Consider the following 60948-nt stretch of genomic DNA (forward strand, 5'->3'; position numbering starts at 1 on the left):
CATCCATCTATCCATCTATCTATCTATCTATCTATCTATCTATCTATCTATCAATCAATCAGTTGCGTCTTCATACTGTGTGTTGTCCAGGTGGATAATCAATGACTTGTGTTTTGTGATAGTTGTTCCTGAGTCTTGTTTGTCCTGAGCAGTTAAAGTGCCCACTGTTCTTCAGAAAAACCTCCAGCTCAGGACAAACAAGACTAAGGAACAACTATCAAAAAGGTTACAAACATTCTCTGGTGATCAAAAAGGCAACATGATACTTTAAAAAGGCTGATCGGTGTAAATTGTTATTATTATTGCTGTAATTTGTTATTATTTTGGGGTTTACTAGGAAATCAGTAAAACTTATGTAGCTTCTGAAGGTCAGTCCTAAAGGAAAAAACTAAGATATTTAAACAAAATAATAATGATCATCTAGTTTCTCATCTCTTACTGTATCTTCTTTTCTTCTGAAGGGTTAAAATGTGTATTGATCATGATTGCAGTGCATTTATATGGACATATGATGGCACTGTTAGAAAGAAAAGAACAAAAAGAAAAGCTGCGGATTACAGTTCAGCTTTACTGTACGTCCTCTATATATCTTTAATTCAGGCCATGTTTAATACAGAGTCGCATCAAAACTGCCACTTCATTTAAAAGGATGTTAAATGAAAAAAAAAATAAAATAAAAATTAATGTTTCTGTGATTCAGATTATTTTGTTGAGCCTCATGTATTTATGAATAACGAAAAGCAGTAGAGAAATCTGTGCATTTTCAGTTGCTCATGTAGATACACAGCTTTAAAAACAAATTTAGATTTTAAAACAAGCACGGATATCTTTCAAACTGAAATAACCTTCCTATTTTACTGTGAATATTTTATGCCTCATTGATTTGCATTGGGATACATCCTTATCCAGGGTAACATACAGAAACACTTTGTATTCTGCATCAAAAACTCATCCTTATGCTAGTACAGATAACTCAGGGTCTAGGAACACCAAGTTAAAAATCCCTGTTAGAAAGCACTAAATGTTAAATTGTTGTTTTTAAAAAAAGATAAAAAGTTGGTGCTAATTTCTTTCTGTTTGATGCAAAATGAACAGATCGCTCTCAAGTATATATACAATTATAGTCTTTCCTTTCCATCCTATGACTCATAAGACCGTTAACGCTTGTCTAGCAGTTTTTCCATTAAGATGAATGTGGTTGCAAATGGAAACTGGACAACATTCAGTTACTATTCAGTCATTCATGTTATTTGTTAAATATTGATGATGCACTGAAAGGCTCATAAAATTACCCATTCTGTATATGGTGATATAGGATGGGATGAGTTCCTCTAGAAATGCTCTGTTGCTTAATGGGCAGAAGCTGGAGGATTAAAACAAGGATGTAGACAATATGTCATTATTACTTAGGCTGACAATTCCTGTGTATGTATTTTTTTATACTTCTTATTTCTTGTTTCCAGATTATGCACACTATAGTTCAAAAGTCTGGAATCATACAAGATATTTTCAATATTTTGAAACTTCACAAAGAATAGAAAATATAGTCAAACTATTGATTCTTCAGTATGCTTGAAATAACAATTTAATGTTTCAAATTTTGCTTTCATTAATGAATCCCCCACCTGCAGATGTTTGGCATTCTGGCTGCCAGTTTGCTTCCTGCAGCACCTCCTACAATCCAATTAAGCTGCTTCCACAACACCTTAATTATCGAGATCTGGTGACTGCACTGGCCAGTCCAGACAGATTTACTGATATTACAGACAGACATTCTAGCTGACTTCTTCTTCTTCCTTAAATAGGTTTTACATCATTTGGAGCAGTGCTGTGGGTCATAGTCCTGTCTTAGAATGAAAGTAGCTCTTGTCAAACACTGTTCACAGGGTATGGTATGATGTTGCAAAAAAGAAGGATAACCTTTCTTGTTCTTGATTGGTTTACAGCATTTGGCAGATGCTCTTATCCAGAGTGACTTTCATTTATCTCATTTGTACAACTGAACATTATGGGCCTTGCTCAGGGGCCCAGGAGGGGCAGCTTATAGTGACCCTGGGATTCAAGCTCTTGACCTTCTGAGCAGCAGTCCAACACCAAAACCTCTATGCTACCACATCCCTCTCCTTCCTACCCTGTACAGTGTCCCAGTCTACCGACACACGCCCAGAGAATCACTTTTCTTCCACCACAGATAGCATCAAGCACTCCTCGAGCACTGTAGCATGTTCTTTTCTGTAACCCAAACACCTCAAACTTAGATATGACAAGGAGTCTCCTCTCTTTAATATAGAAAATGAGATCAGTATTTTATGAGCACAACTGAATTGAATTGTTGGCTGAGGACCTGTGAGGTTTCTGTTTCTCAAAGTAAAGAGTATAATGTATCGATCCTTCTGTACAGTTGTGCTCTTGCACTCCTCTTCTGTTTCTATACTGGTTAGATCTAGTGCATGCACATGATAACATGAATAATATTGATTATCTCATTACAGTGGCACCTGTATATTGGGCAGCAGGTGATCACAAAAAATGGGCATATTTAAAGATCCGAGCAACTTTTGACAATGACCAAATTGTGATGGCTGGTCGACTGGGTCAGATATTATCCAAAACACCAGGTCTTGTGGGGTGTTCCTACACCTACCAAAAGTAGTCCAAGGAAGGACACCTTTTTAACTGCTGACAGGTTCCAGGTGTGCCTAAGGATTATTGATGTACTTGTGGGGATAAGGCTAGCCTATTTGATCTGATCACAGAAGAGCTTCTGAAGCACAAACGGTTAAATTCCGTTAATTCCATAAAAGGTTAATTCCGGCTATGCTACTATGATAAGATGTCATAACACATAGTACATCACATCTTACTGTGTGTGGGGCTGCGTCACAGTGTCCATACTGACCGCTGTCCAACCAAAGAGCTGGGAAAAGATGGCACTAGGATGCACTATGGGAATAAGGGAAACTGTAAGAGGCAGTGTGATGAATCTTAAAGAAGACTTAAAGAATCTGCTGCTAACATCTTGGTGCCAGATATCACAACAGATATCTCCAGTTAAAGCTTTGATAGGTTGTATACACACACACACACAAACAAAAAAAACACACACACACAAAATGCAAAACACTCATCAGCAGTAAGAATCAGAAGATCAGATTGAATGTGAATTAAACCTCTATCAACGTGATGGAGAAAGAAACAATCAATTTATGATCCAAAATATATACAAGCTCATCAGTTAAGCCCTGATATACAGTAATATTACTTTATATTTTGTCATCAGGTAAAATATGTTTTAATAGACTTTTAATTGGCTTGTCAAAGTGGCAAAAATACTCTGATTTATAAATGTTTATTGAAGTATATAGTATATATATATATAGTATATATAGTAGTATATATATAATTAGTAAGCTACAGGCTTACTTACTTCAATAAACATTTCCGAGTATTTTTGCCACTTTGACAAGCCAATTAAAAGTCTATTAAAACATATTATTTTACCTGATAACAAAATATAGAGTAAGTTATCACAGCCCTGTATCTACTGGCGCGTGACGTCACTACCTTTCGTAGTTTTCCCCCAAAAAGACGCTGCTGTCATGGTGCAGCAACAACCCCCGCCTCTTGCACCTGGATTGGTTCCTAGTCTGCAACCACGTGCCAAGACCAGAAGAGCGAGCCAATCATAGCACAGGAGCCGAACTTTACTTGAATACGGGTGGAAAGAAATAACGCAGCGACAGTTGCGCGACTTTTCCCTGGTGAGTAGTTCACTTGTTTCTGGTACGACGATCTCATTCACAGGCGAATTTAATTTAAAGTTTTTGTTTCAATTCGGTAACTGCAGCATTGAGAATAAGTGTTTAGGACAACAGTGCGTTTAAAGGGTGGGTTATGGATTATGGATGTTGCTTAATACAGTTGTCCTGAAATGTGCCTAGTAATGAGCGAACATGCTAAATTTGGCATTCTGAGAACAATTAAAAATACCAGGAGTCAATTTAGTATTGCGTGTACTGTATGTTTTCTAGTGATGTTCAGTACGTGTCATTTTACTGATTCGGTTCCTCTAAAGAGCGGCGCTTTAAAGTGTATCGAACTGCCGGTTCGATTCTTTTGACTCACCAACACAATGGAACCGATTCCTTTTTTTATTCATGATCATGAGAATAAGGATACTGATTGAAATCGACTGAACAGTTAAAGTAAATTATTAAAAATCTAAGCCTCGGTAATTGTTAGTATACTGTTCAAAATGAAGATTGTGTAGTCACACTGAAAAAAACAAAACAAAACAAAAAAACATAATTTATATGCAATAATAATTAAAATGTACATTTCCAAGTGTCTAGTTTTTAATTAGGACCTTTTGTCTTTTAACTCTGGGGTTGGGGTCTGATTCACAGATCCACCTTGTGTGCACATAGTTTGCACCATCTTCCCAAGCTTCAGGGGTTTCATTCGGGTACGCCGGTTTCCTCCTCTAGTCCAGTGATGTACGTTGTAGGCTGATTGCCATCTCTATATTGTCCATAGTGTGTAAATGGATGTGTGAGTGTACCCTGTGACGGGTTGACACCCTATCCAGTGTTGTACCCTTGTGCCCCAAGTCCACTGGGATTAACTCCAGGTTCCCTGTAGGCCTGTGTGGGGTAAGTGGTACAGAAAATGGATAGACGGTGGATGGTAATGTAAATTCTGTCTTGACCGAGCACAACATCTTCTTTTAAACAACAAATATGAGAGTCTATGGAAATGACTCATTTTGGAGTTGGAGGGAATCAACAGTTTGAGTCGAATCGCCAAGCTATATCAGTATTAGGATAATTTTGACATGACCAGAACACATTTGGTACTCAAATTTTTATGTTATAAAAAAGAATGTGCTGCAGTATTATTGAGCTTAGAGTGGCATAGTGGTGTAGCAGGTGCATGTTCTTCCTGTGTATTTGTAAAAACTCATTTCAGCTTCCATACATTTGCATGGTGCCCTGCAATGGACTGGCGCCCCCTATGTGTGTTCCTAGGATTGATTCTCAATTTACTACAAACCTTCCCAGGATAATGTGATTCCTGAGAACGAATCAATGAACGAATTAACGAATGCTTTTTTTTTGCTGCATTACAGTAGGTAATAGAGGATCTGAAAAGATTATCTGATGATCATATCGAACGCTTGACATGACTGTGCTATTGCATCATAAGAGTCAGTCATTCAGTACTCCACTTCAGGCCAAGCAACACTTATATTTAATGTTAGGAGCCTCACATTCTACTGTCAAACACACTTATTCCTTAAAAGACTCAATTGTCTTGGACAGGTCTCCATATTCTTTCCATTTGCTTTAGCAATCCCTTCAGCTCAACACGGTTGTGTAAACTAACAGGGATTCATGCTGTCACTTTACTTTTTTTTTTTTTTAAAGCATGCTGTCTATTTATATGCCTAAGAATGAATTTCCTTTCGTGTAATTATGGCTAGCCTAGCTAACACTCCCTCACTTACTGTTCTGTGATGGCTATTGTTCTACGAGTCAGACACAGCAATACTTTAAGAACAAAACCCAAACGCTAAGTTTTAAAAAAAAAAAGGTTTTCCCATGTTCATTTTTGCATCAGAATCAATTCGCCTGACTGACTCACTTAAAAGAGCCGTTTACAAGAACCATTTTGTTCCAGATTCATCTATTTCTAAAAAGTACTGAAAGGCTTGAAATAATGTAGTTGCGATCTTTCCTGTTGCAAAATGTGTTAAGTGTCTGTGGTGTCCTGCCAGTTATGCAACTATTTTCTGTAATACTTTTTTAAAAACAACATACTTTTCGATGAAATGCATACCTATGTAAATCTATATTTATTTTGCTTTGAAGTTTTTAACTCGTCTTCTGTTTAGAGAGAATAAATAAAACATAACTTTCTTCATTTTTTTTTCTTCCCAGTTCTCATATCAGAGATTTTTAAGACAAGCATTGAGTGTATGCATTTCTTATACTGCATGCTTGTTCTTTCCTAAGATTTGCATACAGCATAAATTCATTTTTAACCCTATTTTCAATATTTATTATAAGAAAGGATGAAGATTGGACTCGGTCATGCTTTTATAGTTTTATAGACAGTTGTTTTGAATTTGATTCAAGCTATCTGGAATGCATCTAAAAATAGGCTTGTTTTGGGCACATCTACGTATTAATTGATGTTTTTTTTCCTGTTTTTGAGAATTGGTTTGCTTAATTTCTGGTGCATGTGGTAATATAAATAATCACTGGTGACAAAGTTACTGAGAAAGTATACATAATAAGGCACTAAGATTCTCTCTAGCTCTATCTATCTCTCTATCTATCTATAGATATATCTATATATAGATAGAAACAAACCTTTTTCATGTAATGTGCAATGTGCAAATGCAATTGTTTGTAGCAAACATGGTAAAGGTAAAAGGGCTTCCCTACATTTTCATGGAGAAGGCCGTACACACTTAAGCATCCATGTTGCTATTTATATACTAAGCACATGAAAAGAGTTGCAGGATGACCTGAAAGCATTTGAAACAACTATATATAATAGTATACATTTATATGTATATGCACCAAATTTATATATGTAACCACCAGCCTAGTAAATTCTGACTTTCCGTGGAAGCAAATGCTAACAAAAGCTCAACAATGTGACACTTTTTTTTTTTTTTTTGCAAGTTCACAGACCAGCTGAACGAGTTTGTAATGGAAAAGTGATGCACCTCTGTAGCGCTGCAAGCTTGATAGAGACGAGGAAGACGCAAAATCGGCTGCTTGTTTGGAGTGAACTATTTACTATGTCTTACTTTACCGATAAGGCAACTGATAAACAGGATGAATACATTTTGATTTACTTGCAGTGGGATTCAGCATGTACGGTTGATGTTGTGTTTGAGCCGAGGTTCTGTGTGTTCAGATTATCCGAGTACTTCATATTTTTGCAAAAATGAATAAACCTTAAGGGCACTGCAACAGCAAGTCAAGTATGCTTTCATTGTTAAGACCCTGATTTTGTATTGAGTGCTGTATTAGACAAATATTGCCTTAAATTGGCGAACAGCTACAGATCGGATTAGACATACTCTCTTCTGACGACGTTTGTGGCTCCTTCAAAATATATGCTTATTAACAATCTATTTTCTTCTCATGCAAAGCATTCAACACCTCTTGGGTCGTTCTTATGGTTTCTTTGAACAGTTTCTTATGGAAAGTTGAACAGTATTATACACACAGTGTATATGGCGCTTGCATCTTTTTAAGAACGGTGCATCTGTAGTAGGGATGCAATTGAATACATTATAATCCAACAGACAAAAAAACAAAAACAAATATGGAACAGATAAGAAGCTCAAGTAAAGATGACATTCAGCAACATTGCACAGTGGTCCTTAGTAACAACTTGGTCTGGATTGCAAGGTTTTAAATTCATACAACTATGTACTTGGTGGTACAAATAATAGTGACTGTAGTTTTATACTTCTATTCTATAAAGAAAAAAAAATCTAAATGCTTTGATGATAATTACATGATATTTATTTAGCTAAACTGAATGACCGGAACATCACAAAAACAAGTCTTGATCTTACATTTAAAGATTTTTTTACTTCATTATTTTCTTTCATCCTCACACTACCTTTTCCTACCATCTATGGATACAGTGCATTAAGAATCTGCAAAATTCTGTTGTAATATAATATTGCAATATTCTTATAAGGACAATAGCATCCATAGTTTACATCTTATTGTGTTTTATTGCATTTTTATTGTACTCTATACTGTTTGTGTGTACAGCTTTAAAGCTTATTTATTATTACCTATTGTTTAGTCCTTTTATCTCTTGTTTTTCTTATCGCTAACTCTAATGGCTTTGCACAAAAAGCTTTCCGTACTGTCTGTCCTGTGCAAATGGCAAATTAACCTCTTGACTTGACTTGAGTAATGAAATAGGAACCAGAAGCATAACTGCACAAAGTTAAACAAAACTTTGTGACATACGAAACTGGGAGCAGTATTTTATATGGATACCATTTGAATCCGTCTGGTCAGGTGGGAGTTGAGTTTGAGGGTGTTAACATCCTGCCTGTTAAAGCCAGACCATGAATGTGTGAGAAAGCTTACATACCTCCTAACCAATGATTTGAACCTAGGTCAGAAGATGGCTTGCTTATCACATGTAGCCATGCTGTTTAAATGATCCTCAGATTCTAACAATCTGCCTACCGACGTTTCTAGACCGGGTGCTTGATGGTTAATCACACACATACCTTGGCACATTTTCAGTAAGATGTGAATGCTGGGAGAAGATGCCAAACCACAAATAAGTTTTGATAGTAGCTTGTGTGACTGTGATTTTGCACAGGTTGCTTTGAAACCGATGCTGCAATATTATTGTGTAAATTTTAGTTTAGATTTATTTATAAGTATATATGTATATGTGTATATATATGTGTGTGTGCGCGTGTGTATATATGTATGTAATATATATATATATAATGTATGTATGTGTGTGTGTGTGTATGTGTGTGTATATATATATATATATATATATATATATATATATATATATATATATATATATATATATATTAGTGCACAGTCATGGCCAAAAGTTTTGGCAGTGATATAAATTTTGTGTTTTGCGCAGTTTGCTGCTTAAGCTGTTGTGGTGTTCATTCACATTCTTTCTAGATTATTGTGCAGAGTAATCAGATGCATTTTAAATAATTGTAAAAAATCTTAATTGGCCAAAAAAAATGAACTTTTCCTAAAAAAAAAAACAAATTTCATTGGTTTTGGTCCTGGCATAAAATTACCAGCTAACACAATTTCTCTATTCATATGATCAGCACATTTGATCAGCACATCAGCCCACAAATTGAGATCACTATCATACTGATTGGAGTTTAAGAACAGACTGATTACTGTAAAAGGAGAGAAGGAATGCCTCCAATCATTGTAATCTTGTTAGCAATGGTTCCCCCCCCCCCCCCAAAAAAAAAAAAAAAAAAAAAAAAGACATGTAGCTATCATTGCTTTGCATCAAAATGGCTTCACATGCAAGGAAATTGCTAAAAAAAAAAAATTGCACCTGAAAGAACCATTTACCGGATCATCAAAAACTTCAAAGAGAGAGGATTGACTGCAGCGAAGAAGGCGTCAGGACGTCCCACGGTGTCCAGCAAGCACCAGGACATCTTCTCCTGATGCTTCAGCTGCGGAATCGTGTCATCACCAGTACAGAGCTTGCTCAGGAATGGCAGAAGGTGGGTAAGTTCATCTGCACTCACAGTGAGCTGAAGACTTTTGGACAACGGCCTGGTGTCAAGAAAAGTAGCCACTTCTCTCCCAGAAAACCTTCAAGGACAGACTAAAATTCTGTCAAAAATACAGTGAAGCATCCTGAGATCATCCATGTTGCTTTTCAGCCAAGGACTGGGATCACTTAAATTTCTACCCAAAAACACTGCCATAAATAAAGAATGGTATCAAAACGTCTTTTAAGAGCAAAGATCCAGGAGCAATTTAGTGATGATCTGTGCATTTTCCAGCATGATGTAGCACCATCACAAGGCAAGAGTGATAATGAAGTGGCTCAAAGATCATTACATAGAATTTTTGGATCCGTGGCCAGGCAACTCCCCAGATCTCAATCCTATAAAGAACATGTGGTCAGTCCCCAAAAGGCAAGTGGATCAACTACGAGCACTAATAAGGCAAGAACGTATCACCATTGGCCCAGAAGTTAATATCCAGCATGCCAGAGCGAATGTTATCTTCTACAAGGGTCAACACTGTAAATACTGACTGACTGCATATCTTAAATGCTTTAGCCAATAAACTTATGAAATGTCTATCACTGTTTTCCAGTGGGAACATGTGGAAAAATAATCTTTAAATTCTGAATCAGCAAACAGTTTGACCATGACTGTACTATACTACCCTTAACAGGTTGATCGGCTATGAATATTTAATTTGCAATTAAAATTGTTGTGGGACGCATTTTCTCATCCTAGGAACTTTCAGAGAGTTCAGAAGAACTCTCATCTGAAGTTTTCAGATTTCTATTTTTATGATCTTTGCATCCAAAAATTCCTTGATTTCGTATTTTAATTTTTTTTTTTAATTTGTGATGCAGTTATTTGTTTGTTTGTTTGTTTGTTTGTTTGTTTATGTTTGAATTCTAAGTTTTTTTTAATTTGACTGGGAAATTGCAAGCACAGGATTCTTCATTTAAACTACTATGAGTAAAGTCAGACATGTAATTACTTTATATGATAGCTTTGCTCATTCGATGAACTTGAATCGAAGAGGGCCTTGGTTGAAAGTTTGTTGTGATTACATCACACATGAGATGGTCTGCAGAAAAATGTTTTTAAGCTTCTCCATATTTTATGGACTTTATGGATTTTGCGTTTGGTGCTGTGATCTCAAAATCCTAGTGGGATGGATTTACAGACAATTTTTTTTATTTTCTTTTCCCACACATGTTTAGTATACACTATCCTGGGTATTTAATGTCCTGTGATTTTATTGTATATTATATATACTATCTCTGGTGTGGTTTTTGTACTTTATGTAGTCTTGTGTACTGTGCATTATGTAATGTGCAGTGGTTCTGAAGATATCCCACTTTTTCCCAATTTGTACGAGTTATAAAGTGGAATGATAATAAAGCCCACCTGAGGTGACTGGTTTGGCTATTTTTGTCACCATGCTCAAGATCATTACATCTCATTTGTAATTTTGCTTTCATTCTCATTAAGGTTTTTTTTTATTTTGCCAAATTTGGGGTTAGCACTGGGATTTGATTGTATTTTGCTGATTCTGTCTTGCTTGTCTTTTCTTGGTATAGGTATTTGAGGTAATTGCTGTCCAGCCTAATGGAGCATGTCCAAGGGACCTGGAAAACCCTGAGTAATGGGTTTGGATTCAGAGACTCAGTGTTTGAGGATAGCTGCAAGTCTCCTCCTAAAACCAAAAGCTTTCCTTATCGCAGACGCTCATCGGATGATGAAAAATTCACAAATCTCTCCAAAGTGAACACGATCCGCGTTTTTCTGCCAAATCAGCAGCGCACTGTGGTTAGTTCTATCAGTAATATAATCAACCTGCCACCTGAAATCTTAAACCCTTTGACCTTTTTTACTATAGCATTTAACAATTCTTATGATAAAATCTTTTATTATTTACCATTTTCTGTCGCTTTCAAAACTAATTGTCTAACCTGGTCCTCTATGCCTGGTCTGTGTGACTTGGCGTGCTGTGGATTTCTTCAGGTGAATGTACGACCAGGCATGACCCTGCACAGCTGCCTCATCAAGGCCCTTAAAGTTCGAGGTCTCCAGCCTGAGTGCTGTGCTGTGTTCAGGCTTCATCCTGCCCTGCCGAGAAGGTAAACTCTAGACATTTCTTCAAATTTTATCATATACCATTTAGACAATATCATATCACATATAGAATGTAGCCTATACCGAAAAGTGTTTTATTTATTTATTTATTATTTATTTATTCTTTTCTTCTTGTCATGCTGCCAGGTTTTAACTTTAAATCACTGTTTTTTAATCATTCTGTTTTCCTATTTAAGCTTAGACATAAATTTATCAAGGGTAACTTTTGAGCCACATGCACCAAATTCGGATATGTTGTAGACCCCGGTCTGAAGTTTGTTGCTTTTACTTTTCTAAGCAATCCGAGTACCGGTACTTCCGGTACCGGGTCTCAAATTGGCCTTTTTTCCCATAGACTCCCATTATAAACTTTGGAGGTTTATAACTCGGCAAGCTTTCGAACTATCTACACCAAACTTGGCCAGCTCCTTTAGGGTGATACTCTGAACACTGAACTTTTATATACTCTGAACTTTTAAATCGGTGTACCGACTGGCCTTTCGGTTGTACCGCAGCCCCGCCCCCAATATATGCAAAATCAAAAATTAGCACAGCATGGGCATGTCATATATCAAAACACTCAGCCCAATGTTGGGAACTTCCTCAAGAGTATACGGATGACATCACATGCTCGTCTCCACTTGCCTCCAAATGTTTTGGCACCCTAGCTTTCTGTCCACTTGCCTCCAAACGTAACACTGATCCTTATTTCCACTCGCCTCCAAAAAACCCCCGGCCTTTGTGAATACTTGCTTTGTCAAAGCCAACATCAAAGTTTGTCGTGACAAACTTTACAAATCTAGTTCATAGTTGTTTCTCAGATATTTGTTCAAAGGAAAACTTCTGAGAAAAATGCACACCATTTTCCAAGTCGGGAAAGAGAAATTTCGTGTCCAGAATTTGACTGGATTTTACTTAAAAATTAAGATTTTACTTTGACGTAATTTTACGCTAGAGCAGTGAACACTCATTTAATGTGATTTGTATGTTTAATTAAACGAATGAATCTTATGATGTGGATGTGGAAGCCTAGTGGTTAAGGTGTTGGGCTACCAATCGGAAGGTTGTGAGTTCAATTCCTACGTCCACCAAGCTGCCACCGCTGGGCCCCTGAGCAAGGCCCTTAACCCTCAATTGCTCAGTTGTATAAAAATGACAAAATGTAAGTTGCTCTGGATAAGGGCGTCTGCTAAATGCTGTAAATGTAAATGATGTTAGGGCTGGGACTAACCCTAACTCTAAATCATGATGTCTTTGAGTTTCTGTAATTAGTGTTCACAGTCAGAGATGTCAGGTTTTATTTGGCAGCAGTCATCCAGCTGAAAACTTAGAAACAAGCCAGACTATTTACAGTTAGCTTGCTAACTAACTACAGCTGTAGAGTTACAACAGGCTGTAAACAATCTGAATGCTGAAGGATCGGAGCAGAGCAGCCCTTTCTCCTGCTTATGTTTTAGCTAGATATTTAATATTTGCCAGCTAATGTGCCTTGTTGGCTTTGTGTGGACCTTGAATCCTGCCGAATGGGAGTTAGTTCAGAGCACTGAGAGATCAGAATATAGTCTATGCTTCTAACATTTAAACTATCCGAGTACATCTTACTAAATGACCGCCTGGCTAGCTAATGTTAGTTAGCCATGCTAATGTCTTTTAAACTTTGGCAGATACCAAAGGCACTTGGGTATTTGTCCTCTTTTAAATAGTGTTCAGTAAATGTGATCATGTTGTTGTGAAGAATAAATACTCTAATACTGTGGATAGTAAATACCCAAGCAATATTTACAATAACTACAACCAGGCAATATTTACATTCTCTGTTTGTTTAAACACATAATAACTTCCTAAATACCTCATTAGTGTGATTTACATTTCACACATAGACACACAGATCAATCCGTGCAGTGTAGAAAGATAAGCAACTTGCAGTACATGCACGCTGTAGCATCTTTCTACCTGAGATGGCTTCAAATCCCAAAGTGTTGAATTCAGTAGGAAAAGTGCAGTGAAACATGTTTTTACAAAGTAGAACTATATTATCATCAAGTTCCATCATATCAAGTTTGTCTTCATATTTTGAGTGGTGAGGCATGGTTTGGGTAGAAGAACTGATTCTGATCGGCCAGGATGGCTGCCCTCATCGTCCAACTGTTAAACAACATTGCATTGTGAAGTACATGTTGTTTGTGATGTTTATAGATTTACAGTGAAGATTTTGGGTTAGATCATCTATCATTACTTTTAATTCACATAGATTAGCCTACAGGGCAAATAATAGTGTTTTGGACACTAATCTTGATCTTGCTGACTATATTTTTACTACTAAGTAGATAATGGTGTCATAGAAAAGTCAATTTAATGGCAATTTTTTGATTTTGTACTTTTTTTTTTAAACAAGAAAATATATTTAAAATACTTAACTTCTGTTTTCTCCATGATTTCAGCAAAAAATCTCGTGTGGACTGGAACACTGATTCTACCTCTCTGATCGGGGAAGAGCTGCTGGTGGAAGTCTTAGATCACGTACCACTAACAACGCACAATTTTGTGAGTTTTCGTGAAATTCAAAGGCGTTAGTGTCAGAGAACGAACTTGCTTAAGTCTCATTGACCAACCGGTTTATCACCATTAACAGGTACGAAAGACGTTTCTGAAGCTGGCCTTCTGTGACATTTGTCAGAAGTTTCTTTTACATGGCTTCCGATGTCAGACGTGTGGATACAAATTCCATGAGCACTGCAGCACCAAAGTCCCCACCATGTGTGTTGACTGGAGCAACATTCGACAGCTCCTGTAAGTGAGGCCTTATTAGGACAGGATTAGGTTCAGGAGTGAAGACGGGGTAAATCCTTTTTATTTTGCTGTCCAAAATGGAGAAAATGTTTTTATAATTCTTCTCTTATCAAATTTCAATGCAAATTTCGGATTGTTTTTTGATGACCTCAGCAGCACTCTTACCAACAGACCATTTTATTTTCACCTGGTATTTAGTCATTTTTGGTATTTAGTCAGGTTAGGAAAGAACATTTTGTACATGATGTGTGTTTAAAATTTGTTGTTGCTGTTGGTTATATACTTTGCTTTGTCTGCATACTTTTCTCTGGTTACAAAAACAGTAACTTGTCAGAAATAGAAAGAAGGTAAAGGTAATCAAAAGAAAGATCTTTGTCCCCCAAGATGATTGGAGACAGCTCAGTGGTGGCTGATGGTTATTAAATGATGGGGACGGATGGGTGCCTGTTATTGAAGTGTACTTATCTGTGTTCAGTTTTATCTGTTTCATTTCTTGACCTTCTGTTTAATTCTCAGACTCTTCTCATAAGTAAGAGCCTGAAACAAAATTAGTAGTGTCTGTCTACTAAGCTGCTAACTGGCAAGTTCCTTTTACTGAAGAGTGCACCGATCACTAGATATCCACGTCTATGAATATACCCAATAAACAAACAAAAAAACAAATGCAAATGTATGAAACATAAATTTATGCTTTCAGTGTGCTGAAAATATTTACTAATTACCTTGATAAAAAGATAAAATATACTTGGTATGTAAAGACGTTAGCATGACTACCCAGTTTTACACAGTTCAAGCTGGCATATCAAGCACACTGTTTGTCTTCCTGCTGCTTGATATGGTTTGAGATAAGATTACATTTGAGTTTATTTTTGTACCCAGGAAGGACAAGTGAAACCTGCCAGTAAAGTGGAATGGAGTATATTTGTCACATCTACATTACAGGACAATGAAATGCTTTTCTTCACATATCCCAGATTTGGGGGTTGGGGTCAGAGCCATGATGCAGCACCCCTGGAGCAGAGAGGGTTAAGGGCCTTGCTCAAGGGCTTGGTGGTGCTGGCACTTGAACCCTGACCTTCAAATCAACAGAGCCTTAACCAATTGAGCTACCACTTCCCATTACCTTCAGAGACACACAGCATCTGAGTTGGTGCCAAAATTACATATTAAAAGCTTGTTGTCCAATACACGTTTTCTTTCCTTCCATTATGTACTTGCTGTGTACTTGCTAAAGCTGTGAGTCTAACAGAGAAGCCCATAGTAGCCAGGCTTCATTGTCTCTGAGGCTCTAAAGGAATGTTTCACACAGTCTGCACTGTCCATTGCATTTCATGAAGCTATTTAACCAAGCATGATGTATAACCTAGATAAGTCTATATCTTTGTCTTATTTTAATGCATTTTAGGCAAAGCCAGGCTTCCCATGTAGTTTTAAAGCAGTCGTCTCAACTGCAGCCCGTATAAGGCCTCACTTTATATTTACATATGCCACAATATCACAAACATTTGTATTAATAGAAAAGAAGCTGTTAGAAATTTGGAGATAAATGTTTTAGTACAGACTTCAGCAAACAACCAGATGACAGCGCTTTTGTGGCCCTGCTATTGATAGTTTTATGCAAATGGTAATTGTCAACCCATTACATTGGCTGTGTTGGGTTCTGGTGGTGTTTTTCTAGAATCCAGAAGATTTCTAATGGACACCTTACATGAATCTGATGGAAGCCATTTACACAATTCTGATTAGAATCAATGTAATGATGATTTTTTTTAATGGATTGTAATTTTATTTGCAACAGGCAGGTGAGAAGCGGTATATAAAATAGAGTAGAGTTTAACCAAAATTGACTAATGTAGCTAACAAGAGAGGCTTATGGATCAATAATACCATTTATACTTAATGTTTCATAGCATACAATAGCAAAAGAAGAATATACAAGCCTTGGATTTATATTGTCGCCTGAAACGCTTCTGAAGTTTGAAGAAAGCAATTCTTGATTCAAGATGGCCGTCCCTGCTTTGTGATGTCCTTTTGTCTGTTGTTTTTCGATCTCAGTCTGTCCTAAAGACTTGCGGCCATCATTTAAGACCATTTGAGATACTGAAAAACTGAACATGTTTTGAGGCGAGTGTGAGATACATGCGGTTGATTTTATAAAGATAACTATGAGTTGTCGGATTCAGGTAAATAAGCATTGCAGCTCTAAGTGCAAAACTGTAGAAGGAAACATCAGACATCACACCTGTCTTAGCTGGTTGTTAACTGTTAAAAGGGGAAATGTTTAAACTCATTTTGGATGAATTACTCCTTTTAAACACTTACACTGCTGCAGCATTACAGTATGTCAACATATTCCTACTTCAAAATAAGACAGTGTTTATGATGTTCAAGTGTTCATAATAAATCAGTGTTACTTTCCCAGTTTGAGTTATGTCAAAGTTTTATCAAGTGCATAAATGTTCCTGCTTGTTTTCCTCATCCAGTTTGTTTCCCACACCCGGAGAAAGTGGAGCACCATCACTTCCACCTCTCTCATCTCGGAGGATGCGAGACTCTTTATCCCGACTTCCTGCCAGGTCAGTCCTCTGAGGCTGTTTGAAAGCATCAAATAATTTAAAGCCTGTTTTTGGTTTTTAAAGCCTTTTTCTAATATTTTAAGATTTGTAAACTGAAGTAAAGACTATAGTCTTTGTCATGATGAGGTACAGTCTCATACTCCAAAGGCTGTTTGAGGAAGTTTAGACCACGCTTGAAGCTGAATTCCCCTGGAATATGTGGTCATGCGATTTTGGATATGGAAATAATGTCAGACACAACAAGCAGAGTTCCTGTGAAACGAATTCTAACACTGACAAATGAGTAACACAGCAAAATCTCCCTCCTGGAATGACTAGGTAATGCCAGCAAAAATTCTCCAAACTGCTCCCTAGTCTAAATTAGTGACTGCTGCCATCAAATCATGGCTGTGAAAATCACATCGTATCTTCTCTTAATCACCATGACGGGATCAAGAAACGGCTTTACGTTAGTGTGGAGGATTTATAACATTTAGTGTTTAGATTTCTAAGTACAGTAGTCATTTGGGAGAAGCTTAAAAGCTCTTATTGGCTGACCTACATATAATGTGCAGCCTAGAAGGCATAGAGATAGAATCCTAACAAAAAAAACTGTTCTTTCTTGGATTTTTTTTATTAAATATATTAAGATGCTTGTAGTCTGCACTGGTCCAGCCATTTCCAATACAGCTTCACCAGTGGCAGAGTTCACATTCACAGTACAAATCAGTGACAAGTGCAAGAGAAAGAAATTTGCCATATTTTCCTATTTAGTCCAGGTTTTTTATTAAATCAGCCAAGATAAGACCAGTGTCTGCCATTTGCTTTGGAACTACAACATTTAATGTAGTTAACAAGTAATGGAGGTCTCACTCACCAGGAAACATTGTTATAAACATCACGATCAAATCAAAGTCTCTATTCCTCCCAAGGTTCAGAGGATGAACTGATTGATCACTCACTACCTTTTATTTAAAAGGACTTTAGTTGTCATTTGAAGCAATAATATGGAGATTTGGATATGTAAGTACAGAAAAGATTTCTGTAGACTATTTCTCTGATTTCTAGACTAATGAACAAACATTGTTTAACAAACACTAGTTAGTTATTTCTAATCAGCATTGAAATACAAAATTTCACAGGAGTGTGTCTTTTCTAAACTAATGCATTAACACCAATCAGAGGGTTCTAATCAATCTTTAGATCAGAAATTAAACTTCACAAAGCTACATTTCATGCATTTCATGATTTTCCACCACAGTGCTTTGAGGCTCATCTATCTAGCTGTCTCAACACTTTATATTAATCGTGCAGTCTGTGTAATTGTATCAACACCAAACATGCACTATGTTTACTGTGCTGTTGCAGTGTTATTTTTAGGAAGCAGTCTCGCATGCAATTATTTGAATGAAGACCCAAAACCCAATCTTTTTTTTTGTTTTTAGCGCTTATCACAGACACTCAACACCTCATGCCTTTAACTACATTGCACCCTTGCCACCCTCCAGCGGTTCTCTCTCCCAGAAACAGCGCTCCACGTCCACACCCAACGTCCACATGGTCAGCAGCCAGCCTGCGGGTGGTGCTTCATCTGAGGTGAGGAGTCCAAACCTGATTTCACGCGAGTATGCTTATTTCTTTATTTTGTTCCTATACTCGCATGAGGGCTCTATTTAAGTGTAGGCACAGGCATAGTTTAGTGGTGTACCAGGGATAAACTTAGAATTAGGAGGTGCAGGAGCTCCAGATCCATCTTGGGTGGGAGCAGTTATGTGTTCTCAACATTGATGATATGGAAATGTGATAAAGTTTTGGATCAATCTCTTTATTGTGGTACGGACATACTTTAACTAACTACAGCTGTGTGGCCAGACCGTAAGTATTCCCTATATAGTGAATCAGTTTTGGCATTACGTATACCGCTGAGACTAATTGTTAGCGGCCTGGGAAACTTAAATTGTGACATTTCCTATTAGAATCTGACAGCTACAGGCTTGAACTATAATGTCTAAAACACAAGTAATGTAATGGAAACACTGCGTCCACAACGGCACCAGTATTTTGTCCCTTCTCAGCCCTCTCATGGACTATTCACCCTCTTGCCATCTAGTAGAATGTACAGGTCCATCCAGGACACCAACAGCAGTCTCCACATTTCTTCCTTAAGGCAGTCAGATTACTCAACAACCTCATGCTTCTTAACGCACATCTGGGATAAAAAAATGTTAATGTCCTGAGTGTTTATTGTCTTGTGTATATATTGTTCTGTTTTGTGTGTTTATTGTCTTGCAGACTTTTTTATATATTTGCACTTTGCGTAGTTGTGTGGACTAATGCGCTATACAATGATACCTTTTAGTCCAATGTATGCAAGCTATATAGACGAACGGTAATAAAATCCCATTGGACGGGACTTGATTTGATGCCAAACATGATCTTTGCAGGCTGAAAGCCAAGGCAAGATTAGAAAGTAACTGAAATGAAAAACATTTTCACATATAGAAATGTATACTGTAATTTTTAGCAGATTGTCAGAATTCAGCCACAGCCACATATGACTGGGTTTCTCAGACCTCCAAAGGATTAGTTTATTAGTTTTTTTTAAACCTTTTGAAAAACTCTGATATTAAATATTTCCTCTGAATTAAATCTCACCACTGGAGCATCGTTGTTGTGATTAGGAAGTTAGATTGACCGAAACATTTCAGTTGTGCTCTTTTTCAAAAACGTGTGAAAGAACTAGTATTTTTACATAAGGGTTGCTCAGACTTAAAGATCCCATTACAAAGCATACTCTATAACTTGTGCCTTTTATTTAAATATTAAATGTTGGTAACTTGCCTTTAAACCCTTTAGAAAAAAGTCCTAGCCTGGGAATAACAATACAGAACTAATTACATTACCACTAAACTACACTACAGTAAATTGACTAATTTTGTGGGTGCTGAAGTATTTCAGACAAAGAAAAATAAGTAAATAAATAAAGGCACTTGTACAATAAAGCAATGAGAGAAAAAAAATGCAGGGATTGTCTTAAATTCTTTAGGGATACATTGGCTAGAAAATAATGAGGATTTATATTTTAATCAATTGTGACCAAGACCTAGTATGAAATACATTACATATGGATACAGCATCAATTCAACCTGTTCTCAACTAAACATACTTCTGCATTTCTCCTTTCCCAACAGGATGCCAGGATGGACTCGGGTAAGAAAATTTATAAAAGAAAAATATTTCTTTATAATATAAAAAGACATCTTCATATTCATTTTGTCTTACTTATATTGCCTTCACTTGCCTGCACAGGAAGACCTCCTAATCTCAGTCCCACAGGATGGGCTCAGGCTAAACCACCAGGCCTTGTTCACAGAGAAAAGGCTTCATCTAATACTCAGGAGAAAAACCGAATAGTGAGTTTAAATGTGTTTTTAAAGCTCTTCTTTTGAAACTGTGTGTAATACAGTCACACGCTGTAGTCATTTCTTTAAGTCTGTCTTGATCTCTTTGAGCAGTTGATCAGTGATGAAGGCTAAAGTCGACATGTGTGTAATAATATTGTGATATATTTTGATTTTCAACACATAGCATGTGTTGTTGTGGATAACAAGCTTTGCATTTTGGATTAAATATCTGATATTTTGTTCAAAGGTTTGTGAATTTTGCTGCCTCTTGGACCTAATTAATGGTCCACTGTTGTAATATAAAAAAAAGCAACAGTGAAGTTCATCTTAAGAAAATGTTGTGATTTGATAGTAAAGTGTAGTTTTGGCACATTTTTTCCTCTTTGGCAGCATTTTGGGTGAAATCCTAAATTTCTGTTAACTTTGCTGTGATCTCATACCTCTGCGATAGAATTTGGTGGTTTTTCTCTATATATATTGTAATATTTTTAATTTGCATGTTAATAGAATAATTGCTTCCATCATTCTCTCTTTTTATTTGTTTATTTATTTATTTTTTCTTTGACCAGTGTTTTTTAAAAAATAAATAAATAAAATAAATTTTAATTCAAAGCAAATATTGAAAATTGTATTTAAAGCAGTTCATGGTGCATAATTTGGGTGCAAACACTGTAATTCCTTCCCACTCAGCGGCCCAGGGAGAAGCGAGACTCATGCTACTACTGGGAGATCAATGCCAGCGAGGTGGTTCTGCACTCCTGTATTGGATCAGGGACATTTGGGACAGTTTACAAGGGGAAATGGCACGGTAAGCATGGCAGGTGTTTAACATGGTGATTGAGATCAAAGGAAAAATGTGTGTGACTGATTGTAGAACAGTTGCCTTGGTTAGTTTGTAACTAAGCACACAAAGAAAGAGAGTTTTGTTGTGTCTTGGGCAAGTTTATTGCAAAATTTCAGTGGAAATTGCACCACCTTTTATACACGCTGATGGCATTTACTCCTCCCTTTCAGAAGCCTTCATTTATACAACATGCACCGTTGCATAAAGAATACATGGTGTTAATACCCTGACTGTGGGCCATCTAGAAAGCTGGCAACTGCAAGGGATATATGATATGATCTGATCTATTATGATATGATATCTCCCCATCTTCTCCCTCTATGGGCCTCGTTCACCTGCTCCGTACCTTTCCTTACTGTATTAACTGATGGACTCTAGAATTTTAAGATTAATGTAAATGGCACGAGTCCGATAAGCGTGAGCAGACCAACTCAATATTATGGAATATTTGGTGAGAGAAACGGGCACCAGATAAGAGCAATTTGGAGGAATTAAAGCAGACACCTTGCACACATTCTTGTCTAGTCTGTAAGTAATGTCTCTTTTTTTTGTTTGTTTGTTTTTAAAGCTTAAAAACAAACCCTTTATTATTTCATATATAAATTTGCAGATAACTTTTTTTTTTTGTTAGAAAGCTCAGGTTAGAGCTTGGGTTAAAGGATGAAACCCCTGGAGTAGATCATTTTATGGGGTTTGCTCAACGTTCCTAATGGTGGGTTTTGGACTGGTGATGCATTTTGAAACTTTGAGCCATCTCTTCAATGTATTATGCAATATGTATTATGTCTTGTTATGAACCTATAATATCAAACATGTCTTTGGGGAAGTGAACAAATCGATATGCTCTTTTCTTATTTCCTGTTTTTAATGAGGTGACAATAAACCTGAGGAAGTCCATTTGACTTAATCATAATGTGCATTGTGTGTGAATGTTATGACAAGCATTTTAAATTTTGACAAAATGATTGTTATATTATGACTAGCTCTGTTGAAGAAAACCGTGCGTTTGTCCTTGCTAGTGATGAAAGTGATTTCATGCACTGATGCAGTCGGCCATCGTTATATGGAAAATTGGACATAATGCACTCAGATTATGATAACATCCTAAATCCTAGGACACACAGTTGTAGAGAGATCCTTCTCTTCTCTCCTTTATCAGTGATGCTTCTTTAGAAGCTAGTGGTCTTGTTAACAGTTTTCACAAAAAAGATTTTGTTCACAGCCTCATTAGGAAGCTGCATTGAGAGAGAAAGTGTTGAAAGCTTTTCTGTGCGAAGTGCAGCCATGTAGCAGGTTCAATAAAGAGTTTACTATTTTTGAAACAGACATCATGCCATGCTTTTTTCCCCCTGAAGCTCGTATGTATTTATAGGATATACTAATATAAAGTATTTCTGTTAAGTCTGGAACAGTCTGTCGGAGCGGAGAGCAGACTGATCCAAGACTCGAACAGAACAGTTGTAGCGTTGCCCCTTACTTTCCTCAAAAAAGTCAAATTTAACTGTAATAAATATTTTTCCTAAAATCTTCACATTCAGTCTGACAGAATATCATTAACTGTTCTGTTTAAAGATTTAAATGAAAGTTTACTTAAAGCAGTTAGTGTGATTTGTTGGCTCCCATAGGAAACATTATATTATAATAAACAAACAAAAGCTTTGCTTAATTAGTCAACTTCTGACAGGACCTTTGTTGTGTTCAGGTTAAGCCTGTAGATTAACAGGCAAAGATCCTGAAATTTGTTGGGGTTTTTCCTGTAGCAAATGACTGTGTGTGTGTGTGTGTGCATGCGCTACAGAAAGAACTGACATTTGTAGTGATGGTGCAGTGTATTCTGAAGTAAAGGAAGGGTTAACACGTGGCACAAAAACAAAACTAGTAAACCTGAGTAATAACCTTCCAGGTTGTTGGCCATTTAAGTTCTTTTGAGTGACTGCTACCATTCAGGTTTTCCTTTCAAACGACTTGCCCACCCTTGCTTTTGGTTTACCCAGTCTTATGCAACTTTTGGCCAATAACCTAGATTTACAAAGACATTTTGTATATAACAATGTTCTGTAGATCTGTGTTGAACCCATGAAAAACTGGACGTACCCTGTGTACCTCATTTAGGAGATGTTGCTGTGAAGATTTTAAAGGTCAAAGATCCTACACCAGAGCAGTTTCAGGCCTTTCGCAATGAGGTGGCAGTTTTAAGGTGAGAGATATGGGAAGATTAAAATTCTCCATTAAAATGTCAAAAAGTTCAAAAAGTTTTTTATATGGGATTCTGTAGAGCTTATTCTGTAAAACAAAAGAATGTCACCATTCCTAGTCATAATTTACAATTACTTTTCATTTACTGTTAGCTACTGATGGCTTCTGACTATTGCATGCGCTTTTACTCAGAGCATTTCTTTAGAATAAAGTTTTTAGTTCTGACCTGAACTAACATCTCACATTTCTCTGATCTAACCGCTACAGAAAGACTCGGCACGTCAATATCTTGCTGTTTATGGGCTACATGACCAAAGATAACCTGGCCATTGTGACCCAGTGGTGTGACGGAAGCAGCCTCTATAAACACCTGCATGTCCAGGACACCAAACTGAGGCTGTTCCAGCTGATTGACATCGCCAGGCAGATCGCTCAAGGCATAGAGTGAGTAAACATGGAAGGCTTTAGAGTTGTAATAATCAGCAGCTCTACTGTCGTTGATGGTTACGATGCTTCATAGACATGGCATTACAGTAATAAGGCATGTGCCATAATGCAAAGGTTAGGCTTGAATATTCATTGCGGTGTGTTGAGCAGAGAATTGTGGACTTGAGAGCCATGCTTAATGAGGTGGAGAGTCATTTTCAAACGGTGTGAAGCATTTGTGCTTTCCATAGCGGATTAAGTTTGGACTTTTTCCACCCCATCAACAATTGAATGTTTCTGTTTTTAGAAAACAGGAAAGGAGTTCACTCAATATAGGGGTGTTTTATATGTAAACATAGAGGCATTTTTTTCACTTGACATAGAAGGATGGTTTTACTGGAGTGCAGACAGTAAATATAATGTTGTCAGTATGTTGTGTTGTATCTCATGGTTGTTAAGTTTTTTTTCTTTTCCCTTCCAGCTATTTGCATGCAAAGAACATCATCCACCGGGACATGAAGTCACAAAGTATCCTTTAAATAAACTCTTTTTAAATGGAGAAAGACAATTGAGTGAAAGGTAATGGTTACTATGAAGCCTGTGTTTTTTAAATATGCACGACTGTCTTGTTCTTATGTCACCCAAGCACTTTTTTTTTTTATTTTTTATAAACTAATACCTTGAATAAAGTAATATAATTAAATGAATTTGGGGAATTGGGAGCATATTTGCCTCCCACCTCAGGGGATAGTGGATTGTTTCCCCACCTTTGCTCTGTGTGTACAGTGTTTTGTTGCATGTTCCTCTGGGGGTTTCCTCTGTTTATTCTGGTTTTCTCCCCAGGTCAAAGACTGTGGGCTGATTGGCATCTGTAAAATGACACACTCTCTAAATCGTAGTGAAAGTGACGTGACATACGGCTAAGCATTGTGACACACAGCAGTGAACACACACACACTTTGAACACACACCCGGAGCAGTGGGCAGCCATTTATGCTGAGGGTGTGGGTTCGGTGCCTTGCTCAAGGGCACCTCAGTCGTGGCCGGCCCGAGACTCGAACCCACAACCTTAATGTTAGGAGTCAAACACTCTAACCATTAGGCCACGACTCCCCCTTCCCCTAGTGTATGAATGTTTTGGCAATGGGTTGGTACCTTGTCCAGGGTGTCCCCCACCTTTAGCCCAGGTGCCCTCATGCCTCTGTGTATGCAGAATATGGATGGATGGAAGAGTTCTTACGCAGAGGAATAGTTTAACACAAATGTGCATTTCCACCCACTCATTATTTGATCAGACATATGAGACATGTTTCTTTTTTTGCAGTGGATCCATTAGTTGAAAGCAGCCAACCAGTAATCACTGTCTAGTATCTAGTAATCACTGTCTTTCCATAGTATTTATGGTTTTTGACTCCATCTAATCAAAAGGCAATTGACTTGTAGGGATAGGATGCAGAAATTTCCTAGAAAAGAGGCTACTTTCCCTTTGCCTTGCTGAACTTTGACCTGTGAGCAAATACAATGGAAGTAGCTAAGACTGAGGGCTATTTGGAAATTAAAAATAAAGGCACAATTTACTTAGTACTTAGTCAAGGTCACGCTCAATTTTTTCCTGAGTGTATTTCGTTGTTTGGGTGGACAGTGACTGTCTGTCCGTCCACTCACACGCGCTAGGGTTTTTGTTTTAAAATCCATCGAGTGAATGGTGGTTCTGCAGGTGGAAACAGCTTGTTGATGAGCGAGCGGTCAGAGGACAAGAGGCTGACAGGAAGTGACACGTCAGGTTCTACTCATGTCAAGCAAGAACAGGATTCCGGGGCTATATTGGGCAGCTGAAGATTGGAAAAAAGAACAGTTGATGTTTTTACTGTCATCTGTGTGTATGTTTATAGTTTAGGATGCAAATATCCATTGTGGTCAGTATACTGGTTGGCCATAGGTCAAAGAACAGCATTTCAACAATAGTAGGCAGTGGCATGTAGTCGCCAGGATTATTTGTTGCAAGGTGCTTATGGTGCTGTAAGTTATTTCAGCCCTTAAATCACATGTCTAGACATCTTCCTCCATGAAGGCTTAACAGTGAAGATTGGAGACTTTGGTTTGGCCACTGTGAAGACACGGTGGAGCGGCTCGAATCCAGTAGAGAAGCCTTCCGGATCCATTCTTTGGATGGTAGAATGAAGAAAAAAAACTATTTAAAATATTATTTAATGATTTGATTGGACCTGATTGCACTAATAGTAACATATTCTGTAACATTTCTGTCCTACAGGCTCCTGAGGTGATCAGGATGCAGGACAGTAATCCATACAGTTTCCAGTCGGACGTTTACTCCTACGGTATTGTGCTTTATGAGTTGATGACCGGTGAGCTTCCATATACAATGATTGCGAACGGAGACCAGGTAACTACACAAATCACAGAGAAATGATTTTTATTAAAAGCTCATCTCATTAGTGCCTATATTTAATATGAAAAAATAAAATTATGATGCATGCTAACGAGTGCCAGATTTCTAGCAAAATTATAGCAAAAGAGTCTTAAAATAAATATAATGCCACACTTTTTTGCATTCTTTTGTGACGCTTTTCCAAGCTTGTACCACAACTTCTTTCAGTTGTATGTTTTTGGGGGGTTTCCTCCCTTCAGTCTCCTCTCTAGGAAGGGAAATAATGCTCATCTTAAGTTCTGGTGACTGACTTGGTCACCTTCCACTTGAAGTCATATACAATGTACTTCATACATGAATGTAGCCCTCATCCACGTTGGTTTTTTTTATAACTTGTGCAGAGTCCAGATGCTAAATTTAGCCTCAGACATGAGTGGGCACTGGGCATCCAGCTCTGCTTGGTAATTTGTGGCAGAGGAACCTCCCTCATGCATTTCTTTGGACAAACTGCACTCTCACGATCCTATCCTGGCAACATTCAGCTCTCTCAGCCCAAGCGTCTAATCACTTTTGCATATTTGGTAAAAAAAAAAAAAAAAAATGCTGATTTTTCTCTTGCTGGCTTTCCAGCCTGGGGAAACTTAATTATGCATTTATGGGTGTATATTACATGCTGGAATAATTCCAATAATTTCTTTTGTAGATCATTTACATGGTAGGAAAAGGTTACTTGTCTCCAGACCTAAGCAAGCTGTACAAGAACTGCCCCAAAGCAATGAAGAGACTCGTCGCTGACTGCATCAAAAAGTCGAAAGATGACCGGCCGCTGTTCCCACAAGTAATCACTGACGTTATGTCATTTTTTTAGTCATGAAATGTGTTAATCACCACAGTTTTACTTCAGCTCTATTAGAAACCACCAGAATTTTGCAGATTTGGATTTTCAGTCAAAAATCTGTAGTCATTTTAAAAATGGCAGAATTCTTAAAGGACTGAAAAACTCTAACCCTGATTGGTCAGTAGTGCCAGCTGATGAAATAAGCTTATATTATGTTCCTTCTAATATTTGATCGTTTCTAAAGTAACATTTATAGCCACTTATTGACTTTAGTGTAATAAACTTAAACAAGGTTATTTATATAAGAACATGACAAACTTGGTGATTTGACAAGCTGCAAGTTTGTCTCATTAACTCAGTAAGAAATTAAAGAGGCTGGCGAGGGAAAGATGCTTTATCGCCGTTCTACATTTAGGACAATTCTGCTGTCAGGGACAGTCAGAATAAATACATTTAACTCCCCGTCATACTGTGAATGTTTGTGTACATGACCAATTCAGTTTGAATTTAAATTCTTAACATACCTGTAAGTGATAACCGGAACCAACTTGTGTCTCAGATGTTTCACAATGTTATGTATTTAATAATTGGAAAAAAAGACAAATTGTTGTGGTAAAAGAGGAGAAAATGTGTCGAAAGTGGTAAATAATCAAAATCACAAAGACCTATCTCCCTGCTGTTGTTTATTTTCCCATAACAGCATGCCCCATTTTTTTTTTTTTTTTTTTTTTTTTTTGCCTTAATTGCATTGTTTCTAATTTAACAAAGTCTTATAAAAGCAGGTCATATTTATTTTATATAATTGTTGTTTTTTTTTTATTTGAATCTTTCCTTGCCTCTGTTATTCTGGCTTGCTCACTAGGGATATTTAATTTTAAACTTAATTTTTATATTCTGAAATTTTGCATTTCTCTAAAGCTGCTCTGAGACAATGTCCATTGATAAAAGCGCTATACATGTAAAATTGAATCAAACTGAATATCATTTATTTTCAAGTGATTTATACATACACAGTAAAAAAAAAAACAGTGCAAAGAAATGGTTTAACCACACCACAGGTACCAAAAGCTAGGAGTTAAACACACTTACTGTCCTAGACAAACATGTATTTAAACAAAGAGCTTTTCTGCCATAATAACTATTCACTCAGAGCCAAAATTTCTGATGGTTTTCCAGTGAACCACAAGGAACATTTTAGGTGCCGTGAAGCCACAACCATCACTGAGACCAGGGTTAAGTTAAATAAACTGTCATTACTCTGGAGTCAGACTGTAAAAGGTTGACAGGATCATCTGAATTTAAATGACATCGCATACTGATACTTGTTCCTTTATTCTTCAGATTCTGGCCTCAATAGAGCTGCTGCAACACTCGCTGCCTAAAATCAACCGCAGCGCTTCCGAGCCGTCGCTTCACAGAGCCGCTCACACGGAAGACATCAGCATTTGCACTCTGACCTCCAGCAGACTGCCTGTCTTCTAACATGGCTGCCTTCTTATTTATGCACAGGTTCCTTCTGCTAAACCTGGAGCACATCAATCACATTAACGTATTTAAATTATTTCCCAGAACAAAGCACCAGAGTAGAAGGAGAGCAGAGTTTCTAACGGTTCAGATGAAGTGAAGAAGATTGAGTCTTCACATGTGACTGTGTTCCTTTAAAAGGGCACATTTTATTATTACGCTTTATTTGTTCTGGTGTGATGAGGTATACTACATAGCATTAAATACACCATTAATAAACTATGACTGGGTTTTAGCTGTGGAACTGTATGTAGCAAATGCTTTATCATAAATATTGGGTCAACTAAAATGAGATTGCTGCTATGAGTTGTTACTCTAAACACACCAAAAGGGTAGTGTTTTGTTTATTTTATTTTTAATAATCACCCAAAAAAGACAAAAAACCCCGAAGCTATTCATCTGGAATGGTTGTCAGATATTTTGAAATCTCTGATTTTAGCTCTGCCCCTTCTGCAATTCTCACAGTAATCTTTCTGCTGGTGCTCTCGTCTCAAATTAATTTTCTTGCTCGAAAGATGCTGCTAGGTGCTGCATTTTCTATCAAGAATGGTTCGAAATAAATTCAAAGTAGATTTCACTACAGCGAACAAGAATACAGTTTACTAGATTAATTTAAATTTAAAATATTGATCTGAAGTTGTACAAATTTAGAAATGCCAAAATCAGCTTTTGACACATTGCAAATTTTGGTTTGGTTTGCTTTCCCAGGTAAAAAATTCCATGTACACTTCCTTACCAAATGCAGCACTTTTTTTTCCTACACCAGGAAGAAAGCATGCATGTAACCATGCAGAACTGCACATTACACCTCTTGAGGGTTGGCTGAGCTGCAACACTATACCCAAGCACAGAGTATTATCCGATACTAAAAACCGATCCGATAGTAACTTCCTCTCAGGAGCCGAGGCCTGCGGGCGGGATTTAAGACCTGTCCGTATCTTTACATGCACTTGTGTTGGGTTCGTCAAAATAATACACCTTCACAGCATGATACACATCATTCACCTACTAATCCAGTGTTTCAGGTCTATATTGGACCTGATTTCCATACAGTATTGGATCATTCTGTTCATTTTACAAATCCATGAATAATTTGTCCTTCCTCATTCAAAATTCTTCTCTGTTCATTTTTTAATGAGATTTAAATCTGACCTAGTGAGGGTTTGGTTGTCTAAAGAGCTGAGCTCTTATAGACTTGTAACTACACACTAATCATAGGAGACCTAGTGAAAAGTTTTGCCCCATCTAACTAAAACTTTTTTTTCTATTTTCTAGAAGTTGCAGGTCTACAGGTAGTTTTTATCACTTTAAGGTCTCATAAAGTTAGACACATGCTTACATTTTTTTTAAACCTCTTTGCTGAGTATCAGTTATTTCCCATTTTAACGTGTTGTCTTTTTAGGGTTGTATAGAAATTTAGGAATAAAAAATGAGAGCATATCTATGATGATTACTGAGAAGACCTTTTCCTCTGTATTTTGACCCGATATTCTTTAGCGAGGTCCAACTTGTGCACTTGAAAGACTGTTGCTTTGTATTTTAATAAAAGTAAGATAAATATACAGTTCTGTCTGATTTACTGTACAATCTGAGCAAACTGCTGTCTGGCTATTATTGTCTCCTATTTCTAATGCAGATATTTGGTGTATCGAGGGCATGAGAAGGTGTTGAATGTTTATTTCTTGCCTTTTTTGTTTCCGCTAACTCTGCTGATGTGACTTGAAAGGATCTTCTTTGCTTAAATATAATTAACAGACACTGATTTATTTATTTATTTATTTTTAAAAAAAAATCGTATTTATATCGTATTATACGTTTAAGGGTACCAGTTTAAAGCTATCGGTTTAGCATTGTGCAAACTGCAGGAAGGTGAGAGTAGGCTGGGATGCAAAATTTTCTGAGATTGAAAAAACAAAAAAAGGGGTGCATTTTATTAAGAGCTAAATATTAACTGTTATTTGTTACTATTTGAATGAAACATGGTCATTTAAAAAAAAAAGAAGCAGCAAACAAGAGATTCTGGTTTTTGTTTTTTTTTTTTTATTTCATTCTAGGACCTTTAAACAACTAAGATAGCTTTGTCTCAGTTTTGAAATAAATAACTCAAACAACATGGATAAACTGAGCAAGCTACTGTATCAGCTTCTGAGAAACACTAATTGATAGTAGAGGGATGTTTTAGCCTCACTGTTCGAACACTCCATGTTCATCAAGAGGATGTAGTTACATCTAAACAGTCTGAAAAAAAACGACATGTTTCTCAAAGATCGTAGAGTGGTCAAGTTTGCGTAAATGGATCTAAGTGTATATATATTTAAAATAATACACAATACTTGTTAAACTCACACACTACTTGAGTGTGTTTGCGGTGTGCCAACAGGGTCAGCAGTCTTTTTTTTTTCTTTTTTTTCATGATTATTTTCTTTGGACATATTAAAAATCTTTTTAATCCTGCAAAATTCTAACACACCAAGAAAATATAGCAGCTTACAGAAACAATACATGTGCCTTTAAATATGTTCATGTTAAACATAGTGTAATATACCACAAAAATGTACCACAGGTAAAAAGTTATTTTTTTTCCTTTTAAGAAAACCATGTCAAGCCATAAACAGGGAAATGTTTACCAGTGAGTACATTTTTATTGCCCAGATTACATACACAGTTACCAAAGTCATGAAACCATGGCTTGCCGGGGTCGGCCTACAGGTCTGCGAGTGATGTGTGTGGTGAGATGGAGGGATCAGTGTGATGCTGAGGTTCCACTTTCTTCTCCGGCTCCAGAGAGCTGCATGAAGAGTTCGCCCAGGTCGTTGACCTCGTCTTCGTACTGCGGCACCGTGCGATGCTCTCGTTCCTCGATGAAGTCCCACAGTCGTACGGAGTTCAAGAACTTAAAAAAATATATATATAATAATAAATTATCAGTCTTTTAGCATTTCTCTGCTATAAAACCAAAGCCTAACAAAAAATGAGCAAATCCTGCCTTTATTAAAAGCATTCATTCAAATTTTAAAAGCAATTGGTGTAATTATGATGCTTCTGTTTGCTCAATAATTGCACACCAAAGACACATTAACAGTGTATATAATTATACAGCTAGCTAGAGACCAGGCTTTTGACACTGTAGTTCAATGTCACTGTGCTCAAGCATCAGTGCCCAGTATTCTTAGCTCAGGCCTGAGGCTTGAGAGGTCCGAGTGTGCATCAGCACACTGAGTTACTTAAACAGGCACAGTGAACAGCTTTAGAAAGGAAGCAGCGAGCTTCACCTTGTGAATCATTCCCAGTTTTTTAAAAGTGGGAATACTTTTTTTATTTGGAAGCCTTTTGGTTTAAGATACACTGGCTTTGAGAGTTTTAATACTGTATGCTACTCGGTCCACTACTCTCACAAACCACACAAATTCAAAGAAATGAAATGAAATGGATTACATTAAGAAAATGTTTGTTCTTTCACACCACGTGTTTAATAGACTCAGACAGAGGGGACTTGGAAAATGTCAAATTGTGTCAGAGCTTCCCCAAAACTACAGATATTGTAGGGATGGACATTTAGTGAACCGAGGAAACAGATTTATAGCATGCGGATGGCTTGTGTCACGTTCCTGGGGAAGAGATGGTACCAGGATGGACTAGGGGAAAAATGCAAGCCAACAAAGGACCTGGGTTCTGGCATTCAGGAGAATGTTACTGTAATCTAAATTTGACAGATGTCATTTTGATTGAGCATCTGTGGGATGTGCTGAACAAAGTCTGATCCACAGAAGCCTAATCTCACAATTTACAGAGACTTAAATAATCTGTTGCTAATGCCTTGGTACCAGATATCTTGTGAAGTTCAAGCCTCAGTGGTTCAGAGCTGTTTTGGTAGTACAAGGGGACCTACACAATATTAGACAGCTGGCTTTAATCTCGTAGTTGATCGTTGTATCTCTCGGCCAATAAAACTCTGCTAATAAAATATTAACTATTGCACATTTTATGTAGCGCATATTCTGCTATGTGAGTTGTTAATATAGAAATTCTAATGCCTTCGAACAAAAGCATTAATAAACCATTCAGAAGGCTTTAATATTGTCAGACCTGCGGTTATAGAAAATGAATACATGGACTGACCAATCAGAATTGAGCATTAATCAGTGAGGAATGTTAACTTGTATAGAAAAACACTATTCATGAATGCGATTCTAATTTGATTTCTAATTAGTAAGTTTCATAGAGAAATCCTCTGTCTATAAGTAAAGTCTTGTTCAGCTAATATTACTGTTGTGAGGAAAAGACATGACGTAGAGATGGAGGTAGTAGAGATGAGGATGTTGAGGTTCTCTTTAGGAGTGACGAGGATGGACAGGATTAGGAACGAGCACATCAGAGGGACGGCTCAGGTTGGCTGTTTTGAAGACAAGGTCAGAGAGGCTATATTGAGATGGTTTGGACATGTACAGAGGAGGGAGATGGTTATATTGGTAGAAGGATGTTGGAGATGGTGCTGCCAGGTAAGAGGTCAAGAGAAAGGACAAAGAGGAGATATATAGATGTATAAAATGAGGACAGGAAGGTAACTGGCGTGAGAGTAGAGGATGCTGAGGATAAAGTTAGATGGAAACAGATGATTCACTGTGAAGACCCCTAACGGGAAAAGCCGAAAGCAGCAGAAGAGGGAGAAGAACTAATATTACTGTTAATAATATAGTTAGTACTCTTTAATTAGTAGTTTTACCCGAACATTTCCTTCAGAGCTGAGTTGCTTTCGAGGCTTGTCCGGTTCTGCCCGTGTTCCGTCTGGGTAGGCGTGCATGTAGAAACATTTCCCTCCGAATGGACACGTTCCTCTTCCCTGGTCAAAATACTTGCATGGTTTTTTACTGCAAAAGAGATCATTATTTGATGTAATGTATCTTTGTTTTTGACACCAAACGAATATAAATATGTACTAAAATGTTTTAAATAAAAAACTTGACAAGAGAGAACATCAGATGACATCAACCTTTTTACTTATTTAGTGCTTCAGCAAGAACAAAGGTAGTTAGTTCATAACCTGCAGTGTAGAGAAGCTTATAGCAGACTTCTAAAAACTGGATTGTTAACCTTGGCCTTTTTATTTAAGTGGGGGCACAAGAACCGTCATTTACACTTCACCACACAAATGTTTAACTAGATCAAAAAATGTTAGAGGTATTAAAGAAATAATTTATAATGAATTAGTAATAACTAATTTTAATAGCAATTATAAACTGATCTTTACCAGCAGAATCTTGAAAATATTTGATAACTATTTTACTGTCATTAAATGATCATGAAACTTATATTTTCCTGCCTTTTTTTATGTAACACTGCTGCTTTGCAGTTTGATATCAAACCCATATAATGCAAGACCTTTTGTGTTTCTTAGAATATAGGTGGAAAATATCTTCGGGTATTAAACTGAAATTTTATGTCATTTTCCTTCCACTAATAGTGTCGCAGTTGCTTTACCAGTCACAAAATAGTAGCTGTGAAAGTCTTCATTAGGAAGTGGGAGGACTAGTGCTGGCTTCGTTAGATAAATACTACTTGAAATTCACATTATGTACAAATTTGGTAAAGAGTCTGTTTGCCTGCAGTCATGGCATACAACAATAAAGAAGCTAATGCACTGAAAGGTTTGTGCAAACTTTAGCAAACGATAGTAAATTTCAAAAAAAGTTATTCCACATTTTCTGTGACTCTACATACCCTACAATCCACAATCCCACAGTTTTACCCTTCCTACTAGTGAGCATGTGTAGTGAAGAGGCCATTTGGGATATTACAAGGCAATGGAGGCAAATAAAAAGAAATGTGATATATTTTAGATATCATTAGATCTTAATAAACTGTCAACCATTTTATCACCCCGAATAGCGGCTCATAAAAAGTTGGCGATGAAGGATGATTGATTAACAGTCTTCACTTTTTACAGCACCACACAAATGTCAGTATTTGGTACACTTGGTACTCGGCTAACAAGGATAATAAAATTCAGCAGAGGTGCATAGTTACAGTTCAGGGGAGCTGACAGTGGAAACATGGACAAAATGTTGGATCACAGATTTGTTACCTTACTGTACTGAACTGTCCAGAGAAATAACATCACTGTAGTCAAGAAAAATGAGATTTTCGCTTTTTGCTTCTCACCTGACTCCAGATTTGAACTCTTCGATAAGACGATTCTTTTCCTCCTGATCTTCCACCCAGTACATGCTGGGGATAACAAATTCAGACACCACCCTGCATTCTGGACAAGACCTGTGTATTACGCAACAATAATTATTATGATGATGATTCATAATTGAATTTTATTTCTTAAGCTTTGCACTAAAATAAATCCTAGAAATTAATACATAGAAATTTTATTACAAAAAAGAAATACAAATAATTGTTCGGAAGTGTTAACTAGCTTAATCCAGCAAGTTGAATATTAGGAGCCAAGGTTGTAGCCAATGTTGGCTCCTGAATGTCTTCCAATAGTTTTAAGCTGTGTTTTAATCATTTTAAGCAAAAAAGCGAAAATGCATTTGGGACGGTGTGACAACAACAACAGCAACAAAATAATGGACTGTCACCCAGCGCAGTCCCGTCTATACAACGAGAATTTCGCCTGTACCAGGAACAGAATCATCTTTTTGTGGGGTTTGGAAAATAACTTGATGCACATCTCAACACCCAACAGCCAACACCAAGTGCCAACACCCTATTAGGTTGAAGGCTTTGATTTATTTATTTATTTATTTTTTTTTTGCTTTACCTCTTCACTTTAGATGACGACAACAACAACAATACTAATAGCTAATTACTATCAATGGCTGTGGTAAAAAGATTACCAGAATGTTGTCACTGGAAGAAGCAAGAGGCTTATTTATGTGAGCATAATAGCAATGCACAGCATACTGTGCTCATTTTTAATGATCACATATGCTGATGCTGCTCTCTATTAATTACCAGATGCTCTCTACTAAATAGTAAATGCCACAAAAATACAGGCACAAACCACGCATAGATGTGTTAGTCTCAGTTACATATATTGTAACTGTTACGCTCAGTTACGCCGGTCAGATATTCTTGCACACAGCAAGTAGTTCACATTATCATTTACTCAGTTCATGTCGTAACTTACTTGATGATCTTGTTGTCAAACTGCTTGGCGCAGCGCCACTGGCGGATACAGCCGAGACAGTAGGTGTGGCAGCAGCTGGACAGGATGCCGAAGCGCCGCTCGGACGGAGACGCCTTCTCGTACACCACCTCCATGCAGATACTGCACACTTTCTCCTGACTCTGCTGCACAGCAAACGCCTGCTCCATGTCCTTCTCAAACGCAGACATACACACCTGCAGAGGAAGAGCATCAAGCTCATGAGCTTACTGTTGAAGTCTAAAAAATGTACAGCCACCTAAAAATACTGAGTACCGCTTTTTCTCAACTCCACTAGCGAGTCCACTAGAGACAGTTTTAATTCATTTTCAAATCAATTTCATGTCCGATTTCTAGAAACTCAAGTCGACTGTCTCTTTAAAAAGTGTGGAAGATTCTAGAAATTCATGTAATGAAGTTTTTAAGCTTCTGATTGGTGACTGCAGCTGTGGCTGTAAAAAAAGCCTAACTTTGGGGTCAGAGGTTTTTTTTCCTTCGATTCCATGGGAAAATCCAAACAATTCAGTCAGGACTTCAGAAAAAAAAATACTTAGGAGCAATTTCCAAAGAACTGAATGAACCATGTGCATCTGTATAAACACCTGTATGTAAATCTAAAAATCCTGCCCCCCCACAGATGCTGCATGGGGTACAAACGATCTTCATGGGATTCATAAACTTGGGTCTGAAAAGTTTGACTGAACCTCAAGCCAACAACTAGAAAACTGGTCAAGAATTTGGAAGCTACAGGTACTAAACTAAGTACATCCGATACTAAGAGAGTCTTACATCAGCATGGTCTGAGAGGCTTTCACACAACAAGAAGCCTCTACTCCTAGACCAGCATGAATAAGCCATACTGAAGTATGCAGGTGATAACCAGCCTTTTGCAGGAGTGCTCTCTGGTCTGATGAGAGAAAAAAATTAACTCTTTGGCCACAACGAGCAATGCTAACTGTAGGGGAAAAGCTTGAACCTCTTTATTCAAAGAACACCATAGTAACTGTGAAGAATGGAGTCGGTAGCAGGATGTGGTTATTGGAAAGCGAGGATGTGTAAGGATACTCCGATAGACCGAGCACAGCTTAGTGTCAGCTGATAACCACATTCAATCACCCGATCGATAGTCGTTAAAGTTGATGATGTAACACATAAGGGCGTACATAACAATATCAAACTTTAGCGCTGCAGTCGTGTCATCACCAGTGTGAAATTACAATGACGTCTCGAAAAACGATGAAAAGAAATATCACCTAGAGGAACACACAATGTTGGACGTTGTTTAATTGCACCTTACGGGTTACAACGTGTTTGCCACCAAGTCTTGTCTCATTAAGTATCCTAATATAGATATTGTTTTAAGCCATGATTTAAAAGCCGTATTAAATTATTAACTGTAAACTGAATGTTTGTTGTGCCTATTTATTCAATTCCCTATCAGAACAATATTATACATAATTACTATAAATAATATAACCTATATCACCACCAACTATTGCATTACTTTGTCTGAAAAAAAATTAAGCTTACAGAAACTTACAAAAAGCTTACATATCAGTTTGAAGATTGGGATCGGCCAAACAAGATGCCAAAAAAAATCTGTAGTCAGAAAGGGCTGGAAAAATGACGATCGGAGCATCTATACATAATCATGTGGAAGAAGAACTATCTAGAAATACTGACACAACACCTCAAGACATCAGAATGTTCAGAACTGTGTCGTTCTTTGGGTAATTTTTCATTAGTGTATCTCTAAAGTTTCAGCAACAAAAAAAAAAAAAAGAGAGTGGGAAATCAAGAGGAAAAAAGAGCAGCCTGACCTGAATGTAGAAAATTTGTGGACTGAACTGAAAAAGCATGCATGAGCAAGAAGGCCCACTGACTGAGTAACACCAGATGTGTCTGGAGACTAATTAAAAGGCAATGCTACATTATACTAACAAATTGTGTAACAAATCGGTCTATTGGCTTTTTTTTTAAATGACTTCTAAACCCTGGAAATATAACATATACTGTGAAGTAATCTTCAGCTTAGATCTTTGCAAAAATATGGCAAAGCCTACATCGATTAAAGTGTTTTATTTTAAATATTTATCTAAAAAGATATGCAATATGAAAAGTTATTAATTCAATAAATGTTAATGAACAGTACAATTATATATTTTGTGTTTGGTAATAGTTGATTTTATTAGCTGTAACATTCCCTGCCTTTATGATCTATTTATTTCCATAAATATATGTTACATAACATTCACATAATGTATAATAACTTAGATCAAGCTACATTTGGGATATTTAAGTTTTTTTTTCATTTTGAATCTCACTCACACCGAATGTCAAAAGTAAACTGTCCTCAGTAAAGTAAAGAGCCAAGACAAAGAAATTAAAATATGTTCCCCACAGATTAGAAATTCATGCCGTCCCTCACCTTCTCATGCGCTGCCCTTTGCACTGGATCATGTGGGTGCAAAACTTGCAACCTGCAAATTTCACACATGTCGCCATGGAGATACGGGCATGTGTCGCCATAGTGACAGTGGCCAGCAGCCGCGTAAGGGCACAGCAGAGCCTGATGGGATATGTCAGGGTACGAGCTGGCTGTGGCTGCACTCTCTAGCCCTGAGCGTATGGCATCCAGGTAGCTATGAGGTTTGACCTGAGAGACGTCTCTGTAATCCCAGCAATCTAGAAGCTCTGCACTTTCTCCGCTGAACGGCTGCCCTCGACTCTCACTGCCTAAAGCTACAAGAAGAGAGGGTTCAGGATTATCAAAAAGACTTTCAGTGACAAAACATTTAAATGACATTGTGATGGTGGTTTAAAACATGGATGAGGCAAACACTGAATAAAAAATAATCAAATTAACAAAACACTTCATTTTGAAGGATTCACAGATTTTATCCATCTGTGTTTTGGGGTTAATGAAAAAAAAACATACCCTCGTTCTTCTTCTCAGTGTTCCAGTGTGCATGTTTCTAAAATTAACTCATTTATAATATAGATTTATGTGTATTTACAAAACATACCTAAATACACAAAATACTAAATTTAAAGGTAATACTCCTTAGCAAAGGTTAATCGGCATTACAATTTAAATTTGGTTTCATTTAAAAAAATAAAATAAAATAGCATCACCTCCCAAATACATCAGTTCCCGATAACAGATCTCAGAGACTCGCTTTCAAAAAAAATATATTTCTCTACAAATAAAAGAGAAAAAATAATCACCAACATAATAAAACAGACAAATCTAAAAAAACGACAAAAAAAAAAAAAATGAAACAAATTCTTGAAGTCAGTCAATACCACAAAGTACAATGAGATGTTCTACCTCTGTCTCTCAGCACGATTGGTTTCTTAGTCATTCTTGCGGCGCTTGGTGGAGGTCCAGGTCCTGTTGAGGGCAGAACAGATGCACCTGCACTACTAGCTCTGTTTGTGGGTTCTACAGGAGGTCCACCTCCACGTCCACCAGGCTTGATGTGGTCATATCTGAAACAAAAACAAGCATTAAACAGAAGAAAGTGATAACAAATCTACCAAACCCTTATGCAAAAAAAATATGAATTCTCAAACTTGATTATCTCACCTGCACCTATCTCCATAAGCACAAACACCTTTCTGATAAAATTTACATATTGTTGAAGGTTTGCTGGTTGCCAGATCGTGTGAAAACATGCACCTGTTCCCCTCTCGACAAACGCCATGAAGGAAATATCTGCAGAGTGAGAACAGGAAAAGGGAACCAGTTAGAACCCAAATGGCTCAGTATCAGACAAACAGGGCAGTGAAACAAAAGCTATAAAAAGCCACGCTGTCGTGAACTATATGTAGTGCACACATAAAGGGAGGATGGAGCAAATCTGACACCGAGTTAAACAGCGATAACACGTTTCACACGCGTTGTCTAACGTGATCAGTTCCGTTAAGGCGCTGTAAATGACACGTATTTAACGTGTTCGTTGCCATCGAGACAGAAAAAAAACACCTCGGCTAGTCAGCGAGCTAATAACACTGCAGCATTTTAGTGTAGCGTCAAAGTCAAAAAATAATGACACTATTCCCCGTCGTGTAAAATTCGGATTAGGTTCACATTTGGTGGTAAAGATCTCTGGAGGATTTGCAGAGTTTTACCTGCAGGTGACTTGCTTTGTTGACATATTTCATTTCATATATACGCAGGCTCTATTTTTCTTCCTGTTCTCATACGGTTTTTTTTGTGCGACCTCTAATTACTGCCGACTACAACACAGCGAACTCGCTGTCCGTTCCGCGCTGTTAAACGCGTAGAGTTGTGCTTGTTGCTTGTTGTTTATTAAGCGATTATTTAATTACAATATCTATAAATTCATCATAGTTTTAATTATTTTTTTTATTTATTAAAAAACTATAACTTTCCCCAGCGTGTTGTATGTTTTCTAAACACCGATTCGCGTTGTCACCACATGGTCCCGTCCCAAATCACGCTTTTAGACCCTTGCGCCCTAGAATTCTCAGGTCGTGTGACGTCTTCAAAGTGCTTACTTAGAGCAGAACAGCAGGGTTTAGGGTGCGATTTGGCACGGGGCCTATGTACACGACGCGTTTTTACGGAGTGCTGATGTTTATAAACGCACACATAGGACCGTATAAGATATAAATCGCGACACAGAGCAGCACCTGGTGTGTAAACTACGCAACAGCAGGGTTAATAAATAAAATAAAAAACATGTATGTCGTAATGACCCATCTGTCCCATGTAGTGCACTATACCTGTCCAGCAGGGGGCGTTTGGTACACGTCCTTGTTGTTTTGGTCACCTGGGCGCTTTACGATGGAGGAAACTGTGGTTAAGTTCAGACACTGCGGGAAAGATATTTATAGATTTTCGACTACAGATGTAAATCCACAAAATGTGTGTCCTGTTTGTCGAAACCATGTCGTTCTTGGACTGTTAGACGCCCCAGTGACGCTTCAACGTCCTTTTACACACGGCCATGAGACTCAATGCTCGTTTCTTGTAGGAGCAAAAGAAGGTCCGTGGTGTTTAGGGTAAGTTTAACCCACAACATACCGTTTAGTTCGGTAAAACATGACAGAAAGTGTACAATCCTTACACACACACACACACACACTAAGTTTATTTTCCGTTTAAGAGAATGGCGCGAGACGGAGCTGCACGTTGGACTCTCAGACTCGACAGGTAAAGAGCGCGCGCGCTTCATTACCTGCAGTGTTGCCAACTCTTTTGCATATTCATTGATATACACACGCTCATTTGCATAGCAGAACATTTCACGTATAGTACGAAGATCTGGAGTTAATGACGTGTAAATAAAAGGAAAAAGAATTAAATAATAATAATAATAATAATAATAATAATAATAAACACTGTATTAACCAACTGTTAATTAAAACACAGAACCTTGTTTATTATAGATCAGGGTTAATAGTCTTTTGTTCATGGCACCAAAACTTATTAACATATCAAAAAAAACTTATTGTAAGAGCACAGAAGAAATTTGTTATGTGAATAGCTTACCTTATTACCTTAACTTATATAAATAACAACCAATCAGAGAGCTAACTACGAGGAACAAAGATCTAAGTAGGTGGACAAATAATCATAATCACTGATTGGTTGTTGGGGAAAAAGGTGATCAATGATTGGTCGTTTGGAACGTTGGCTCATCCGATTGCAAACGATACACATAAAAATCATTACGCCTGAAATTATGACTTGAAAAGTTGCTAACAGGGTCTTAACCTAGCGAGAACATCTCTAAGTTGGTAACACCGAATTTCAGTTTTATAGCTATTTAATGTAGTTCATACATAAGTCTCATAACCAGTATAGGCTTTGACTCTTTAGGTTTGGTCTATAACTACACGCTGTCAGGAGTCCAGAGGGATGAACAAGGATGGGAGCAGTGTGTGTCCATCCCACTGGTACCAACATATAGAAAAGACCTAACACAATTATGGGATAAAGAACTGAACCTCTTTTCATCACTCCCTGCATGGACCCCAGAACGGTTGGTGAAATTTTATCCATCTTCCACCTTTTAAACCCTTAAAAGCTTTATTCGCCAAGTATGTGCAGACATACAAGGAATTTGTTGATTTTTAAGGTACTCTTGGTACATTTACATTTATAGCATTTGGCAGACATCGTTATCCAGATTGACGTACAAAAGTGCCTTTAAGTCTCTATCATTGGATATATTAACTATATATATTAAATTCCATTCAATTCAAGTTTATTTGTATAGCGCTTTTTACAATTGACATTGTCTCAAAGCAGCTTTACAGAACATAAACATAGAACAAAAGGTTAATATAAAAAATAATATAAAGATTAATAGAATACAAAATTCAAGATTAATATTAAATATATATTTAGTTCACAATGTGTATGTATTTATCCCCAATGAGCAAGCCTGGAAAAACTCCCTTATATGGTAAGGAAGAAACCTTGAGAGGAACCAGACTCAATGGGGAACCCATCCTCATATGAGTGACACTGGAGGGTGTGATTATAAATATACAGTCTGACAAATGTAAAATGTATATCTTGTATACATCTTGTATATCAGTCTTTTTGAATCTGACTTGCTGGCTGACCCAAACCAAACCGACTCAATAACAGCTGAATAAAACTGTCATCTGTGCCTGTGGCAGGTTGAACTTTTTCAGTTGATGAAGTACAACCTCTACTGGGCCTTTTTCACAATGGAGTCAATTTGAATGTCCCACTTCAGGTCCTGGGAGATGGTAGTTTCCAGGAACTTTAATGACTCTTGAACACTGCAGCCACAGTGCTGTCCATGCTGGTGAGTGGGGGGAGGGCAGGGGGGTTTCTCCTGAAGTCTACTATCATCTCCACAGTTCTGAGCATGTTCAGCTTCAGGTTGTTGGGACTGCACCAGACAGTCAGCTGCTCAACCTCTTGTCTGTATGAAGACTCGTGACTGTAGTGTCATCTGCAAATTTCAGCAGCTAATGACAGAGGGGTATTTAGAGGTGCAGTCATTTGTGTAGAGAGAGAAAAGCAGTGGGGAGAGAGTGCAGCCCAGTGGAGCTCCAGCGCTGATGGTGTGGGTGTTGGTTGTGAGTCTTCCCAGCCTCACTCGTTGTTGACTGTCTGTCAGGAAGCTGGTGGTCCACTGACAGATGGAGGTTGGTACAGAGAGCTGTGTTTACTTAGGAGGGTACCTGAAATGATGGTGCTGAAAGCAGAGCTGAAGACCACAAACAGGATCCTTGCAGAAGTCCCTGGTTTGTCCAGATGTTGGAGGATATAGTGCAGTCCCATGTTGACTGCATCATCCACAGACCTGTTTGGAAAGGTCTGGTAAGCAAAATGCAAGGGGGTCCAGCAAGGGTCCAGTGATATCCTTCAAGTAGTCCAACACCAGCCTCTCAAATGACTTCATGACCACAAATATTAAAGGAACGTTTCTGTAGTCATTTAGTCTTGTGATTTTTGGTTTATTGGGTATAGGGATATTGGGCATAGGGGGAGGGTGTTGATGGCCGAGTTGTAAGATAGTCAAAGATGTTTTTCGAACCTGCAGTAGAATTTGTTCAGGTGTTCAGCCATTTGTTGATTGACCTCAGTGCGAGGGGATGGGGTCCTGTAACTGGTGATGGCTTTCCACAATGACAATGTACTGTAGAGTCATTACTTGAAAGCTGTTTTTTTCAGATTTTCTGAGTAGTTTTGCTTTGCCATTCTTATCTCCCTAATTAGTGTGCAACGTTTAGTCCCCAGTTCTGTAGGTGTCCTCTTTGGCCTGGCAAAGCTGTTTGTGTTTTGCGCTGAAGCAAGGTTTGTCATGTTGAATGTTGAATAAGTCCTGAAGGGAACACACATGTCGTGTATATATATTCTATAGAATATTATATATAACGTTCTTACATTTTTTTTGTTTGCAAAATGTGTATAGATTTATAACGTTTTATGCTGCTAAGTGTAATGCAGGTTAACTAGGGGGATTGATAGACTAGTAGAAGTTGTCACAGTAGAAGTTGTCACAAAGCAGCTGTACAAAAATCCAGATGTAGATTTAGATCCCTAATGAGCAAGCCAGAGGTGCTAGTGGAAAGGAAATACTCCCCGAGAAAACATGTGGAAGAAACTTTGAATGGAACAAGACTCAAAAGTGAACCTATACATCTCAGGTTATATACGGTGTAATTTATTAAATTATTAAAACAATATAAAAACCACTATTATTAATGATTAAAACCCTGGGATTATAAATTGTTACAGCATACATTTGGAGAAAAATATAGACAAACAGTAGTAACAGATATTATCTAGGTATTTTGTGAATAGAACTCATGAGATTTTTTTAGTAGTCATGAGAACTATTATTTGAAATATTTTTGAATACATCCTGTGTTGGTATTGTGTTGAAATCTCCTAATAATAATTAATCATTAGTGAAATAATGAAGGAATAAACATTATGAAGTGTGCTATCAAAATTATCAGTAATGGCAAGACCTGATGTGAAGATGATTATTTTTACTAATGAAGTGTTTTTTTCCTCCCCACTTCTTACACCACATCAGTTTGCTAGCATAACAATTTTTGGGACACATTTTAAGCTTTACCGTTTTCATTACATTTAACGTTATGGCTTATCCATAAAAAACTAAAGGAACAGCCTTACAAAGTGCTAACACTGGAGACTCATTCCAAAAAGCTAAATAAATGTGTCCACATGGAAAACTTCTCCATATCAACAATTACGTGTTTTATTTCCCTTTATCACTGTGTTAAGTATCCGCCATACATGAGCTAGTAATTAATATGTTGCAGTGTAAAAATGATAACTTATTAAAATGAATGCTTTCACATAAACCAGAGCTGCACACTCATCCAAGCTGCTGTTTATAGAAAAGAAAACTAAACCTTCTGACTAATCAGAATTGAGCAACCAGCAGCATTGTGGTATACAATCAATAAAGATTCACATTTACTGAACTGAATTTCAGGAGGAATTATGCATGTGCACATTATTATTATTCTTAATTTTTTTAAGATTCCATGAGGAGAGGGAGTTTGGCTCGTGTTGCTATGGTTTCGCCCTGACATTCATTAACCACATGAGATCGCTGGACAGCAAAGCCCCTCTTAGTGGAAACGAGTTCACCGGTGGCCACGTTTTACCCCGAATGAAACGTGCCTCCATGTATATCAAAGTGTATGAAGAAATATCACAACATGGATTTTACATTGTTGATAAATAAGTTCTTGTGCTTTAGATATCTGTTTAGTTGTTTCAGATGTTTTGAATTGTATTTTATTAATGTAATTTGTAATGTTTAATTAATTATTTCATTTTAATATTTCATGTATAATATTATGTGTAATAAAACTAATTAAATCTAACTAATATGATATTAATGTCCCTCTGGACTTTATGTAACCACGTTTTCCTGATTAATAGACGGTTCCTGGCGTGTGGAAGACGTGCTTTGTTATTGTGCCTCAGGAAATGACTTCTATTGTATGTTGTTTGTAAGGTGAAACTGACTTGTAAAAGGATGCCAGCTCCTTCATGTTCACAACATTATTGACTAACAGTTACAATGAATGTAGAACTGTGAATGCGACGATACTTCTCCGAACACACACGATTAACTTTGAACAATTGTAGTCTAAGCCAACGACGTTAATACTGTAAGCTTAATACAAATGATACATAACAGTAGACTGTTTTTAAACCTGCTTTTACGACTTCAATTAAATGTTGTTTTTTTTTCTAATTAAATGACATGGACCGTATATAATTACTGACTCCTTTTTTTTATCAGTACACTGGAGCTAATTTCTGCTGCAGAACAGATCGATTTATTAGACCTTTGCAATCAGTATAAACAAATAAATGTTTCTATCGCTGCTATGTCTAATTAAAATTAGTCAGTACACTGAAGGTATCCTGCTTATGGACATGCAATAAACAATAAGTAAATGTTTTTACTTTATTTGTTCTTTTAAACTATACCATAAAGTATTAATTAGAACACAGTCTTTATATTATTGCTTTAAGAAAAAAATGTTTGTGGGTGCTATGGGATGGGGGAGCTTTGTTCTCTCTTGGGGATGCTGTAGCACCTACTAGCCCCTCTCTGGTGCCGCCTATGCTTAGGGCATCACAGAGGACAGAAATGGGTTTGATACTGTATCACCATTTACTTTGAACAAAAACCTTTGCGTTTTTATGAATATATTGCCCCTGGTGGGCAAAATAAAACCAAAATACTTTAAAAATCTACAACTTCTTAAAGCCCCAAGTCATACGAGCCACACTGTGCCTTAACATGCAGATATGCACAGGACTTGTTAAATTTATATTTATTTTTTTTTTAAATCTTTTAGCATTTATAGTATAATAATTTGTGAATTTTCCACTGGGATGAATAAAGTATCAATCTGTCTGTCTGTCTGTCTGTCTGTGTCTACCAAAGTATTCAAACATTTCTGCCTAGCAGAACAATGGCCTTTATAAATCTATAAAAGTCACACACACTAGAGTAGAAACATGATTGTGTAGTTTTCTTGTTTTTTAATTAAACACAGACGTGTATTCATAAAAATGTCCACACCAGCGTCTGCCCTAAATTCCACTTCCCATAATGCACTTACAAAGATGGACACCTCGGACCACGCTCACAGTCAACTGATTACTGCACTTATCTGGACACATACACACACGCACACACACACTGAATAATCTTTTACCTCACAAAATATTCACACAGCTCTGTCTACACACCTGATCTTACAAACCTTCTGGTCATGTATGCTGTTCCTGGACTTTTGCCTTGACCTTTGATACCCGGTTGCACCTCACATGACACACTGCTTCTGCTTCTTCTCTGTTTTTGATATATGCCTTGTTTGTTATTTCGAATTGTCTCTACGCCTGACAAAACTGCACATGATCATTACAGAGGAATTTATGAAACATGTAAACATGTTGTTAGATTGGGGTCGAGTTCATACTGAATTGAATAAAGAAAATATTTTGAAAACCTTTGAGTCTCTCTTGAAAAATATTGTTATATTCAAAAATTTTAATTCTAATGTGAAATAAAGACTAGATTTTTGGATTTTTTTACATGTGTAATTTTAAGCATGCTTTATTATATGATTGTGATACGACCAGAAATTTACTTCCTTGCTTCTTTCTTTATTTTCGATTTCTTTTTTCTTTCTTTCTTTCTTGAAATGTAGGTCTTTATATATTGTCTTTACAAACACATACTGTATCATTCTCTTTAGAAAGAATTATTTCCTGTTTTAAAGAAAGAAGGAAATGTTTCTTCACCTATGTATTTAAACCGAGACATGGTTGTTATAACACAAGTATCATATGCTGCAGCTGGGACTGGATCTTGTTCTGCTTGAAGCAGAAGGTGTGTGAAGTTTAGTTTGTGTCCATTTGCAACTTCTGCAGGAACTGGAGCATTAAATGTCCGTTACACGTTGCTGTGCAGACAGCACTGCTCCACAGGTGTAGGATCGGGTGCAACCTGATAGGTGTGTTACTAATGATCAGTAGACGTCAGACTTCTGAAACACACCTGTTGGCCTCCATTTCCACAGCGTCCGGCTGCCAGAATGAAGCGGAAGGTGCTGGAGAGCAGAGCGAGCAGTTAGACGCTCCAGATGCTGGTCTTCAATGGATAAGAGCGTGATCAAATTCAGTCACTGTGAAAAAGATATTTTTTGCTTTTTTGTGCCAGAGGAATGCCCAGAGTGTGGCACGAGCTTTAGTGGGAGAAGGCTAGAGGAGGCACCCATCAGCATCCCGAACCCCTTCACCAATGGCCACAAAACACCCTGCGCTTTCCTCATCGCTCCAGCGGAGGACAACACACTCAGGTACGGCAACGACTTTATTTCACTAGATTTATTTATTCTGCTTATTTCTTACAAAATAATTCATGTGAAATTGTTTTACAGAGAATATGATGGTAGATCAGACCTGCATACTGGAATTACTGACACAAACGGTGAGTTATGATCAGAACATCAAAACCGAACCTGAAATACAAAACAACAACAACAACAACAACAAAACTCGAATCTAAAAGTTAACTAGCACATGAGGAAATTATTACAAAGCAGAAAAGATAAATTGATTCTACTTCATTCTGTTGTGTGTTTCACCTCTCTGAAATAAAACCTTAGGAAGAAGTTCTTGTCACTAGAGTGCTAACCTTATCACCTTTAATATGTTTAATATCAATAAAAAGACGTCGGGCTACTGATTGTCTGTATTTCTTTATTAAATCAGACACATCCTGTCCCTTCTAATACTGTAGAATTATTCTATTTCTGTAGATATACTGCTAAAAAGGCTAAAAGCAGTGAGTGTGACTCTTTCCAGTCTCTACAGAAACTGATCTGTTTATCTTAATGTATTTTAAAGGTATATTATATTCATTTTTTCAGGTTTAAGGTAAGACTTTAAGGTTTTATACATAAGGTGTAAAAAGGTTTTAAAAAGCTAAGTTTAGTATTTGATCCCTGGTTGTATAAATATACAGTATATAAAACTAGATATAGCAAAAATATTTAAAGCTTTAAAGGATATTTACATGTTTATAAATATATATTTTGGGAAAATAATGTAAAATCTGAGAAATAAAGGGGGGGCACGGTGGCTTAGTGGTTAGCACGTTCGCCTCACACCTCCAGGGTTGGGGTTCGATTCCCGCCTCCACCTTGTGTGTGTGGAGTTTGCATGTTCTCCCCGTGCCTCGGGGGTTTCCTCCGGGTACTCCGGTTTCCTCCCCCGGTCCAAAGACATGCATGGTAGGTTGATTGGCATCTCTGGAAAATTGTCCCTAGTGTGTGATTGCATGAGTGAATGAGTGTGTGTGCCCTGCGATGGGTTGGCACTCCGTCCAGGGTGTATCCTGCCTTGATGCCCGATGACGCCTGAGATAGGCACAGGCTCCCCGTGACCCGAGGTAGTTCGGATAAGCGGTAGAAAATGAATGAATGAATGAATGAGAAATAAAGGAAGTATATTACTTTAAATAGAATGAGGGTATCGATGAATAGAAAACCGGGTTAAAGGTGTTGAGTGATATACAGTAGATGAGGGATATTAGTTTCTGTAGAAATGAATTATACCTCTTCTGCACTCCATGTCTCAGTCATCACACTACACCCCCACCATGAAGTGCGGAGTCGTTTATATCTTAAACACACTTGTGAAATTGTTATCTATAAAGTTGTAAAGTGGATGTGAGATGTGAGAAGTGGAGAAACATGTTATAGGAAAATAATCACTGTTGTAGTGGTGCATAGAGGAGCTACTGTTACCACCTAAAAGGCTATGTATTCCATAACAGGAAGCACCAAACTCTTATATTCCTTTTATACCAAAGCAATTTTCACTGATTAAAATTTTGTAAATGGACAAGTTTTAGTTAAAGAGAAGATGCCAGCTACATGTGGTCTTTGAGGACAACAACCTCCTTATCAATACACAATTATCGGACTGTATATGACTGTTGAAAGGACATTATTCCTAATAACACTCTCCGCTGTTTATAACAGTTTATAATCACACACTCCAGTATCACCCAGTTGAGGATGAGGTTCCCTTTTGAGTCTGGTTCCTCTTAAGTTTTCTTCCTCTTACATGTAAGGGACTTTGTATAATAAACATTTTATACTATATTTCATATGTTCTGTAAAGCTGCTTTGAGACATTGTCTATTGTTAAAATGATTATAAAAATAAAATCAAATTGAACTTTATTGTTACCATTCATGTTATAGCAGCTATAATGTAATTTTCTTACCCACCTCTTCTGTTCCTCTTTCCCAAAGTTCTCCAAAAGGGGAGAATGAATTAGACTCGTAGCTTGAACAGGGTGAAAATGGTGGCTATGAGCACTCCTTGCCTGCTTCCTCACATCTGTAGTTCAAAACAAGTGACCGTCTTCATACACCAAACATTTTCTTCTTTTCAGCTGAACTATTCATTTACACAGAGAAGTATTGATGTACTCCAAGAACACCAGAAATAAAATGTCTTTTTTTTTCTCTTTAATGTCGTGAAGGTGTTGTGTATAACTACACTAAGTCTGGTGTGCGGAGAGACCGTGAAGGTTGGGAACACTGCATCAGCATCATGTTAGTCCAGCCTGACATGTACAATCTCATCAATCAGTGGGATCAGTATCTAGAGAAATTCTCCTCAGCCCAGATGTGGGATCCACTATGGCAAAGGTAGATATTTGATTTATTTGCATACATACGTTTGATATAAATTATAGACTGACTTATTTAGCTGACAAATGTATCAACATACTCTAGACATTTTCTAACTTCTGTTGCATTGATGCTTCTTTATTCAGCTTTAATGAGGAGAACCACAACTGCTACAGCTACACGCTGATGTTTATAAACTGCGTGCTGGCCATGCAATCCAAACGAGCGCTCAGCAAAGATGAGTTCACGCAGACTTTCATTCTGCCGCGTGTCAAAAGGGCATCCAAGTACACCATGTTGTGTCAGAAGATTTCCCAGAACCATTTCTATATTTTGGACAGTCCAAAGAGAAACTGGCAGGAAGGACAGAATGATGAAGAGAAAGATGGGAAGTCTTAATTTGAGTTTGTCCATGCTGATTCAAATCTTTTGTTTGTGTCTCAATGACAGAAAAATGATATTGAATCTGAATTGAATCTTTTAACTAATAATATAGGCATGTTAAAAGATTCATGTCAGAAGCCTTCTCATGGTTCTTGTATTAAAATTAGGTTTTAATAAAACAGCCATGACTTTCTATGTATATTCTTGTCTGAAATTCTACATATACAAAGTACCAGAGGACAATCACTCAGGCAACACAAGCCGATACCTTTGGCTTTTATTGATGTGTCTGTAAAGAAATAGTCAACTGTGTAAAATTGTACATATTCAATTTCAATTCTAATATCGTAATAAAAACAATGCCCTTGTGTATAGTCTTTATTGTATTGTCGTGTAATTTTTTGACAGTGCAGGACAAAAGACAGTGCAGTCTTGTCTGTCTTGTCCTGCACTGTATGCATCATTTTGCACTTTATGTGGCTGGGACTACTTACTAAGTCCTTATAGCTCTGTCTTTGTTTTATGTAGCACCCTGATCCTGGAGAAACATTGTCTCATTTAACTGTGTACTGCAACAGCTATATATGGTTGAAATGACAATAAAAGCTTCTTGACTAAAGACAAACGGAAACACCGCCTACAGTTATTGTGAGGTTGTGTCTTCACACTAGAACACAGGTCTAGTGCACTATTAATACCTATTAAAATTTAACTATGGGACGTCAGACAGGTTTTGTGCTCAGTAGTTACACCTTGATATAGCATAAAGAATGAAGCCAGAAAATTGCAGAAAAGTTTTTTTGCAGAAAATCCACTAAAACTAAAAGCAAAACTACACTATTTTCTTTTCTAATATGCAGGGTAAGATGTTCATGAAGGTGTGTTAGGACAAGAAATGAAGACACAAATTCTCCACTACAGAAAGTACAAAGTTTTTATTAGAGCTTTATGGCACTCAAGAGCAGAATCATTTAGATTTCTTCCTGTTCTGTTCGTTCCCTTGAGGAAATCCATCTGCTCACGATAATCTCCTAAAATAAAAAAGCCCACACAAACAGTCAAACATCTAAATTAATGTATTTGTAATGAAACCAAAGTCTATGCAAATGCTGACCTGAACTTTGAGTCTTTTCAGGCACTCTGGTGAAGAGAAGTCCTCCTCAGTCATACCCAGTGGCACCACAACGTAAGAAAACATCAGCTCCTATGTGTAGAACATGAGCACAACAATGTGTGAAGTTAATATACTAACAACTAAATGTTTAGAAATGCCAGAAAGGCAGAGATAAGGGTTTACTTTAGAGACGTTAGCGGTGGTTCGGCTGAGAGCAGCTAAAGATCTCCAGGTAAAAGGCCTCAGAGCAGCACCTTGGAACGACTCGTCTGATCTCTCCACCACCACGGAGTAGCTACAAACCAAGAGCAGGAGTGAAAAAGAACATTCAAATACAGCCCTAATTATATACAGGAGCAAAGACAAAAAAAAACATCATAAAAAAGTGTTAATACGGTGTTAAGCCATTAACGGCTACCAAACAGCTCCATAATGCCTTAATGTAGATTCAATAAGAGGCTGGAAATTAGTTTTCATTGTATTCCTCCTTTTTCAGCTTTTTTGTTGAGTACTAGGTAGGAAAATGAATAAATAAAGCATAATCTACTGAGAACACATTTTCACTGGCATCCCAGACTAATAAAGTTAACACTGTAAAGTTGATATTGTGTCTAATAGATGTCTAACGCTAACTATCATACTCCGATCACCAATTTAGAAAGTCGAGGTGTTCCCCAAGCGCTGTTTGTTAAACACTGGCAAATTCAAAATGCTGGCATAAATTCCATATCCATGTGTCATCTCCCATTTTACTGGGAGGAAGAAGATGCCAAAGTACTCTGATGTTAAACTGCAATACCCGACATCAGAGCAAGTTTTTCCTTTAATTTGTCCTCTCAATCAAAACCATATACATTTTTATGATTAGACATTCAGCTAAAATCAACTTTTTTAATTATTACTACTAAAAGGATCTTCAAACAGAAAACTGTAGCTTAGGCTGAATATGCAGTAAGGCTATGATATCAGAATCACACGGACCGATTATTATTATCGGTGGATGTCAAAAAAAAACCAAAAAAAAAAACAACTATCAGATTAGTTTAATACAAATTAATCTATTGTCTTCAGTGTTTTTTATTTTTATTTTAAGTGTTTCTTGACTTTTACTTATAATTCAAATCCATGTGTGATGGTAAAAAACAAACAATTTATCCTGTGTGACCAAGCCAGAGGTGAAGGTCACAGGGTGATTAGAAATAATATATCCCTAAGGTCAAAAATGTATGTAAAAATAATGTAAAGATGAAATTCTTTCTGGTTTTAACACAAAGTCACAGTAACACAAATCTTGTTGAAGTTATCACCTGTTAACTGATCACCTAAGCCTAAGCTTGATGTCATTCTACTAATATTATTATTCTTAGTGGTCCAAGCACTAAGTAACTATGTTTGGCTTAAGGTTGTTTTTTCAACATTAACTAAACCAATACTAACCTTGCATGATAAAATGGAGGTCCTTTCCGATACAGCACTGCAGAAGAAAACAAAGCATTAAGGAAAATCTCAGTACTTAGAAGAGGCGTAACTCTATACTGCTCCAAACATGAGACTTGTGTGTCAGAAACACGGCCGTTACGGTGCCATGATTTCAGTCTCATTCTCCTAATTCAGTGCCAAAAGTCACTTTCCTGGCCTTGACATTAGCCCAGCAGACAAAAAGGTAAGGAGAGCAAGGAAAGCAATGCTTAGTCCAGCTGAATAATTCACCTGTCAACTAGTTCCACTTACACCAGTAGGATATTCTTACTCTTTGCGACTAGATGAAGTTGGACACAATTGAAATAAGGACTAGTTCTTGCCATAATAACAGGAATGGTGCATGCACATCCTGGAGTACATTTACATTTATCAATTGAAGCTTTTGTATGTGGTGTGGTTGAGTTTCCTTACTGAAATCAGTGCCGTATTTAACTCCTGCCTTGGGCACCCATCCTTTACAGCGGAAGTAGTGATAGGCCGTGTACGTCATCTCAAAGTTAGGCTGTGCTGAACGAAACATTCTCCAAAGCTGAAGGATCGACAAGGCTTCCTGTACAACAAACAAATTCCACAAGACTACAAGACATGTTTTGTGCCTTTTAGCCAACCTAAGCTTTGATACTGTAGATGCAGCATAAGAGTAACATGTAAAATTTGTTATATTGACTTAAACATATAGCCAGTTGTTATTTTCTTTCCTGTAGATATGCCAGTCTACCAAAACACACACACACATAATGCTTGCGTGTTTGGTGGTGTTGTCCTGCTGCTGAATAACTTTGGTGCCAATCAGACGCCTCCCTGATGGTATTGCATGATGGATGAATATCTGCCTGTATTTCTCAGCACTGAGGCCACCATTAATTCTGACCAACTCCATTTGTAGTAAAGCAGCCCCAGACTGGCATGGAAACTCCACCATGCTTCAATGTTGCCTGCAGACACTCACTATTGTACCTCTATTCAGCCCTTTGGCAAACAACCCACCTTCATGTATAGCTGAGTCACTTGTTAGCCCTGTTTCCATGTCAGAGGTCTGCCATTTTGTCACAATTCTTCCATGACTTCTCCAGATAGTAGATGGGTGTACAGTACCTACCAGGTTTTCCACCAGTCCTTTGCTGATGGCTCTGCTGGACATCTTCCAATGTTAAAGGGAAATAGGAATGGTGTGTCTTATCTGCTCATTAAGTTTCGTTGGCTGACCACTGCATCTATGGTCCTCAACACTGCATGCTTCTTTACGCTTCTTTAAAATAGCATGAAGAGCACACTCGAAACCCCAGTCTATTTTGAAGTCTTGGCCTGGGAGAGACCTTTCTTATGCAATACGACTACCTTGTGTCTTGTTGCTGTGCTCAGTCTTGCCATGTATGACATGTGACATGAAACAGTCTTCACCGCCTCACCGTAGTAGCAGAGCTTGGCTTTACCTCACATCATATGAAGCCCCTCAACATCTGTTTCTGTTGCACTTAATGACTGTTTCAACCTACATTTGACATTGATGATCATTAGCACTGCTTGTGTATAATTGGCTAAAATCCTGCAAAGAATTATGTGTATCTTTCACTGAAATGGGTACTTTATGCTGTTATTATACCTTGTGTAGTGAGCAATGTGTAGAGTGTAGGGATGCTTCCTAGTAATCATTTTTTTTTAGATGTAGCTATTTGACGGCACATAAAAGAAGCAATAAAAGAAGCATTAATATTTCAGATTCATTAGAGGTATGGAATTATTTATTATTGTTTAAATATGTAAAAACTTCTTAATCTTTACTGGAGTTTTAAACGTCTGTTGTAAATCTACAGTTTTTCTAAGCAGAATTTTGGAGTTATAATTATTATTATATATTATTATTATTATTATTATAATTATTCAGGTTATACTAAAGATTTAATGACCAGAAAACAAGATCAAATTTATCATCAAAAGATAAGTCAAGATAATGACATTAGAGAAAACTTGCACATACAGTACAGTGGAATAAGTTAAACTTACCCCATCACGGGAAACTGACAAGCATCCAAGCGCATAAACCAGGAAGAAAGCCTGCAATGATAAAATATATAGAACATAAGTGATAAATTAGAGAGGAGAAAAGCCATAAAACACTTAAAACTTAAATGTTCTTTCAGCACTGGGATGTGTGGGTGGAAATGGGTTCACTTTAAGATCACACTACCCAAAAGTTCAACGTGATGGCCTTTGCTATCAATTAACAACGATGGGGATTGTAAATAGTAACTCTTACGACTGCATACGTTCACCTCGACCCCCTCGGACTCTTTAACGATACTCTCGGGTAAACGCGGCTCGATAGAACCGGGTTTATCCGTCTTCATCGGCTGAAATATTAACGTCGGCCATGTTTATCCTTCAGGGAGGCTTGTGTTAATATTAGCCTGTGAAGAGAACAGGCACGAAATAGCTCCATTCAAACACTTTCACGGCTTCTTTAACTGTTTCTACTGGCTCGGAAAGTTGAATTCCCTCGATCAAATCCAGCTGTGAAAATATGGCTAAACTCAAGTTTATAACATCCCCACCTTGATAACAAAACAAATAAGTGTATTAATAGCAGAGTGCTGGAACAGCACGGTGCAGTCTGAGGTAATGAGATGCAGCTGTGTAGAATTTGTGAAGCTGATACCACAGCAAAATGGAAACATTTTTATCTCCATCAAATAAATGAAATCATCAGTGTTGTATAGAATTCCTTCATCTGAAATAGTGAACTATGTTGTTGCTGTCTAGTGACTTATACAGTAGTTCAGAGTTTGATTGTGTCAGGGACTTCTTTCCTCGCCACCTTTCCCTCTCTCGTTTTTAAAAATAAAATTGAACTGAAATGATACAACAGACATGCTACTCCGGCACTTACGATACCGTTAGCTTCGCTCGAACATATTAATAAAAATCTATTATTTGTAGTTAGGTCTTGCACCAGATTTAAAGGCGATTTCATGATACTCTATTTGTCATAGAATAATCACTCAATATAATTCAGCTTGTAAAACCTTTCATTTTCCGGCCGGTTCAAGCTGAACAGGTGGCTGAGAATAACAGTGTAGCTCTGGTGAACACATTCACGCTATACTAATTTAAGACACCTGACTGGCTGTGGGAACAAACCCCAAACTCAGGATGTACAAAACAAACATGCTAACCACTAAACCACCATCACCTGCAACCATCAAACAGCAAAACACAAAAATGTTTTGCTGTTTGCTCTGTAACAGTTCCAAAGTGTGCTTTTTAATAAGCCAAGAATTTTCAGAACTTGTTTAGTAACAGATTTATTGTTTATAATGATAAAACGCATTGCCTTGCTACATGCATGAGACACTGATTGGAGACACTGTCTAATATTCTGACTGTTGTGTAGTCTATTGTGTTGTCTGTTAGAAGAAGCAGCCTTTATTTTTGTCACATATACATTACAGCACAGTGAAAATCTTTCTTCACATATCCCAACTTTGGAGGTTTGGGTCTGAGCACAGAGTCAGCCATGAAACAGCACCCCTGGGGCAGAGAGGGTTAAGGGCCTTGCTCAAGGGCCCAACAGTGGCAGCTTGGCAGTGCTGAGGCTTTAACCCTGATCCCACTGCCCCTATTATGTTAACTTATTTCTGTTACTGACTGTTGTATGCTTTACAATAACATATATTATTGTGCAATAATCCAACCATGAGAAATGACATTTTTTTATGCAATAGTCCAACTTTCATTGTAAACTTTCATATTTGTATAGGTGATTTCTGTACTGTCTGTTTGTTACCTGTTGATTGTTGTATGTTTACATCTGAACATAGGGTTTTTGGATAAAAACACAATTTCGTTCTGCTATGCACAACCAGTTGCCTGGCTGAATGCCGATAAAGTTCACGTTGACTTTGACCACTTGCGTAATACATTCCTTTGCTCACATTAAACCGACATGTTTTGCTCTGCAGATTTCTCTTACCTCTTCGTAACTGAGCTGTAGGTACTCCATCATGTTAAAAGGGTTTATTCTGCACACCAACTTGCCTTTTGTGCTCTGGAATGCAAAGAAATAAAAAAATAAATAAAAAAAGTAAAAATAAATAAAAATGTAAACAATTAACACGTGTAATAGTACATAATAATAGTCAGAATGGCTAGAGCAGAGGTTAACAAAGTTCATGAACTCTAAGTTTGCCACACAGCATGGAGCCACACCTTAATGTCGGCGTGTTTAGGAAAAAAAGATAAATGTGTTTCTTTACTCTAAGAGTCACGATAACAATAATTTTGCTGTGTGTAACAACTGCAGGGGGAAACCTGATTTACTCGCTTGAGCTGTTCTCGTGAGACGTGACACGACAAACACCTCCCTGAGCAACCATCAGCGTGAACAGAGCTGAACTATTTGAGTGAGGAGACATTATAGGAATTTGGGATGTGTTGCATTCAAAAGATGGTTGCGGCTCCTCTTATTATTAATTAATAATTAATTAATTAATTAATAAAAAGGTTGCGCAGACACACTGTCTTCAACATTGAAAATCCAATTAAGCACATCTACATAAATGTGCACTGCTGCTTAACTCTGCCATCTTCCACATACATGTGCTAACAGATGCATGTGATTGGCTAGTATCACTCAGACATTCCTTCCATCCATACATGGCCAGGGAAGCAACACTGGCCATACACACTCTGGACAGAAGGGTGGAAGGACTGGTATATCCTTAAAGTAAATAATAATAAAGAAGACATCAATTCTATGTTTGAGAAGCACCCACTGTGAATGTCTTAAGGTTTTACAAGCACCTCGAGCTGTCTTCAATATGCTTATCCATCTGGATAAGAAAAATATTAGTTTAGCCTTAATGGACAACATTTACAGCCACTTTCTGAAAGAGTGTTAAATGGAAAAAGCCACAAAAAGATTAGTAGGTTCTTCAAAAAACTGTTCCAGTATTTAGGGGCATGGACGTGGCCAAACAAGCCAAGAAACTGAACAGGTATTTATTTACTCTTTTGACGTCCTCATCTGCATCTTTATCTCCAGGCTCTTCCACCAGAACGTAACCGTGAGCTACAGACAGATTACAGCCCTGCGTGTCCGACACCGCCCCACCACTTATTTCACTTGCATCTATTCGACATCCACAATGAATGATCCAGTCATCATGTCTTTTGCATTTGATCTTCGTGAGTTTGGCTGGATTGACTTGTTCAGGTTCTTCGGAATATAATTCAGATAGAGGATCATAGTGTGGATCTCCTTGTCTACGTGGTCTCTTAGCCTCTGAGAATCCGGAGCCTTCTCCATCATCACTTTTTATAGCTTCTACATCCTCCATCGTCTGGTCCTGATCTGAAGACTGCATTGGACACTTTACTGATTCATGATGTTCCTGAAAGTCAGCTTGTTCTTCAAAGAGTTCTTTCTGTAGGTCCGTCTCAATAGGATGAGTCAGCTCTTTCAGCACCTGACTGACAGCTTCTTCATCCAATCCCTGAGCCAGGAGAGCCGAGCGGGCCCATCTCACATGCTGCTCATATCTGAGGAGCACAACAGAGGACATATTGAGTAGTTGAGTAGTATACTGCTTAACAGAGTGATAAAACATTTCAAATAAAAGCAAACAAATAAACAAAACAAACAAACAAAAAAAAAACTGTTTATGCCTAAGGTTAGGTTCACATTATCAGGCTTAAATAACAGAAATGATTTCTACCTTAATGCGACACAGATACTTTTTCAGGATTGTGTTGGTTAAAAAAAAAAAAAATCTGATCTCATCAGGTTTAAAAAAGTAAGGAGAACAGCATAATAGCAGTGATATTCGGTGGAAGGGTGATTTACTTGGTGATTTAAGCAAAACTAAGATTGGTAAAACAATTGGCCTTTAAAACTTTTCTCAAAAACAATCATTTGAACTTACACCACATGCAAGGAACAACGAGACCTGCAAGTGATGCTGAATTGTATGATATTAACATTAAAACTAGGCAAAGAGATCAGAGATTTATTTAAAAATATAATGTGTATAAAACACATACATTAATGATTTAAGAGCAACATTTGTTGAGTTGATTATAGATAAAGACTTCAAAGCACTTTTGTATACCGCTCTGGATAAAGGCGTCTGACAAATGCCATAAATGTAAAACATTTCATATGACTTACTTTGCCATGGGGATGACAGGTAAACATCTGTCACCTACATCTAGATAAAAGATAAAAAAGAAACATTTAAAAAGATTTTGCAATTTATTGTACTGTATTTTGCCATTTGAGAGCTCAGTGGTTCTGTGTGAACAGGAAGAGGCATGCAAATAGTTTCCCATTAATACCCACATTCCCACCGTTCAGAAATACTGTGCTGTGGTCTACTTTTGGACAGAACTCCTTTACCAAAATAACCCTGGAAAGACATAAACAAGAGCAAATTGTTGTAAAGTACCGTCGACAATTTGTGGAGCTGAATCAGATTCACCAGAATCTGGTGACTTATATGATGCTTACAGAAAACAGATTAACACATTGATTTTCTTTTCTTTTTTTTGTAGAAACTTCAAATTAAAAAAAAAATTAGAAAATTCAGCATCTTGTATTCTAGGAAGTAAAGAAACAGCAAATGAGCCACTATTAATCTGTTCTTTCAAAAGGTTTTTACCCACTTCTGCCTACCGAAAAAACTAGGTGTGTATTTTAAAAGACAATAACGTGTGTTTTAAAGATGAAGGGATTTTTTTATGATCCTGCTAACAAAACTATCAGCTAACAAAACATCACATAATCCATTTTTTGTTTTACAAAAACCTTTAAACTTTTTCAATTTAATTATTTTTAATACAGAAAATTTTAAACTGATGATGACATACAAATAGACAACAATGTAAACAGTGTAAACAGATCGAGACCAATGCGAGGCTACAAATACAAAATAATATGCTTGGGGCAAATGACAGAACAGAATGTGCTAATGTGGAGTAGAGACAATTTTAAAAAAATCTTTTTTAAACTAGCCTTTGACTGAAGACCTTTCCCTACTGGGGTCATCTGGGTCTCTGACAGGATGGTAAAGGAAAACAAACAAGAATTTTATTTATACATCATCACAACACCAGACAGACTGAAATCAGAAACAACTGAATCATTTGAGATTGAACAAAAAGTTTGTAATGAATTCTTCAAAGGGGAAACAGATCTCCTTAATGAATATTCATAAAGCAGGGGATCTAATCCGCCTCACTGCGAGCCAATCAGAACACAGGACAAAGGTTATACGTTGCTGAACCTGAATTTCAACAATATGCACTTTCACATCAAAAGGTGCTGAATATCTAATACAGGATAATAACAATGAAAAGTTTCAAATGCCGTTTTTTTTCTTTTCAATAAGCGTCTGAGATTCAAATTCGGGTTTTTCTGGTGTATCTGGTTTTCACTCCTTAGCAACGCACGTGCACTTGTTTACTGCGCACGTGGGTCAAAAACAACAAAAACAGAAGATCTCTGATTCGCAAATGCGGTGGAATAAAGCTTATAAACCAAAGCTTACCTTTCTATAAAGAGCTTGAATGTGTTCACTTTCTCTGACTATGACATGGTGGTGTATGATTTCAGCTTTGTATATCTGCAGTTCTGATGCAGGATCGTTGCTGAACGAAACCGGAAGTGGTGCTTCAAAATATTCATAGACTTTTGGCCTTCGTTTTGGAGGCTGAAATATCGCTTCCATAACTCAAACTTTAGCTCAAATGACCAACATATAAATACAAAATATAATTTCGGTAATAGAAATATTGAGTCTTGTGTTGGGTTGTTTTTCTTCCCCCCTTCCCCTTTAACTCAGGTAGACTTATTACGATTGGCTAGTTTCATTGTCCAATCAGCGAGCCCCTTGTGTGAATTTAGCCAATCGGAGCACGACTCTAAAGACATACAATAATCCAGGTTGGAAAGTCAGTCATTTTTTTTTAAAAAACTACATTTGATAGTGGGAACACACTTGAAATGTTTCAAATCAAACTTATATTTTATATCGTAGACGTAATTTCTATCGCTCTACTCCACGAATTAAGCTCCAGAAATCGCTCGTCCTTCCCTTCTGTGTTGCACTCATAACAGTCCGGTGGCTGTAACTTCTTTTGTGTTTAGTTCCGGTTCCTTTTATTATTGAATTAAGGACAGAGGAAAAGCACCAGAGTATGACAATATAGGAATAAACTAAA

At 37.3% G+C, this 60948-nt stretch overlaps 5 protein-coding genes across 6 annotated transcripts; 3 read left to right on the forward strand and 2 right to left on the reverse strand.

The window, feature by feature from the left end:
• The first annotated feature begins 3645 nt into the window (after window positions 1-3645).
• Window positions 3646-29931, forward strand: raf1b (Raf-1 proto-oncogene, serine/threonine kinase b). Its single transcript, XM_060858079.1, has 17 exons — window positions 3646-3761; window positions 10867-11095; window positions 11291-11406; window positions 13843-13945; window positions 14034-14191; window positions 16675-16767; window positions 18192-18342; window positions 19938-19956; window positions 20056-20159; window positions 20841-20958; window positions 23107-23191; window positions 23458-23634; window positions 24098-24144; window positions 25670-25788; window positions 25889-26020; window positions 26709-26843; window positions 28185-29931. The coding sequence occupies exons 2-17, from the start codon at window positions 10895-10897 to the stop codon at window positions 28323-28325; spliced, it is 1899 nt and encodes a 632-aa protein (XP_060714062.1). The 5' UTR covers window positions 3646-3761; window positions 10867-10894; the 3' UTR covers window positions 28326-29931.
• A 461-nt stretch (window positions 29932-30392) lies between these two features.
• Window positions 30393-40411, reverse strand: mkrn2 (makorin, ring finger protein, 2). 2 transcript variants are annotated; one of them, XM_060858012.1, is made up of 8 exons: window positions 40276-40411; window positions 39113-39241; window positions 38855-39015; window positions 37952-38265; window positions 35506-35720; window positions 34527-34637; window positions 33091-33235; window positions 30393-31260 (listed from the first exon to the last, which is right to left on the reverse strand). In XM_060858012.1, the coding sequence occupies exons 2-8, from the start codon at window positions 39199-39201 to the stop codon at window positions 31111-31113; spliced, it is 1185 nt and encodes a 394-aa protein (XP_060713995.1). In that variant the 5' UTR covers window positions 39202-39241; window positions 40276-40411; the 3' UTR covers window positions 30393-31110. The 2 variants fall into 2 exon arrangements, with proteins under 2 accessions (XP_060713995.1, XP_060713994.1); XM_060858011.1 differs by lacking the exon at window positions 40276-40411 and adding an exon at window positions 39658-39786.
• On the forward strand, window positions 40293-46506 carry mkrn2os.1 (MKRN2 opposite strand, tandem duplicate 1). The gene is made up of 4 exons (XM_060858013.1): window positions 40293-40554; window positions 40659-40705; window positions 41375-41537; window positions 44555-46506. Exons 1-4 carry the CDS (start codon window positions 40337-40339, stop codon window positions 44760-44762), a joined length of 636 nt encoding a protein of 211 aa, XP_060713996.1. The 5' UTR covers window positions 40293-40336; the 3' UTR covers window positions 44763-46506.
• A 580-nt stretch (window positions 46507-47086) lies between these two features.
• On the forward strand, window positions 47087-50673 carry mkrn2os.2 (MKRN2 opposite strand, tandem duplicate 2). Its single transcript, XM_060858317.1, has 4 exons — window positions 47087-47403; window positions 47485-47534; window positions 49601-49769; window positions 49898-50673. Exons 1-4 carry the CDS (start codon window positions 47201-47203, stop codon window positions 50148-50150), a joined length of 675 nt encoding a protein of 224 aa, XP_060714300.1. The 5' UTR covers window positions 47087-47200; the 3' UTR covers window positions 50151-50673.
• A 382-nt stretch (window positions 50674-51055) lies between these two features.
• Window positions 51056-60733, reverse strand: tsen2 (TSEN2 tRNA splicing endonuclease subunit). Its single transcript, XM_060857930.1, has 11 exons — window positions 60276-60733; window positions 59069-59135; window positions 58898-58937; window positions 57738-58269; window positions 56702-56776; window positions 54736-54786; window positions 53143-53281; window positions 52687-52723; window positions 51433-51544; window positions 51250-51339; window positions 51056-51166 (listed from the first exon to the last, which is right to left on the reverse strand). Exons 1-11 carry the CDS (start codon window positions 60453-60455, stop codon window positions 51107-51109), a joined length of 1383 nt encoding a protein of 460 aa, XP_060713913.1. The 5' UTR covers window positions 60456-60733; the 3' UTR covers window positions 51056-51106.
• Between the last annotated feature and the right edge of the window lie 215 nt (window positions 60734-60948).

This window comes from Tachysurus vachellii, chromosome 22 (genome assembly GCF_030014155.1).
Source record: "Tachysurus vachellii isolate PV-2020 chromosome 22, HZAU_Pvac_v1, whole genome shotgun sequence".
Taxonomy (NCBI): Eukaryota; Metazoa; Chordata; class Actinopteri; order Siluriformes; family Bagridae; genus Tachysurus; species Tachysurus vachellii.

What these genes read in the sequence shown, in the direction of transcription:
- raf1b (XM_060858079.1), top strand. Translation starts at nt 10,895, where the DNA reads ATGGAGCATGTCCAAGGGACCTGGAAAACCCTGAGTAATGGGTTTGGA. An exon ending in CACTAACAACGCACAATTTT is followed by an intron (nt 13,946 to 14,033) that starts GTGAGTTTTCGT and finishes CACCATTAACAG; the next exon opens with GTACGAAAGACGTTTCTGAA. An exon ending in ACCGGCCGCTGTTCCCACAA is followed by an intron (nt 26,844 to 28,184) that starts GTAATCACTGAC and finishes TTTATTCTTCAG; the next exon opens with ATTCTGGCCTCAATAGAGCT.
- mkrn2 (XM_060858011.1), bottom strand. Translation starts at nt 39,683, where the DNA reads ATGTCAACAAAGCAAGTCACCTGCAG. An exon ending in AATCGTGCTGAGAGACAGAG is followed by an intron (nt 38,266 to 38,854) that starts GTAGAACATCTC and finishes CTCTTCTTGTAG; the next exon opens with CTTTAGGCAGTGAGAGTCGA. An exon ending in TTTGACAACAAGATCATCAA is followed by an intron (nt 34,638 to 35,505) that starts GTAAGTTACGAC and finishes CGTAATACACAG; the next exon opens with GTCTTGTCCAGAATGCAGGG.
- mkrn2os.1 (XM_060858013.1), top strand. Translation starts at nt 40,337, where the DNA reads ATGGAGGAAACTGTGGTTAAGTTCAGACACTGCGGGAAAGATATTTAT. An exon ending in GAAGGTCCGTGGTGTTTAGG is followed by an intron (nt 40,555 to 40,658) that starts GTAAGTTTAACC and finishes TTTCCGTTTAAG; the next exon opens with AGAATGGCGCGAGACGGAGC. An exon ending in TGGACTCTCAGACTCGACAG is followed by an intron (nt 40,706 to 41,374) that starts GTAAAGAGCGCG and finishes TTGACTCTTTAG; the next exon opens with GTTTGGTCTATAACTACACG.
- mkrn2os.2 (XM_060858317.1), top strand. Translation starts at nt 47,201, where the DNA reads ATGGATAAGAGCGTGATCAAATTCAGTCACTGTGAAAAAGATATTTTT. An exon ending in TGGAATTACTGACACAAACG is followed by an intron (nt 47,535 to 49,600) that starts GTGAGTTATGAT and finishes AATGTCGTGAAG; the next exon opens with GTGTTGTGTATAACTACACT. An exon ending in TGGGATCCACTATGGCAAAG is followed by an intron (nt 49,770 to 49,897) that starts GTAGATATTTGA and finishes TTCTTTATTCAG; the next exon opens with CTTTAATGAGGAGAACCACA.
- tsen2 (XM_060857930.1), bottom strand. Translation starts at nt 60,455, where the DNA reads ATGGAAGCGATATTTCAGCCTCCAAAACGAAGGCCAAAAGTCTATGAA. An exon ending in CCTGTCATCCCCATGGCAAA is followed by an intron (nt 58,270 to 58,897) that starts GTAAGTCATATG and finishes TGTGCTCCTCAG; the next exon opens with ATATGAGCAGCATGTGAGAT. An exon ending in CCTCCATTTTATCATGCAAG is followed by an intron (nt 51,545 to 52,686) that starts GTTAGTATTGGT and finishes CTTGGTTTGTAG; the next exon opens with CTACTCCGTGGTGGTGGAGA.